Here is a 72,089-nt window from a genome sequence, read left to right as displayed (position 1 = left end):
TTCTGAACTCATATGGTTCGTGTGTTTGAAAGAAAAAGGATGCATGGTATTTATGGCTTCTGAAAACGAGTGAAAAGTAAGGTAATAAGTAAAGTTTTAATACAAGTATGGAAACAATCAACAGTCAGAATCAATTATACAAGTGATTTCCTTTAATTAAGGAATCACTGTTTAACGGGTAGTAACATGTTCAAGTAAGGAAAGAAATCAGTTTGGGAGTAGATTGATTATTTCCATAAAAGGGGTAGTAAAAGCATGTAGTGAACAATCAAGTCTGAGTACGAAAATATGCTTATTTTTAGAAAGGATTCAGCAAGGTAAATATTACAGTAAAGGGAAAAGAATCAATCAATTTTAAACAGGTGAGTGAAATTAGGGTTCATAAAAGAAAAAGCTTTAGAATCAGTCACAAGATCAAGATCAATCAAGGAAGAAACATGCTTCTGCACTTCAGTATATAAACAGAGTGAACAGAGACATCATGCATGCGAGGCCAAGCCCATTGGCAAAAGAAGCAACATACAATAATAGCAGAAATAAGCATAAGGTTCAGTAGATAGTCAGGGCTCACACATATAGCCAAAGTGAAGAAGAGAGTCAAACAAGTAAAGGCCTCACAGTAACAGGTGAGGAAACTTTTTGAAAAGTTAGGGTTTCAAGTCGAGTTTAAAAGATAGTAAAACTCGGAATCAGATAAATCACATAAAGAAGAGGGAGTCAGAAACAAAGAACTTTAATCGAATCAAGTGCATGTTCAAACAAACAGTTTCAGACCAAGAAGACTTAGGGTTTTCAAAAAAAATCGAGTTTAAAAGATGATAAACAAATAAGTCAAACAAGAACTTAACCAAACAAGTACTCATCTAACAAACAGCTTCAGAACTCGAATGAGACCCAAAAGAAATTAGGGATTTCAACATGCTAACTCAGATAGAATAACAACATGAGCAAAACATAGCAAAATCACAAACATATTAAAATCAGAGAAGGGATTTTTGAAATAACTTAAAGGAAAACCCTAATCGAAAAATGAAGAGTCGTTTTGAAAGCAAAGTTAAAGAACCTTCGAGAAACACTTAAGAAAGTCATAGTAAGTACAGATCTAAAGCAGATCTGAGAGAAAGTTGAAAGATCTTAAAGATTAGGGTTTTGAAAAATCCAAAAAAGGTGAGAAAGGCCCTGAAAGTTACCAATCTAACCAGAAGAGTCAAGGATCTGACTCGAACGACCATGACTGGTCGGAGAAAGGTTAAGGATGACCGGAGAAAAGCCACGAACTGAAATCGAACAAGGACTGGACCAGAATCCCTCAAGGTCTGGCCATGAAACCACGGGAACAAACACCTAGGAGCCATAAGAGGCCACTACACGTCTCCAATGGCCATGGGAGGCCATGGATTAGGCAAGGTTTAGGGTGGATTAGGGTGTAGTTTGATGATGGCGGCTAGCGTTCGTAAGAGTTTCAGAGAGAGTTGAGAGAGAAGAGGGATTCAAAGGTGGCGGTAGGTGAATAATGAGATAGGGTAAGGGGTCGTTTGGAGTTAAAAAAGGAAAGGAAAGCCGGTGGTCGTTGATCTAAATGATCAACGACTGAGATTAAAGGGGTTAGGTGGGGATCTGGGTTGGGTCGTGTAAATTGGGTTAGGGGGTCGGGTTTGAGTGGGAATTGGGTCGAAAGAATTGGGTTCAGATTGGGGCCAAATTAGGCTATAATTGAAATGAAATTAGGCTATCATTTGAATAGCCATCTTTCACCTTTAAAATTATAAAAATAGTAAATTAATTTCTGGAAATAAATTAAAAGCACTAAAATGATTTCTGACATATAATTATCAATTTAAAAATACCGAACTTAATTTTCATGAATACAAATGCAATTAAATCCTAAAAGAGGCTAATATTGCAATTATGCAATTTATCTTTAAAAATACTAAATAAATTTGTAAAAATGTGAAAAAATTTCCTTAGCTATATTTTAGCATAAATATAAAAGTCCAATAAGTGAATCACCAAAATGATAATTTTTGTAAATAATTATTTGGTTTTTATGGATAAAATAGAGAAATAAATTGGTTTAAAAAACCTTTAAAAATTAAGAAAAAATAACAAAATACTTGGACATACTTATATATGCATACATATGCTATTTTGAAATTATTTTGCATATTAAAAAATATATAGGAAAAATTGGGTATCAACAGTTACAACACATATGGGGTGAGCGAGCGACAATTTTTCTAGGTAAGGATACCTAGTTTCGGTCTCGCCTAGAATTCTACTAACATTATAGATAGGAAATTGCATACCTTCTTCTTCCTGGACTAGGACTCCACTTATCGTCACCTCAGATACCGCTAGTATAGGTACAAGTGTTCGTTTGCATTCGGAGTGTGAAGCAAAAGTGGGCTTGAGAGGTACCTTTTGAGTTCCTCCAAGGCTTGTTGGCACTCCGGAGTCCATGAGAAGTTATTCTTCTTCTTCTTCAACAGTGAGAAGATCCGATGGTCTTGTCGGAGGACATTGAGACGAATCGACCCAGGGCGGCTATGCGTCCGGTTAAAATTTGTACGGACTTGACGTTTTCCACTATGGTAATGTCCTCTATGGCCTTGATTTTATCAGGATTGATCTCGATCCCCCGGTTGGACACCATAAATTCGAGAAATTTTCCGGATCTAACTCGGAATGCACATTTTTCTAGGTTCAGCTTCATATTATATTTCTTCAATATGTTGAAGGTTTCATGTAAATACTTCAAATGGTCCTCTGCTTGCAGGTACTTAACCAACATATCATCAATATAAACCTCCATTGATTTTCCTATTTGTTCTTAGAACATCCGATTTACTAGGTGTTGGTAAGTGGAATCGGTGTTTTTTAGTCCGAATGGCATTATATTATAGCAGTAGGTACCGTACTTAGTAATGAAGGATGTTTTTTTCCTAATCGCCCGGGTCCATCCGAATTTGGTTGTCCCCAGAATAGGCGTCGAGAAAACTAAGGATCTCGTTTGTTGGCCGTCTCATCGATATTGCGATCGATGTTGGGAAAAAGAAAAAAGTCCTTGGGACATGCCTTATTCAAATCTTTATAGTCTACACACATTCTTAATTTATTCCCTCTTTTAGGGACTACCACCACGTTTGTTAACCAATCCATGCACTTAACCTCACGAATGGACCTTATTTTAAGTAGTTTAGATACCTCGTCTTTGATAAATGCATGCTTGACTTTGGACTGAGGTCTCCTTTTTTATTTGACGGGATGGAACTTCGGGTCCAGTCTCAGCTTGTGAGTGGTTATTTCTGGGGGGATCCCTGTCATATCAAGGTGGGACGAAGCGAAACACTCTACATTAGCTATTAAGAATTTAACAAGTTTTTTCCTGAGCTTGGGACTTAACCCCGTTCCTAGTTGAATATTAGAATCTCCCCTTTAGTGGTCTCACATGCCATGTTGAATCCGTTTAGAACTCGGACTGCAGGCACGATTTGATCTTGTAGACCGAGCTATTCCACGACCCTCGATCTGATGATGTTGGCCGAGCTACCTGGATCAATTAACACACGCTTAACTTGAGATTTATTTATGAGTACAGATATTACCAGTGCATCATTGTGGGGCTACACGATCCCTTCAGCGTCCTCGTCATTGAAAGACAAGGTTTTCTTTGGCACATAATCCTGAGTCCACTTTTCCCTTATGATGGATACTTTGGTACGCTTTAGCATCGGCCCCTAAGGAACATCAACCCCACCGATGATCATGTTCATGACGTGCTGAGGTTCCTCCTTCTCGATCTGTTTATTAGAATCTCTATTGGTGAAATAATTCTTGGCTCAATCGCTGAGGAACTCTTGGAGATGTCCGTTGTTGAATAGCCGGGCTATTTCCTCTCTTAATTATCGGCAATCCTCTATTTTGTGGTCGTGATTGCCATGATCATTGCACATTAGGTTAGGATCCATTTGGGCTGGATCAGACTGTAGAGGTCGAGGCAATTTGGTGTCTTTGATACGTCCGATAGCAGATACGATGGCGGCGTCAGTGATGTTAAAGTTGTACTCCGATAACCTTGGCGCTTCCTTAGGCCCGATGGGCCTCTCGAAACTGTTTTTGATCATGAGTCCCCGATTGTTTTGACCTTGATCACTCCTCCTTTCACTTCTCACAGGGTTTTGCCCAGACCCACTACCTCTTTGGTCTCCATTGTATGGATGATACCGATATCCCTGTTGGATCTTGGTTCACGGTCAATATCTCTCTTGACTCTATCGATGGATCTGACAGGATAAACGGACCCGGAGGGAGCCCCAAGATGATCATCTTTGAACCTGATTTTTTATTGATACAGGTAATGCACGTGGGCCCAAGTAACAACCGAATATTCAACCATATTTTATTCCAGTTGCTGTGAAGCCAACGAGCTTCGAACATTTAGTCCTTGGGTGAAGGCCTGAACAGCCTAATCATCCACGATTGGAGGCAGGTCCATCCTTTCCATTTGAAACCGGGACACGAATTCTATGAGCATCTCATTATCCCTCTGTTTCACTTTGAAAATGCATGACTTCTTGGTCTCGACCTTGATAACCCCGACGTGTGCTTTTATGAAGGAATCTGCAATCATATCAAACGAGTCAATAGAATTAGGAGGTAGGTTGTGATACCATATCATAGCTCCCTTTGATAGAGTTTCCCCAAACTTTTTCAGTAGGACAAACTCGATATCATCCTCCTCCAAGTCATTTCCTTTGATGGCGCACGTGTAGGAGGTCACATTCTCACTTGGGTCAGCTGTTCCGTTGTACTTAAGAATCTCGGGCATGCGGAACTTCTTAGGGATCAGTTTTGAAGCTACACTCGGAGGAAAAAGTTTTTGAACAAACTTCTTGGAATTCAGGCCTTTTAATATCGGCGGTGCTCCTAGGATTTGGTCGACCCTGGAATTGTAGGTTTCCACTTTTTTGTCATTGTCTTCGATTCTCTTCTCTCCCGATTCTGCTCATTTTGTTAGCTCCTCGAGCATCTTTATGATCTCGGGGTTGGTCTCCGATTTATTTTCATTCGGCCTCTCCGTGATCGATTCATTTCTGCCGTTGACTTCCCGGGATGGCTCAGGCTCAATTTTGCTCGGCGCGTGGCTTGGGTTCTACAACTGGGCTATTGCTGCCTGTTGAGCCTGTAACATTTCTAAGATCACCTGCAAAATAATCTCACTGCTGTGCATATTTTGGTTAGTCGGTCGGACTTCCCTGCGGACGTTGTTCTCAGGATCGGTAGGCAAATTTGCATTGACAGCAATATGCGAGCTACCATTGATCGGGTCCGCGGCTGGAACTCCACCGAGATCGACGGGGAGACACCTCATTATCGGGTGCTACATTGTTGTTCTCATCATGGTAGCAGGATTCGGCATCCATGTTTAGAGGGGAAGACTAGGAGTTCGACATTTCTGACTTTTAACCTGGAATGAAAGATACTCAAAGAACAATTGTAAAATAGGGCGTGTTATGGGAATTGGTATCAAATTGCCGCTATTATCCTTAGCCCACGGTGGGCGCCAAATTATTTACCCTCAAAATCGGATAATAATTAAAGTAAGTGGTTTTAAGGATATACGGATTAATTTGATACAAAGTGATAAATTAAGTCGAATTGAACAAATAAAGATAAAATGGATTCAAACCACACAAGTAGGATAGTTCCAGCCTTAGTGAAATATTCACCCTTGATCCGGGCTCGCTACAGCCAACACTGATGAAAAAGAGAAAGAGCTAATAACAGAGAAAATAATAATATATTGCTTCGGAATGTGTGTTACCATAGATGTCATGAATTATTAGACCCCTTTATATAGTAGGGAATCCTACTCTAGGTACAACTCTATAAAAGGTAAAAAAATCCTCTGATTAACTGATTGTTGGTTCTTCATTGATACGTACCCAGATCCCCGCTGTGATATCCGATCGGTTACGGATATTACGGCCTTCTGTTGGCCGTGCTTGATTGCCGATAATGTTCTTCGAAGTCGTTCAAGGCTAGGACCTGTGAGCACGTGATTTTTGTTTCACGAAAAAACTACTCCAAAAGAAATCAAAATTAAAACAAATTTCCTTGGTGTACAATTTTTAGAATTTGCGTGGCATTTTTGGATAATTATTTTTATTTTTATCTGTGAATGTTTATCCTGTTTTAATTAATTAAAATACAAAAACAAAAATATGTTGCATGCATATTTAGGATTTGATTGTGCATTTAGGAACTAATCGAACCATAATTTGGTTTTAAAAGAAGAAAATCACAAAAAAATGCATTTAGTCTATTTTATGTCATTTAAAGTGTGCCATCGTGTGATTTTATTTTAATTAAATATTTTAACTTGTGTGCTAATTGTTGTTAAGAGTTAATTAATATTTTGTAGTTTAATTTTGGTTTTACAATTTATTTTTAGAATTTTTGTTAATTATTAATTAAAAGAAGAAAATGAAAAGAGTTGAAAATATAAGGCAAATCGGATTTGGGCAAAAATATTAGACCAAAAATCAGGCCCAAACATTCAAAAGACCCGGTCCATTTCAGCCAGTCCCTCAGAAGACTCGAACGACGTCGTTTCTGAGTCTCAAATCTGGGCCGTTGATTTGTTTCAATCAAACGGTCCAGTTCAGCCCCTGCATAATTGAAACGACGCCGTTTTAGGTGATCAGATCTGAGCTGTTCATCTATCTTGATCCAACGGCCTCAAGGCCTCTTCTATACCCGACCCATTTTCACCCAAGGTCAGCCCAATTTCGTATAGAGACCAAACGGCGTCGTGCCATTAAATGAAATGATCCAGGCCGTCAATCGTGCTTGATCGAACGACCAGGATCAAACAACCCCGCCCCTATATAAACTCAACCTCCTACCCTAGCCCCCTAACCAAACACCCCCTCGTCTTCCTGTTCATCGTCTCAACTTAGAGACTGAACCAAACACCCCTCACCGAAACCCTAGCCGCCATGACACCCCACCGCCTAAAACCCAGTGGTAACAACGCCGCCGGTCACCAAATCAACACCATAAGACCATCAGACCACCCTCGCTCCAAATATGTTAACCATCTGGCTCGAATCTTCCTGAAACTCCTCGAATCTTCATTTGAAGATTCGAGCCAAATATGAACCTACCCCAATCCACTCCAAATTCATACCAGGCAACCCCCAGACCTCCCTCATACCATAAATGACTTTGGTTCTGTTCAAATCTGCCTAGAAACGTTCGAACCCTAAATCGAAAACCAGGAACCCTAGAAATTCTAAATCATGGAATCCGTCCAAATTAAGTGAGGATTTGGGGTCTAATCGACCTTAATCGAAGTGTTCTTAGTTGAGAACATTTCGACTAAGGTCTGTTCGACCTCAAAGTGTCCGAGTCCGAGTTCGAGCCTGGGTCCGTATAGTTCTGATGTTCTGAGGTATTTTTCTTTTTCCCTTGTTCTGTGTTCATGTTTTTTATTTTTATCTGTGTATCTGTTTAGTTTAGTTTTGTTGATTTTTCCATTCTTTATCAATTCATCTCCAGTGACATTTTTATTTGGTCGATTTTTTTGTTTGTTGATTAATTGTACCTGTTATAAACTACACATTCGATTTGATTAATGTCGTCGAATAATTAGTTTCATAAGTCCCCTGTTTTGTCCAAAGCCATGAATCACCCTGTTTGTATGTTTGATTCTGTTTGTTGTTACCAATTGTGTATGTATAATCGATTAATAAGTAGCGTCGATTAATTAGTTTCCTGTTAGTCCCTGTCCATGTTCTTGTCATTGTTACTTGAATGGCCTGATTGTCTATTTCTGAGTAATTCTGTCAATTGTTGTAGGCAATCGTTTCAGTTATCATCGATTAAGTCAAGTTTTATCAGTAGTTTCGTAAAATGATTTAAGGTCGAATGTTGTGTGTGCTTGATCTGTGGACATTTAGCTTCAGGGCATTGTCAATAGGCTGACAATGAACCTGCATTCATGTTACCTATATTCATGTTCATTTTTGGTTCAATTTTCAGTTTCAGTGTTAATGGTTCTGCTGAGTTCTATGTGGTATTAATATGATTTAAATTCAGTTCATTTGTGTCAATTGGAATTCAACCTCAATCATTCAGTTTGTTAGGAGAATTGGTTATAGTTGTTAATCAAATTAGTTTTAGTTAATTGCTAGTTGAGCAGATTTTAGAATCAAAAGTTTTAATATATTTGAATAGTTGTATTAAGGGGGGCAGTAATATTAAGGGGTTTGAGGGGTGATTTGGGAATGAAACAGTTAGAATAATATTTTAATGTTAGTGTTTTGTTAGTGGAATGTTGGTTTCTATAAATTAATGTGGTAATGGGGTACAAAAGGAAATGGGGGGGCTGAAAATAAGGAAAAGTTTTCCTTAGTGGATTTTAAGTGGAAAATTTCAGATTTAATGGGAGAAAGGGGGGTCCGGCAGTAGGTTTAAAAAGTAAGGCAGGTCTGTATAAGAGGGGGACATTTTTTCAGAGAAAGGGGAGGAATTTTGGAGAGTTTAAGAGTGAATGAAAGCGGAACTTTGAAGAAAGGAAAAACATTCATAGTTCAAGTTAAAAACCTGCTGGATTTTATCATCAGAATTCAGTAATTTTAAAGTTGAAACAGGCTGACTTTCAAACTAAAATAATTGTTTGGCATTGTTGTTTTTCAAGTAGTATTTCCTGAAGTGTGCTATTGGACATCTGTTACTGTTTCATTGCTACTTCTGGGTTTTGCTCCATTGGTTCTCGGGACTGCTGGTTGACGGATTTTGTTCCGTTGGTTTTAAGTTGCCTGTTGGTTATTGTTGCTGTTGTCTGCTACTGATCTACTAATCCTCACCTTTTTCTTCTGTTCTATTATCAGGTACACTACTTTGAATCACCTCGATGTTTGATTATTGAAGTTGAAATAAAATGGACAGAAGATTTCTGTATTTAACTATAGAATAATTGTATTGTAGTTAGATATTAGTTATGTGTTTCATGTTGTATGAAAGGTAGAGGCATGTAGTATTAAGACTATTTTTGTAAGATCACTGATTAGCAGCTAGATAGGGCATAACGTTAGATTACGGACCTAAGATCCTTGAAATGACGTGAATATTAGTTAATATAGTATGCATGTTTAATTTGAGCAGAATTGTTAGATTGTTGAACTATTGGACGTATTTCTGTAAGAATTGCATAGTTATCAGTTTCAGTTTTGCTAATTCATATATTTTAAAAAATGTAGCTTCGGAATCACATCCAACTCGAATTGGTAATTAGTTAATGTGGTGAATCGATTTAATTGGTTGGTAAAATCTAGCTTTGAACTCGTGAATATTGGAATAGAAGTAACTTGAAGTTTGTGATTTTTTTTATTGAATCTTGTTAGTAACAAAGATCCGTGAGTGTTAGGCAAATATAATTGGTTAGTAATTTCGTATAATCCGTAGGCTTGATATATTTGAAGTGCGATAGTAATGCTAATAACACTAATCCAACAGGTTATTTAAGTTAATGATCAAGCTTAAGCAAACTTTCGTAATCATTAGTAATTAAGTTTGGCTTAGTTTCAAGTAGTTGAAAACAATTAATTCCAACGGTTCATTTCATCTAACAGTGTGAGTTTAAATTAGTTATAGGATAATTAGTTTCTTTTGAATATATATTGTTTGTCAATTCCATATTTATTTGTAATTCCAATTTCAGTAGTATTGGCCTATAGAATAACGCATGAAATAATCTCCTTTTACGCAAGTTTGATTGCAATTTTCCGGTTGCGTTTGCTTTAATCCGATAAATAAGTGATGGCCTTTTCAAGCATGTAATTAACTAGGATTTTCTCTTTTATTTTAGAGACAAACTTAAATAGAAAATGTAGACACTTTAGGAATGTCCTTTTAAAAATAAAAGAGGCGTGTCTCACCAAAATAAAACGTACAAGCGGCGAGGCCCTCTATTTTTAATAACTATCTAGCTTTCGAGAGAGGTCGTTTAGCGAATATCCACGGCCTTCACCGAATTTAATAACACGATAGTCTCTTTAGGCGTATATTTAATAAAATTACTTTCCTAAATTCGGGTGCGCATTTATGTGACCCAAATCAAATCTCAACGACATTAAAATATGTTAAAAACTACGGGTGCATTTATGTGACGTGGTTCGAGACGTACTTTAACGACGTTGTAATTCTCTTTTAAAATAATAATAATAATAAAAGCAGCTAAAAGTTAAAATTTGCACAAAGGTTCAAAATGTATTAAAATCAGATAAATAAGTCGAATATGACAGTTGAGCGACCGTGCTAGAACCACGGAACCCGGGAATGCCTAATACCTTCTCCCGGGTTAACAGAATCCCTTACTCGGGTTCTGGTTCGCGGACTGTTAAACAGAGTCAATTTTTTCCTCGATTCAGGATTTAAACTGGTGACTTGGGACACCATAAATCTCCCAAGTGGCGACTCTGAATTTTAAATAAAATAATCCTGTTTCGATTGTCACTTAAATTGGAAAAACTCCCTTATACACCCTTTCCCGGAGGTGTAGGCGAAAAAGGAGATTTGACAGGACCGATTCCGAACCATGACCCCATATTCTCGAGGGCGGGCGTCATGCCCCCGGTTTCTGACTAGATGAGACTTTTGCCTCGATTTCGGTCCCATGTCATCATGTCTCGTGCTTGGCTTATTTTGCCCGAGACCGGGGTGTACCATGAGCCCGATTCAATAAAAAAGACAATAAAATTATATAAAGCAAATATTGCTAATTAATAATCCATATTAAAAATTAACATAATCTAAAATTACCATATATGTCATGCTAAATTAAGTACTATTAATTACATAACTAAGTACTCAAGAAAAAAAAAGATAAACTAAGTTATGCATTTTCATTATAAACCAATGTAAAACTAACAAATAGCATCTAACACTATCATCATTCCTAGTGTTGACTTGAATTTCTTTTGTTAGCATTAGTATTGATCTAAACTTTTTTTGAGTTACTATATTTGTGGGCTATAAAATTTATTTATCATTTAAGAATGTTAAGTCCTAACTTGAAATAACACGTTAAAAGATAAAGCACTGAAAAAATTTAAGAAATATTTACAAAATTACATTACAATAAATATTTAGATATATAAAATATTTTTAAAAATTATACTAATGTACTATCGGGTTAGTTTGGTTTTGGTTTGACTTTTTTTAGTTAAAATCAAACCAAACCAATTATGATCGAATTTATTGTTTCAATATCAAACTAAAACAAACCAAATCACAATCGAATTTTTTTCCTGGTTTTACTCGAAGTATCGGTTTGGTGCAGTTTATCGATTTTCTTTATACGTCCCGAGTACCTATTATTAAAGAGTTAGCAGCAGCAAACAATATTAAGTGACCTAGGGTTTGTATTTACCAAAACATTTTCCACTCAATGCCAAAACTCAATTGGAAATCCCTTGCTTTTTGGTTAATTAATCCTAACCTAAAGCCTAAAATTGTTTTATAGCAGCCTATTTGGACAAGCTTCTGAAAGCTAAAAGTGCTTATTTTTTTTATAGAAAAATTGCTTATTTTAGATTGTTGAGGTGTTTGATCAAATTTTTTTTCATAAGCTAAAATTACCATGCTCTCCTTTGTAAGTGCTTTTCAATTCAGTCAAGCATAAATTGTTGTTCTATAATTGATAAAGTAATTTTAAAATTGATTAGCCAAACACAAATTGTAAAATTTGACTTGATTATAAGGAAAAATTAGATAAAACATAATTTGAAGTGAAGAAAAAGAATATAGAGAACAAGAAAAGGTTAAAAGAGGTGATGCAAAGACCTAAGAAGAAATGCAAATCTTTTACAAGGTATGTATAAAATAAAATAAAATAAAGGAGATGGAGGAGGTACTACTACGTGACAACAATTACAATGCGTGCTCCTAAAGCTATCTACTTCGAACATTTACTACTCCAACTGTTCAAATCGTCGTCGTCTTCTTTACCTCAGTCACTATATATATTTGTCCAAAACTAATTGCATCATTTTTCTTTGGGAAAAGGTTGACGTTTGCTAATCTATATTAGCCTTTTGTTCATCCATAAAAGTTGACCCTTGCTTAACGGTTGTTCAGTTTGACTCTTAACATTTGCTAGCTATTAGTATATACATAGATAAGCAAAAGATTTAAATACAGATAAACTATCAAATTAGTTTGTTGTGTGGTGTCGGTCATATCAGACTAATGAAAAATCATTAGTAAAAGGGGGCATACTTGAGTTGAAAGAAGATAAAGGAATAGAGCTTCTTAGAGCCCGTTTGGACATATAATTTTTTTTTTCATTTTTTTCGAAACCAACATTTGTTCATAAAATTTTCGAAAATTTGAAAAACTCCAAAATCTGCCAGATTTTTGATAGCGCTCTAAAACTGTTGGGTCTTTTTCTAATTTATCCTTTTCCTAACACTACCCCACTCTTTGTACAACTACTTAGCTCTCTCTCACCATCTTAAGTTAGTTCACAATTAAATATTTATAAATTTTTTAAAACATATTACAAAGATTATGCTGAAGGATTTAGGAGAAATTATCGTGGGAATTTTCTTTCTGTATCATTCTATATATCATCTGTACAGTGTGTGCTCTTTATATGATCTAATTCTTGTAATTTGCATATCAAAATTGAGCTAAATCTAAAGATCACTTCCTTTTCATGGAACTTGGGAGGATTAATATGCAAATATTTTCCTTCCTAATTTCAAGATTATCGATTATCACAAAGTAGTGGGATTAATTTTTAAACTTAAAAAAGAAGAAGAAATCTTGATAAATACTTAAAAAAATAAAAAATAAAAACATATGTCGCTTTTTCGTGGGATAGTGAGTGGTTAAATCAAAATACTAATGCCGTAATACGTCATTGCAACTCCGTTAAAACTGCCGGATTTTCGGCTGCTAAATGCCACGCCTCACCTACTCTCCCTCTTTTTCTTTTTTAATACCAATTGAGAAACGTTTGGAGAAAAAAAAAGTTATATTGAGAAACGTTGGGAAAAAGTGATAGTACAAATAAAATGGGTTAGTAATTTATTGATATTCTCGCTAAATGAATAAAAGCAAGATATGAAGAAAAGATTAAAAGACAGTTTACCGGATAACAAAGTTAATCAATTACCGGTAGTATATAAGCAAATCTTTTTATCATTTTCCTAATTGAAAAAAAAAAACGTGACACTTAATTGCAGTGAACTGATTACAATTTTACAAAATATGTCAATAATTTCCAGCATATCATTTTCTGGTGGCCTTTATTATTAAGGGAGCTCCAACATAAAATATGTATATATTTCCAAATTCTTCTAAAAAAAATAGGTTCAAATTTATCCCTTAATTTCTTACTTAAAATGATATAAAACAAACATCATGCAAGAGCTCTGTTAGGTTTAGGGAGTAAGAATGAAAATGAGCTAATAATGGGATAATATTAAAATAAAAGTTTAATCTAATAAAGTTACTCAATTTCAGATATTATTTACTAATAAAATAAATAAAAGATTGATACTGGGTTGGAGTGAAGTGATTGTACTTTAATTAGACAAAAAAGTAAGAAACATTTTTTATTCTGTAAAAGTTGGCCTTTCTCCTATTGCCGACCAAAGCTACTTTACGGGGATAGATGCCGAAGCAAAGCACGCGGCGGAGATTCGATTCATACTGTCAAAAAGCAGCCGTCGTCAAGGTTTCCAGATCATTCCACGTCATCACAAAATGGACAAATTTATGGGCCCTACCACGCACGTTTCCTGGTAGTAGGACCCACTTGCTCACCAATGAGAGAGAGGGGAGGGGCTGAAAACTAATCTTTTTTCCAAAAAATTACATACTTATCAAATATACCTTAAAAATCCATAACCCAAAAATATCAAAATTTATAAAATTATAGGCCTTATCGACCGAAAAATTAAAATAAATCGGACAGAGCAAATTAAAATGTCCTTTTTCTTTTGTTTCGGTATGTATTATGTCACGCTCCTAATAATGAGTGTCCGCATTATTTTCGTGTGACTAATTTTCCTTATTATGTCAAATACGTAGGTACTTATTATCTTTCAAATACTTTTTTTTCAGGTGAAATTTTATTTAAGCAAAATCAACATTCATGAATTTTCTTTTATTATTGGAAAATAATCATAAATAGAAAATCTGAATAAAAATACCTCCAAAAATCCGAAAAAAATTCTAACATAATATGATGAAGTTCGATTTTTTTACATAAGAAATTCTAGTATAATATGTTGGAATTTCATAAAATACTGGAGTTCCAACATAATATGCTGGAAGTTTATACGCAATAGCTCCATAATCCCGTATACTATGCTAGAACTTTCCGTATTTCAGGTAGGGTATTTTTATCCAAATTTTATTTTTGCATAAAATAATAACTATTTTTCAACGACTTTACAAATATTAACTATTTTTTTGCTTACCAGTTTATCTAGCCCATACTATATTCACTTGATAAATTCAACTTCAAAGAATTTTTTCTATTTGAAACACTCAACTCAGATATTACCTGGATTTCAAATGACGTAAGTTTTTTTTTTTTTTTTTGTGATAAAGATAGATAATCTATTAAACAAACATATAGTCAGGTAGCGCCATACAAGGTAACTCATTACTAGTACTAGCTATATTGTTTGTAGTTACAATAAGTGAGTTATCATTACAACATTCAAAAACATTTGGGCTTATAATAGACGTAAGTTACTAGTTTGATACTCCGTATGTTTAAGTGAAGTTTTTCAATCCTTAACTTTTACTCAAATTTTTATGTTAGCTTTTCACCTTTTTTTTAAAGAGAAATTTATATTCAAACAAAATCAACATTCATAAACTTTCTTTCATAACTTCAGCTTTAAAGAATTTTTTCTATTTGAAATTCAACTCAAATGTTGTAAAGAGCGCATACTAAATAGGCTTTTGGACAATATTTTGTTGAGATGAAAACAAAATGAAGTTGAAGTTAACAAAAAAATTAGATAGATGAAGATGTATTTAGTGATAAATTTCACTTAAAAAAAGTTTAAATATTTGTGAGTGAAACATTAATTTTACTCGATACACGCTTTAAATAAGTTTACTGGAATCTAATATTTATAAATACTAACACTGAAATGAAAAACTTATACTATTAAATTTAAGTATTATTTATAGCCAAAGTTTCTTGAATTAAAAAACAACAACATTGCATCTTGAAAGGCGTCCAACAGCCGCCGACATGTCAGCCAGGTCAGCATACAAGATAATTTAAGCAAAATACACAAAGGAAAGCAATGCAGAAGATATCCTTAATAAAACGAATTTAAGATTATTTTCGAACGAATTAAGAAAACACCAATCATTTTTTACTTCATCATTAAGATTATTTTCCGTGCACGTGATGTGACCACAAAAAGTTAAATGGAATTCCATCATTTTTACTGTATAGTCCATCTCAAAAATACTTTTCTCATTAAATAAAGATTTTTTACCTCCATAACTAAAACTACTCATATAATATACGTAACAATATTTTATTCTAAACTTCAATTTGACATGTTATAATTCCAATTATTTTGCGCCAGGAAATTAAAATCGGAAGAAAATAAAAAGAAGTTGAACTCTTCATCATAAACAACCAAAAAAGAATAACAAAATAATCAACGCAAAATTTCTATTCGGGCATTACTAGTTCTTTACGTATGAAGTCGCATGATTATTTGCCGTTAATTACCCTTTTGTTGGTATTGAAAATCTAAATTTAATGCGCAATTGACAATTATTAGTATATGATCAAACCAAAATAGTCTTAATTATAAGGCTGACTTTTTTCTCGTCACCTTGACTAAGTATAATCTATCTTAGGTCAAATGGCAACTAACTATCAAAGTTTGTAAAATATTTATTAAAGATTAGGAGTGTGTTTGGTATAACGGATTCCAAGAAAATGTTTTCTTGGAAAACAAGTAGCAATCTTATTCATTTTTCAGTTTTTGGTACGTAAATTACAAAAATAACTTATCAAGAGTATTCATAAATAATTTAGATATAATAAACATGAAGCCATAAACTTTGGAACCAACAACCTTCCGAACCCACAAATTTCATAAACTCTCGAACTGCTAAACTTTCGAAATCGTGAACTTTTGAACTCGTAAACTTTATAATTTCTAAACCCGTAAACTTCCGAACACATAAACCTCCGAACTCATAACTTTGGAACTTATAAAATTTCGAACCTGTAAACCGAAAGATGAAAAATCTAAAACTGAAAATATATAAAAAAAAATATTTTTTTTCCGTGGGAGGCAGGGGCGGGGGGAGGGTGCAAAAACACAAAAAAAAAACGAAATTTGAAATTACAAAAAAAATGTAAAAAAAAAAACTTTTTTTGTGCGAGGTGGGGGAAGGGTGCGTAAAAAACGAAAAAATAAAAATTTAAAAATTACAAAAAAAAAGTAAAAAAAAAATTGTGCGGGGTGGGTGAGTGGGGGGAATAGGGATGGGTGGTGCAGAAAAATAAAAAAGTAGAAATTTGAAATTATAAAACAAAAGTTTAAAAAAAAATTCCTCGGGGGCGTGGGTTAGCAACATAGGTGGTGACGGAAAAAAACGGAAATTTGAAGAAAAAAAAAAGAAGTCTTTTTGGAGAGAGGGGATGGGGTGGGGTAGGCTTGGGGTGGGTTGGCGAAGGTGGGGAAGTTTGAAAAGAAGTTTTGAAAAATATTTTCCCTTCTTTTGATAAGGAAAATAAGTTCATCAGGAAAATATTTTCCAAAATATTTAAACCAACTAAATATGAAAAAATTAGAAAATATTTTCCGAAAAATATTTCCCTTCATACCAAACACACCCTAGAAGTGTGAATTTTCGACAAACTCAAGATTAAAACTGCTCGGGAGTATATTTAAAGGTCACTTTTACACTTACTCCAAAATTTAAAGGTCTATTTTATCATTTACTCTAAAGGTTAAATCGTATAATTAAGAAAATGTGGTGTTCCGGTGAAGTATGCTTTAAAAATTGTAACAATTTAAAATTAATTTTAAAATTTTGAATTGACAGGAGTAACACTAAGAAGGCGTTTGGATTGGCTCATAAAAAGTATCTTTTAAGCAAAAAGTTAAAAATCATAAGTTGGTAATACTCAATTTTTGGCTTTTGGATTATTTTTATACCTTTTTATGCCTAAAAGTAAGTGCTTTTAAGTATTTTTTATCATTGTCAAACACCACATAAACTAAAAAAGTGCTTAAAAGTCAATAAGCACTTAAAATAACCCAATCCAAACACCCTCTAAAACCAACTCTTTCGGCTCTCGAGAAAAAGATTTTAAAAAAATCCAGCTCTTATTGAGACGCTTATTCCATACCTAAATTTGGGGTTTTTTGCATCTATATCCGATTTTGGGATCACAATTGAACCTATACCCACTTTATAAAAAAATTGCAAGCCTACTCACTTTACGATCAACTTCAGACTTATCGAAAAAATTGCACTTCAGATGCATTTAAGGCCAAATAGGTCTTAAGTGCAACCAATGATTTCATGCACTTAAGACCAATAAGGTCTCATTTGTTTGCACTTAATGGAGGTCTGAATCTTAATCATTCAGATCTCAGATGTTAAATGTGTTTGTTTTTAAAGTTTGAATCTTAATTATTCAGATCTTAATCATTAAGTGTGTTTATTTTTTTTACTTCACAACCACTTAATGGGTGTAAATAGGTCTGTATGATTAAGATCTATAACAGAGACTTAATTTCATTAAAGATGCTATCACATATTCATTATTAACTGTCGCCACCGCCTACCGTTATCAATTACCACCATGCCACCACCACTACCATACTCAGCCACCACGTCACCATCATCCTCAATCATAGCCGTCGTCATTATCGACCATCACCACCCACTATCCCCACCACTCTGACCACCATCATTCTCACCCGCAATCAACACTCATCCACCTCAACTACCACAACTAACCACCCCATCACCATCAACAACCACAGCCGGCACCGCCCATCATTATAACCTACCACCACCCGCCCATCACCTTCCTCAGTCATAACTACTACTACTACCACCATCCGCCATTATTAACTATCATCACCCACCACCAACATCCTCAATCATAATCGCCACCACTACCAATCACTACTAGCTACTAGCATGAACCACCATCATCAACCAAAACTACCACCAACCACCGCCTTTAGTCGACATTCACCCGTTAGCCATCACCACCAACAACTATCATATTTTAAAAAACTATATATTTTATTGATAGAATATTAGATTAGTTAGTATTTCATTTGAATTTTATGTTTATTAATTTTCAAATAAAGATAAATTTTATACATTCAGATGTTAAAAATCAAACAGTCTTAATTATTTAGTATATTCATATCTTAATACACATCTTAATATATTCAGATGTGTATTCAGATTCAGATGCCTTAATCTTAATACACATCTTAATATTCAGATGTGTATTCAGATTTAGACGTCTTAATATTAAAAAAACAAATGAGGCATAAGTCTGAAGTGAAAAATTACACTTTAGATGCCTTTAAGGCCAAAAGGCCTGAAGTGCAACAAAAGTTTTCCTACACTTGAGGCCAAATAAATCTAAAGTGAAAATTGCACTTCAGATGCATTTAAGGCCAAATAGGTCTGAAGTGCAACCAATGGTTTCATGCACTTAAGGCCAATACGTGTGAAGTAAAAAATTGCACTTCATATGCACTTAAGGCTAAAAGGTTTGAAGTGCAACAAACGTTTTCCTACACTTAAGGCCAATAAGTGTGAAGAAAAAAATTACATTTCAAATGCACTTAAGGCCAAAAGGTTTGAAGTGCAACTAACGATTCCATGCACTTAAGGCCAAATAAACCTGAATTGCAAATTGCCCGGAACAGAAATTTGTTCTTCGAATTTTAATAATCCATTATACGATTTAATATCTAAATCTACTTCAAATTAGCTCAAATTTAAAACATAACCTCCAAATATCGTCAAGAACAAACCTCAATCATCAAATTGTCAAAACAACAACAAATCTAACGAACCCATTTTCAATTAAGAAAATGAAAAAGAAGAATGTAACGACCCGATCGATTGTTTTGAGCCCTAGCATGTCGTTCGGTGGTTTGAGACCATAAGTAGATTCACTTCAGGTATTATAACTTGTGCGCGTGGTCAGAATTGAAATTCGGGAAGTTCAGAGTTGATTTGGAAAGAAAATTCTCATTTCGGAAGCATTAAGTTCGCAGAATTGACTAAGGTTGGATTTTTGAGTAAACGACCTTGGAATCGGGATTTGAAGGTTCCAGCAGGTTTGTATCATGATTTTGGACTTGAGAATATGTCCGGATCGGATTTGGGATGACCGGGAGCGTTTCGGCGCCTATTGTGGAAAGTTGGCATTTTGGAAGAATTTCACAAATTTGGATTGAAGTTCATTTCAATGTTATCGATGTCCGTTTGGGATTCCGAGGCTGGGAATAGCCTTGTGTGTTGATTCTGGTATTAGGAGCGCGTCCGAATGTGGATGTAGAGGTCCGTAGGTCATTTCAGAGTCATTTGGCGAAAATTAGAAATTTGAAGGTTTGTGAGAAATTTGACCGGGAGTGGACTTTTTGATATTGGGGTCGGATTCTAATTTCTAAAGTTGGAGTAGGTTCGCAATGTTGAATATGACTTGTGTGCAAAATTTGAGGTCCATCAGATGTGATTTGATTGGTCTCGGCATTGAATATAAAAGTTTGAAGTTCTAAAATTTATTAAGATTGAATTGGGTTGCGATTTGTGATTTCGATGTTGTTTGATGTTAATTGGAGACTCGACTAAGTTTGTAATGTGTTTTGGGGCATGTTGGTATAATCGATTGAGGTCATGAGGGCCTTGGGTGGATTCCGGATTGTAAGCGGATCGAGTTGGACTTGGAAGAAGTGCTGAAGCAACTGCCTTCTGGTGTAACCGCACCTGCGAGGTTTTGGTCGCAGAAGCGGCCAGGAGAGGCGCATATGCAATTTTTGTTGGGCAGTGTTGAGACCGCAGTTACGGTTATCTCGCCGAAGAAGCGAGTGCGGAAGGGAAAACGCAGAAGCTGAAGCGGGAACTTGGGGGCATCTCCGCAGAAGAGAAATATTGACGTACCTGCGGAACCGCAAAGGCGGTCAAGTGACCGTAAGTGCGAGAAGTTGCTGGGCAGAAGGTTTCTTTCAGAACGGGGATTTGGCCCATTTTCTTCCATTCTCTCTTGGTTGGGCGATTTTTGGAGAGCTTCAAGTGGGGGTTCTCATCATCTATGCCAAGGTAAGTTATTCATATCCATTGTAAGTTAAATACATGATTTTTATATGGATTCAAGCATGAAAATTTGTAGAAATGAGAATTTTTGTTAGAAAACCTAAAAATTTGGTATTTTTGGAATTTGACCACGAATTTGAGCATGGAATGAGAATAAATTATATATTTGAGTTTGTAATGTTATGGGTAATGATTATCTTCGAATTATTTTGGAATCCGGGCACGTGGGCCCGAGAGTGATTTTATCGACTTTTCGAGCAGGGTTAGATATTGTTATGAATTGATTTGTTATGAGCATTAGAGTATATTTTTATTGGTTTGCGTTGGCTAGTTTTGGAGAGATGGGCATCGATTTGAGGTGTTAGAGCGGCGTTGGAGCCGATTATAGAACTTCGTAGCGAAGTAAGTCTCTTGTCTAACCCTGTGAGGGGGAAATTACCCCTAGATATTGTAATTGAAGTGTGTTACATGTTGTGGGGGCTACGTACGCGCGAGGTGACGATAGCCCGTACGTAGCTACATTCATGTTATTGTCCGGGTCGACTTAGGCTCACATCATGCTACATGTCACGACCTGGATTTTTCACCCCTCGAGAGTCGTGATGGCGCCTACTAATAAAAGCTAGGCAAGCCAATTGTTCAAATTACTTAACATTTTCCATATATTTTAATCCTTTAATAATGGTTAACAAACATCGTATAAACAACAGAATTAAATAAGCGGAAGAGACGAAATGTAACAGTTTAATATTAATACCAATACAATTCCATAAACTAAAAAGCTACCCAGATCTGGTGTTACAATTTACAGACTGTCTAAGAGTACTACGAATAAGGATCCGAAAGATAAATACAAGTTGTTTCAGAAATACATAGAAGAAACAAGATAAAAAGATAGGAGGAGACGCCAGGGCCTGCGGACGCCTGCAGGACTACCTTGGGTCACCTGAATGGATTGAAGATAGCACCCTTACTATGGTCCAAAAGTTGCAGCACCGAGATCTGCACACAGTGCAGAGTGTAGTATCAGCACAACCGACCCCATGTACTGGTAAGTGTCTAGCCTAACCTCGGTGAAGTAGTGACGAGGCTAGGACCAGACTACCAAATAAATCTGTGCAGTTATATCATATACAGTGGAAAAATAAAAGCAGATATCTACAATTAAAGATGGGAGAGGGAAAACATGTTACGGGGAGTATCAGATAACAACAGAATACCAAAGAGGAATGTAAAGAAACCAAAATTCAATTACTAACAAGAATAAAAAGAATAAACACAGTATTCACTTTCATCTCTTTCTTGTTGCAGGCGTGCAACCTGATCCCATTTCAAATATTACCGTGGCGGCATACACCCGATCCCATTTCATATATCTTGTTGCAGGTTGCAACTCGATCCCATTTCATATATCTCGTTGCAGGCGTGCAAACCGATCCCATTTTAAATATTTCCGTGGCGGTGTGCCACCCTCTCCCATTTCATATATCTTGTTGCAGGCGTGAAACCCGATCCCATTTCAAATATCTCCGTGGCGGCGTGCCACCCGCTCCCATTTCATATATCTTGTTGCAGACATACAACACGATCCCATTTATAAATCAACATCAATCACAAAAGAATCCCGACAAGGGAACAAGAGTATAACAACATCCCGGCAAGGGAGACAATATCGAAAACATTAACATCCCGGTAAGAGAGACAATGTCATAACAATAACATCCTGGCAAGGGAGACAATATCATAAACAATAACATCCCGGCAAGGGAACCAACAATGATAATCAACACATTAAGCATGAATAAATCTCAATGGAGTCACAACAATTACAACACTAGACCCACGTGCATGCTTGACACCGACGTATAGATACTCGTCACTATGCCTATACATCCTACTCCACAATTAACACATAGCAAATAAGACACAACTCCTAATCCCTCAAGCTAAGATTAGACCAAACACTTACCTCGATGCCACGAACGCAATTCAAGCCTCAACTACCGCTTTACCTCTCGTTTCCACCACCAATTCGCTTATATCTAAACACAAGTTACTTAACTATATCAATAATTGCTAAATGAATCAATTCTAATGCATGAAAATAGGTTTTATAATGTTTTTCCCAAAAAGTAAAAAATCGACCCCGGGCCCACATGGTCAAAACCTGAGGTTCGAACCAAAATCCGATTACCCATTCACCCATGAACCCAAATATATAATTTGTTTTGAAATCGGACCTCAAATAGAGGTCCAAATCCCTAAAATTTAAAAAACTTAAGTTCTACCCAAAACACCCAATTTCCCTTATGAAAACCCTTGATTTTGAGTTGAAATCATGTAAAAAGATGTTAAAGATTAAAGAAAACGAGTTAGAAATGACTTACAATCGATTTGGAAGAGCAGTTGTCTTTGAAAAATCACCCAAAGGTGTTTTAGGTTTGAAAGAGTTTGAAAAATGAGAACTTTTCGGCTAAGTTATGATTTTGTAGGTTGGAGATGTCGCAATTGCGAACCCTTTCAGGGACTGCTATCTTTGCAAATGCGAAAAATATGTCGCATTTGCGACCATGAAGCAATCCGGTCACCTTCGCATTTGCGAGGGACCTGTCGTATTTGCGAAAGAGGGGGCTTCGCAATTCCCACCAATGTTTCGCATTTGCAAAGCCTAGGTCGCCATTACCAAGCCTGAGAACTTCGCAATTGCGAAGCTTGATCTCGCAATTGCGAGATCAGAGGCCTGGGCAAAATTACCAGATAACAACACTTGATCCTAAGTCCAATTTCACTATGTGGCCTATCCAAAACTCACCCGAGCCCTTTGGGCTTCAAACCAAACATGCACACTAACCTAAAAATATCATACGGACTTACTCGTGCAATCAAATCATTAAAATAACATCAACAACTATGAAGTAAACCCCAAATTCATGAAATCATTCAAGAATTCCAAAATTTCTAATTTCTCAACTTTAAGTCAAGTTTTATACCAAACCAATTCCGATCTTTACCAAATTTTACAGATTCAACCTGATTATTATTTCAAACTTGTACCGGGCTCTGAAACCATAATACGGGACGATACCATCAATTTCAAACATCTTTCACTTCCAAAAACTCTTATATATTCTAGAAAATATTTTTTTAAAAAATTCATTTCTCGGGCTTGGGACCTCAGAATTCGATTCCGGGTATATGCCCAAGTTCTAAATTTTATTACGGACCCTACGAGACCGTCGGATCACGGGTCCGGGTCCGTTTACTAAGAATATTGACTAAAGTCAACTTAAATTTAATTTAAAAGCAAAATTTATTATTTTTACAGATTTACAAATAATGGCATTCCGGATACACACCCAGACTGTGCACGCAAATCGAGGTAAGATAAAAAGGAGATTTTTAAGGCCTCAGAACACCGAATTTATACAACTATACTATTTGAGCAGTCCCTTGCCTATTAAATTCCTCTGTTTTACGTTACTACTTGAGACAAGACTTACTATTGTAGAGACTTCATGAGTTCATGATTAGTCACTGAATAATTGTACCCCTCTTATGAAATTATATATATGTTTCATTGAAAGGTTTTGTTAAAGATATTATAACTCACACGTCTATTCGTGAGTGGGTCAAGGACCCTTAAAGCTTCTTATTTTAATGGGATTAGGCCGTTCGCCTCGGCAGAATTTTGTACCATACTCTCATGGGAGCGGGTCGTTCGCCTCGGCAGTATTATAGATGAATCTATGGTTCGTGCCTTTCGACCCTCGACAGTGAACAAATTATGATGGGATCGGGCCGTACGCCTCGACATTTCTATAAAATATTGTCGTATAAATCGTGCGTAATATTTGGCAAAAAGACAGTGTATCGGTGAGCCTTCTTCTTGATTTGAATTATAACGACCTATTTAGTGAGGTCATATATGTGTGTGTATGTCTCTCTCTCTCTCTCTCTCTCTCTCTCATATATATATATATATATATATATATATATATATATATATATATATATATATATATATATATATATATATATACACACATCAGGAAGAATTTGCTAGTTGAGAGCTTGAGTTCATTGTAAAGAGGGGAATTGTACCACGTATTTTATACTAGTTTATTTTATTTATTTACTCTGCCTTACATTTATTTACCTCTTTACTGTACCTGATATTATTGGACCACTAGTAAGTGTCGATGTCGACTCCTCGTCACTACTATCGGGGTTAGGCTAGATACTTACTGGGTACACGCTGATTTACGTGCTCATACTACACTTGCTGCACATTTTTGTGCAGGTGCTTTTATATCTGGTGGTTCTTTGGGCGCGGATGATGCAGAGACTTACCGTGAGCTGCATTTCATGCTATGATCAATAGCCAGCAGAGTCTCCTTCTGAGCCATGTATATTTTTTCTGTCTAATTTGTATTTCCGGATAAATGCTGTATTTTATTTTATCTTCCTAATTGAGGTTCATGCACTTGTGACACCGGGTTTTGGGGGTACTTGTGAGTTGTTCAGTATTGTAGTTGGGAAAATATTATCAATTATCCGATAATTTTATTTCTTATTATTTAATTAAAGAAAAATTATGATTTCAAAAATACTAAAATGAGCAATCAAGTTAATCAATTATTGTGGCTTGCCTGACGACAATGTTAGGCGTCATCTCGACCTTTAATCGATTTTGGGTCATGACAAAGAAACCTAAACAATAGTAAAAAATAAAGCCCCACAGCAGCTCACCACTGTAAATCATCATAAATTACCTTAAAATATGTTTACAAACACCATATGAAATCACTGTTACCCAAAGAAGAAGAAGAAGAAGAAGAAAGAGGAAAAAAAAGTCTGAATTTTTTTAAACAGCGGGTACAAGTTAAAAAAAAATAATTTAAAAGTATGTATAGATTAAATGGGGACGACCAAATAGGGTGCTCCATGCAATTTTTATCTGAATTTGGTATACTAATTGGATGTAGTTTTATTATTTTTGAAAAAAAAAAACTTCGTTTTAAATATTTTTTAGCAAATCTAACTTATCCAAACAAAATTACTTCAACATAGATATACTTGAAAGTGACAAATCCAAAGAAGTCATAAAAAGTAGTATATGCAAAGTTGAAGCGTAGATAGTACTCTGCATTAACTTTCATTTTCCCATTACAAGAGCAAAAGTAGCATCTCAATAAGAAGAGGACCACATTAACTAATGTTACAACCCTTTTATACAAAAGCGGCAAATATCCTATCATAATTTCATTAGAAAAGGTTTAAATATGCCTATGAACTATGCAAAATTGCTCGGATTTGCTCGTCGTTAATACTTTGGTACAAACATGTCCCCGTCGTCCATTATTTACTCTAAATATGCCCTTATTTTAAATGGCCATATAAGAAGGGAATATTTGGTCCCAAATGCATACTTTGAGGGCATATGTGACCCACTAAAATGTCTAAAATTTTATGTTATTGAGTTATCTTATTTGGTTCATGACTATATAATAAAAGTTTGTAATAATAAACTTCCCTTCAAATCTAATGCTTTCCTTATGTAAATCTTAAATATGAAAAATGAACAGCAAAATATAGAAAAACCTAAACCATTTTGTTGGAGTAGAATCCTACCATTGCTCTACATCGCCTTCGAGTGTATGGACTTATATTACAATTGTTGCATTGACTTTGCTCAAAATTGTTAGACTAAAAAAAAACCGGGGCAATTTATTATGGCTATATTCAATGAAGAATTAAATAATTCGTATCTACAGTCATATTTTTTTTTTTCCTGTCATTATTAATCCCATGTTGTAGCTCAAAATATATCTTAGTGAAATTTTTTAAGCATATATGTCATAAATAGCACAAATTAATAATTGAACGAGTACTTTGTAATAACTGCTATGAGTTGCTACATAAAGGATCTTAAATAGCAAAAGCTGCAATGGACAAGTCAGAGTAACCAAATAAACTTAGTGATCGCTTTGTTACGGGATTAAGATATTAATTTCGGTATTCAATTTAAGATTGTATTATCCTTTTTTAGTTATTAGAAGTAATTGATATCGATATAAATTTTATATCCGAATTTTAATATTATCTATTTCATATAAGATGTAGGATTATAAGTCCGTAATAACTTTGTTTCGAATCAAACCAAGCCCTTAATATACTTAACATGTCAATTGTCTCCGAAAACTGTTGCCTATCAAATGAACATCAATACAGATAATCTATAAAGTCAAAGAATGAAATTTAAATTCTTTTTATACAGAAAATTGCCAATAAATTTGTAAAAGAAATGAACTCCACATTTTTTATCTTGTGAGTTTGTGACATATCATTCTCTGATTTTCTTCTACTCAATAGTCATTGTCGTCATTAATGAGGGCAATAAGGTTAAAAAGATAGCAGTGATAGTGATGGTCTACAGTCCATGAAGGGTCAATCGCAGAAGAATTGCAATTCCCAAATTTATTCTCCTCTTTTTCACAATGTTAGTTTATGGGGTAAAATTGAGAGTTGAAGACTAATGCAATTAAGTAATTATTGCAGCCACCAACAATCTGTTTCTTACATTATAGTAACCATTGACACTACTTTGAAGGCATAATATATTTTGGAGCAATATTTATTGGGATTTACGTTTGTAGTTTTTTGTAATATTAATATATTTTTCAGTCCTAATTTATATGACATTATTTGACTTAGAATGATTTTTTTTTCTTTTGAAATCAGTTGTCTAAATCAAGCCATATATATTTATGTGTATTATATATAAATCATCTCATTACGGGTCATTTGGTTGGGAAACAAGTTATCCAAGATTAATAACATGTTTGACCAAGCTTCTCAAGAGGCCAAAAGTAGTATTTTTTTCCCCCAAAAACACTTTTTTTCCTTCCTAACTTGAGACGCTTGGCCAAGCTTTTTTGGGGAAAAAAATACTTTTGGGAAGAAGCAGTTTCTGAGAAGCATAAAAAAGTAGCTTCTTTCCAAAAGCAGAAGCAGAAGCAGTTTTGACTTTTCTTCTTACCTAAAATACCCTTAACAAAATATAGTATATACCAAAATAACCGTTAAACTTAATACTTAAAATATTAATGTATAAGTATTTCTTCTTATTTTTAGGATAACTTTCTAATATACAGTGACTTTAAAGGTGAATGCTTTTATATTTGTTGAATGAATTTTAATATATTTAACTTATATTAAAATAATTAAGTACTTTTTAATTTTATTTTTATATTTTACTTATTAAAATAATTCTCGAATCAATTATCCCTTATTCCTCGTGTCAAACGACGCCCAAGGTATAATAGAAACGATCCCTAAGGGTATCATTTGATCATATTAACAGTTTTTTTTGCTAATGAAATGAGAGTCTATTATATTAAAGGCATAAAAGTTTAGTTATTACATAATAATAAGGATAGATCACATTGCAATTTTTTCTGATTTGTCTTTAATAAAACTTGTAAAAAAAAAATCGTAGGTATTTTAACAATACATAATGCTACCTTCCTTGTTGATATTTGTTGCCTGGTGCTTTCATACTTTGCCGGAGCGTCTGCTACGGTTGCTAAGATAAACCCTTTTCCTGAGCAGCAGAAGAAGGTTAAAAAGAATAAAATAGTAGAAAAAAAGTTAATAAGTAGTATGTATTAATCATAAGTACATACTATTAAGTACCCATTTTAAGTTTCACCTCAATGGTCAACTTTGCTAGCCATAGCCACAGACAGAGAATATAAAACCCAAGAAAAGGAAAAACACATTATATTTTATATACATAAAAAATATTTATCCAGCAAAGAGAGAGAAAGGGAACAAAACAAGCTAGAGAGAGAAACAAAAGGCCATTTCTGAAAAGGGTTCTTTGTAAAGAGAGCTAAAAGAAAGAGCACATTAGAGTTGTTTACGTATAGATGTGTGTGTGTGTGTGTGTCTGGAAGGTGTAGTGTAGAAGAGGGGGCAATTTAAAGTAAAATTGCAGCATTTGGTCTCTCCCTTCCTTAACATCCCCCTCTTTTTCCAAAGCTTCCTTTGTCCCCCCCAACTAAACCACCCCGCACCCCTACCCCCACCCCCACCCCTTTTTTTCTCTTTCTTCGGCCACCCTTTTCGCCGGAAAACACACTCCCTTCTTCCCGCCGGCTACCACCACTCTTTTTCTTCTTAGCTCACAGAAACATAGTACAGTGCAAAAAGATTCTGTTTTTGATCTATTTTTGTGTTGCCGGAGTTTGGTGAAGTGTAGCTCCGATGAATCTCCGGTGAGCATATCTGGGCACTCTTTTTGTTTTTAAGCTGAAGAGAATAAGCATAAAGGGAAAATGAAAACGCCGGGGAATATAGCCGGAGCTCAGCAGGCTGCTGCCAACGTTAATCCTGCCGAAGGTCTGTCACTATCTTTATTTATTATACATATTAATAAATATACGGAGTATTATTATATAGAGAGAGTGACATACAAATATACGTAGGTATATACTTTTCTCTAGTAGTAATAAGCAGATGCATTGTAAGAATCGTGGAATCAAAAAGACAAAGCTATTTCTCTTTCTGGGCTTTTGTCTATTCTTTTCTTCCATCCCAATGAAGTTTTCCTGGAAAATATTATTTTTCCTTTCGGTTTTATTATATGCTTTTTTCACATCCAAACTATGCATTACACGTATCTTGAAGTTGCTAAGCAAAGCAAATGGGATTTTCTTGGAAAAGTTTGATTCTGGGTGAGAAAGTGATAAAATCTTTACTTTTTCAATCTAGCAAGAATATAAAAAAAGTTATTTTTTGAAAACCCATTTTCTTTTTGGGGTTGAATTTTTTGGAAAATTAAGGTGTATTAATTAATTAACAAGTGTTATAAATTGAATGGTGGGATGAATAATTTAAATTTTTTTTTTGCAGGTGAAAAGAAGAGCATAAACCCAGAGCTATGGCAGGCCTGCGCCGGTCCTCTGGTGAACTTACCGGCCGCTGGGACCCACGTCGTCTATTTCCCTCAAGGCCATAGTGAACAGGTTATTTTCTTTAACAAAAAGAAAACCCTTTTGTGACTTAATAAGAAAATTTTAATGGCGTGGCCTAATGGTTGAATGAAGCTCATAAAAATATGAGGTTAGTATAGGTAAAAAAAAAGTTTGGTAATTTATGATTATATAAAATAGTTGAGGTGTGCATTAAATAATCCGAATTTTTATAGGCTTGTATGCGGCTATTTGCTAACGTGAGCCGATATGGTGCACGTTATTACCCTTACACCTTGCTACTTATGTGAGGCTGCAGATGTGTATGGGTAAACATTATTGGTGTTATTGTTGATTTTGATAGTAGAATGCATTGTGTTTATTTATTTTTCTTGTCCATGTTGTAGTAGGAGTAATTTATTTAATTTTGTGGATCACATCTGATTTGTTTTGCACCTCTATTATGGTATCTCTGGAGTAACATGCATCTCGTGTCAGTATGTGTAATTGTGATCTTTATGAAGAATTTGTTATTTGTTGTTTGTTTTGTTGGCTTATGCATATGCTTACATGTGCACGTGTATATATATATATATATATATATATATATATATATATATATATATATTTACCACACGGTTTTTAGAAAAAGAACAAAGATGAAAAGATTGGAAAGGCATCATCTTTAGTACCTTTGACTATCATTTTGCCTATTAACAGCTAGTGGGTTTGTTAAGAGGAAAAAAGGGAATAAAAAATGTAACCTTTATGGTTGGATTAAAGTGGCGCTTGCTTTTAAAAAGGTTTAAAGAAAAAATTTCCTATCTAAAAAAATAATTTCATAAATTCTTTTTAGACCTTAATGATGAGGAAGAAAATGATCCAAGTTGTGGTCTAGTGGTAATGAAATGGAAAATAAAATCATGGGTGATCAAGATTTAAATTCCGGAGAGACAAAAAATGCTTGGATTTCTTCGTATCTGACTAAGTTTTGGTCAAAAAATTACGTGGAAGAGAACAAGAAGGAAAATTAGAAAATAGTAAGAAAGAAATAAAAAGTTAGCACTAATTGAAGTGCCTTTTCCTTTTATTCAAGTTTTAATTACTTTGAAGAAATTCGGAAGTGAAGTAGTTGCCATATTGTTAGCTAGTATGGTTATGTGGGTAAGATTAGAGTTAGTCATGGACCTAATTTGTTTTGCTCTTGCACTTCAATTTTCAGGTTGCAGCATCTATGAAGAAAGATGTAGATGCCCAAATACCAAACTACCCAAATCTTCCATCAAAGTTAGTTTGTCTCCTTCACAATGTTACCCTGCATGTATGTATTTTCAGACTTCACTTGCCTTTATACAAATTGGTTTTTTCTTTAAAGTCTCTGCTGCTCAACAATAATGAATGCATTTTTTTTTTTTGTCATTAGGCGGACCCAGAAACAGATGAAGTTTATGCACAAATGACACTGCAGCCAGTTCCTTCAGTATGTCCCTTCCTCGCTGTGATATTTTCGCGTATTTCACATTTTCTTCTTTATTTGCGAATGAGGATCTCATTTACACCATATTTCAGTTGAATGTAACACTCATCTACTGAAAGTTTGGTTGGTGCAGTTTGACAAGGAGGCATTGTTGAGATCAGATTTGTCTATGAAAACAAATAAACCGCAAACAGAATTTTTCTGCAAGACCTTAACAGCCAGTGACACGAGCACACATGGAGGCTTTTCTGTGCCTCGGCGTGCCGCAGAGAAAATATTTCCCCCTCTGGTAACAACACATTGAAAATTTCTCATTTGATACTTTTTGGTTGTTTCTCTATCTTTTGTGATAGGCTTGCTTGTTCATTATCAGGATTACTCGATCCAACCACCTGCTCAAGAACTTGTGGCTAGAGACTTGCATGATAATGTGTGGACCTTCCGCCATATTTATCGTGGTAAGTTTGTTTATCTGCTATATATGGATATAGTACTCCAAGCATTGCCAGATAAAAATGGCTTGTTTCCTATCCCTTACCTATCTCTGGTGATCCAGGGCAACCCAAACGCCATTTGCTAACAACGGGGTGGAGCCTATTTGTCAGTGGGAAGAGGCTTTTCGCTGGTGATTCGGTCTTATTTATTAGGTAATGATACTGGCAATGTCATACCACCTTGAATGTTGTATCTTATTTTTCCGTGCATTTGAGCAAATAGTAATTTCAAGTATAAACTGACGACTGAAATAGAATGCTAAGTGAGATCCATAAAGGGAACCAACTCAGCTGTTGGATTCTCTTTGATTCGTTCATATGCTTCGGTCATCCTTAATGCTCTTCAATCTATGTCTACAGGGATGAAAAGCAGCAGCTTCTACTTGGTATTAGGCGAGCAAACAGACAGCCCACAAACTTATCATCATCTGTGTTGTCAAGTGATAGCATGCATATAGGTATCCTAGCAGCGGCAGCCCATGCAGCTGCAAACAATAGCCCTTTCACTGTGTTTTATAACCCAAGGTCAGTGAACTTACTTTCTTAATAGGCATATGCATTTCTTATAGCAATTTATCTATCCTTGATCTTGATGATTTTAAAAAATTTAAACCTCTATATGAACAGGGCAAGTCCTTCTGAGTTTGTCATCCCTTTAGCTAAGTATTACAAGTCAACTTATAGCAGTCAAGTATCTCTTGGCATGCGTTTCCGCATGATGTTTGAGACAGAAGAGTCAGGAACTAGAAGGTATATGGGAACAATTACCGGCATCAGTGATCTGGATCCGGTGAGGTGGAAGAACTCACAATGGCGTAACTTGCAGGTACAGTTTTCTAACTGGTAATTTGACTTTTGTTTTATCTTTACTTAAGGAATGTACTAACCTTCACGCTTGTGAATTGTGATTAGGTTGGTTGGGATGAGTCAACTGCTGGGGAGAGGCGCAACCGGGTCTCAATTTGGGAGATTGAACCAGTAACAGCACCTTTTTTCATCTGTCCTACTCCTCCATTCTTCAGGTCAAAGCGGCCAAGGCTACCTGGAATGCCAGGTATGAGGAATTCTACAACCAGAATATGTCTCTCAATTCTGATGATATCTTTTGACATTGTTGGATAACTGTAGAAGATATCACTTGTTGCAGATGACGATTGTTCTGATCTGGATGGCCTATTCAAGAGGACAATGCCATGGCTTGGTGATGACTTTGGGATGAAAGACCCGCAAGGTCTTCCAGGCCTGAGCTTAGTCCAATGGATGAACATGCAGCAGAACCCTTCTCTCGCTAACTCAATGCAGCAGCCAAACTACCTGCATTCTTTGTCTGGTCCCGTTCTACAGAATGTCGGAGGTGGAGCAGACCTCTCACGTCAGTTAGGTCTACCAGCAGCACCTCAGCTTCCTCAGCACAACACCTTACAGTTTGGTACCCAACGGCCAAACCAACAAGGTCAGATGCCAGCTGCCACATTGAGCCCAGTAGGATCCATTGTGCAGTCGCAGCAGCAACAGTTGTCGGATATCAGTCAGCAACCAAGACAGAATCTAATCAACCACTCCATGCCTACAAACCAAGTTCAGGCCCAACTTTTGCAAGCGCAGAGTCTTGTGCAATCTCAGAATGTCCTTCAGCAACAACAATCACTTCAAAACCAGCTGCAGAGGAACCTTCCTCAGCAGCAACAGATTATGAATCAGACTCAGCAGCAGAGTTTCATGCCATCTCAGCCTAGCGATCCACTTAACCAACAGATGCATTTCTCTGATAACCAATTACAGTTGCAGCTTTTGCAGAAGCTGCATCAGCAGCAGCAATCACTTCTAGCTCAACAATCTGTATTGCAACAACCCCAGCTTGGGCCAATCCAGGATCAGCAGAAGCAGCTGTTGGATGTATCGCAGAACTTTTCCAGGTCGCTTGCAACAAGCCAAATGCTGGATATGTCTCAAACCACATCCACCTCCACGTCTCTCTCCCAGTCGCAAGTTGTCCAGAAGCAAATGACTAGCCAGTCTCATTTTCGGTTTTCCCAGCCAAATCAGCAATCAAAACTTCACCAGCAACCTGGAATTCTACCAGAACTACCTGGACAAGTTGGTCAGAATCTACCACCGACTACTAATCAATTTTCCACAAACTGCAGTAGCTTATTAACAGGGGCTGCAGGTGGAGGCCAGTCGGTGGTTACGGATGACATCCCATCATGTTCCACCTCACCATCCACGAACAATTGTCAAAATGCGGTTCAGCCAAGTATGAATGGTAGGATGCATCGAGGCACAGCTGCAGGGGATGAAGCAACCCAGTCTTCTGTACCCCTTTTGAATTCCAGTGGATTCGAAGCTATGTCCACTAATAGCAATCTAGTTAAAGATTTGCAGCACAAATCTGATGTGAAGCCCTCGGTGAACATCTCCAAGAGCCCTAACCAAGGATTTTTGGCTCCTCAAACCTACCTTAACACTGCAGGGCCCCACATGGATTATCTAGATAGTTCATCTTCAGCAACCTCAGTCTGCTTTTCTCAAAATGATGCCCAGTTGCAGCAGACAACAAACCCATTGTCTTTCAATAATCAACCAGTCATATTCAGAGACAGTCAAGACGGAGAAGTTCAGGGTGACCCCAGGAACAGTGTTGCTTTTGGATCAAATATGGACAATCAGTTAGGACTGCCAATGATGCCAGATCCTTTGGTCACAAATAGCTTGATGGACTCAAGGAAAGATTTATCAAATAATATCTCATCAGGAGGAGGCATGCTTTCTAGCTATGAGAACCCCAAGGAAGCACAGCCCGAACTCTCATCATCAATGGTTTCCCAGTCATTTGGAGTTCCTGATATGGCTTTCAATTCAATTGATTCTACCATAAATGATGGCAGCTTCATGAATAGAGGTGCCTGGGCCCCACCACCTCAAGTACCTCGTTTGCGGACATATACCAAGGTTGGTTAACTTACCAAATCTGTGTCCTACCTCGTATCATGTTTGAGTTAAGAATACTAACTTTTTTGCCTCTATGCTCTCAAAGGTATACAAGCGTGGTGCTGTTGGAAGATCGATTGATATCGCACGTTACTCGGGCTACGAAGACCTTAAACAAGATTTAGCTCGTAGATTCGGTATAGAGGGACAACTGGAGGACAGACAAAGGATAGGATGGAAGCTTGTGTATGTGGATCATGAGAATGATGTTCTTCTGGTTGGTGATGACCCTTGGGAGTAAGTTCTTGAACTTTGCTTCTATCTAATTTTGTATTTGCATTTTCAATTCGAGCAAGCAGCATATGCCGTTCTCTTGGGAGCCAAGACTTCCAACTGAACTTCTTTATAACCATACAACCTTTTATCCCATTATGCATGCGTCCCGTGGAGACTTGATCAATGTAGCCTAAAGCTGTTTTTACAATCCTTCCCCATTCCTTTTTCCTTGGTACATATTCGAGGCATACTGACTTACATGTGTCATATGATACTTCAGGGAATTCGTGAACTGCGTCCGCTGCATTAAGATTCTCTCTCCGCAAGAAGTCCAGCAAATGAGCTTGGATGGAGATTTTGGAAATAGTCTCCAAAATCAAGCTTGTAGCAGTTCAGATGGGGGAAATGTGTAAATTAGCAGTGGCTAAAGTTCCATTCTACTTGTATAACTTTAGGTGTTCATTGCTCAAGCTTGGTGGAAATCTGCCACAATTGGTTAATCTATCCTTTATACACGATAGAGCACGCAAAGCAGCTCTACCTAGGATCTTGGTATAAGGACCTTTCCTTGGTTGAACAGGAGCTGTCGCTAATCTCTGACAAGAACACAGCTCGGATTTGAGTGTGCTTGATCACCTTGTGTGATTGCACCTGTCCAAGTAGGGTTAGCTCATGTTGAAAGCGGGAACATGGTCTAGTCTAGGTAACCATAGAGCTGTACGATGCTTTTTGTCCAAATTTTCTTCGTGTTCTTTTGCACGAAAAGTTTCTTAGAGTATTTTCAATGTAAAATTGAAGTCCTTGAAATATGTGTGGTGTAGTGTTGGAATGTATAGTTGTTTAGAAGGCTCTCTAATTTTCCCCTCAATATCTTAATGGAAAATCTTGAAGTAAATTTCAGTAGCTGAGCTGAATTGTGTAAATTTTTGTTTCAGTTCATGTTATCCTTTTCTCCCTTTCTCATGTTTTTTGTTGTTCTTAAAGAGGCAAAATGGACAAGAATAAGGTGAAATTTTGATGAAAACTTGTGTGATGGTCCAAAATATCCAACGCTACAGATTATTGAAAGATATAATGCAAAAATAACCTAATCAACTATAAAAGACAAATTTTTACAATAGTAACAGACACAAAAGATAAGGAGTCCAGGCATTTACAAGTTCATTTACTTTCAGGGAAGAGTTGAACCAGGATGGAAAAAATACTAAAGAGATACTAAGAGGTAAAAGATAGCAGAATAAGATGAACTTGAATAAATATACTTTATGATCAATACTCAAAAACAATTATTGTTTCTAAAGGGTTAAAAAAGAAAGAAAATGTTCCCAGAATTATTGATGCCCAAGAACCTGCAAATGCTTTGTGATGCGGAAAAATTTCCAGTGTCAAAACTCCAGCAGTTTGCTGATATCTTTCTTTTTGTCTAGTTTCAACTACTACATCTGCTATTAATCACACTAGGATCGAAGCCGTATTTGAAGATGGCCAAATTTTGCTGCTCCAGGCGAAGAACCTTCAAACACGTATGGCAAGAATCCAGTAGCAGATTTGTATCTTTGCTGAATCTGCAGATAGAAAGACAACAGTTAAAGGTTTTTGTAACGCTAATGCCAAAAAAAAAAAAAAAAAAAAAAGATTTTGTAACTATAAAAGAGCAAAGAGGGATGCTATTCCTTGTATTGTTTACAAGAAGAGTATATATCTGTAATTGTATAACAATAAAGCTGTAGAAAGGTACCTCAATAAGTTGTTCATTGCTTCTTAAACAGTTCCTCCCGACAACACAAACTGTTCCACCAGAACCTCCACCAGTAATCTTTGCCCCATACAAAGTTCCACCTTCAGATTTTGATGATTTAGAGTGCTGCATTTCTTGTACCAAGCTAACCAGCCTATCTGTACCATTTGACCCAAGCCCACAAGCGCTGTAACTGAAATGACACTGCAGTAAGAAACACTTGGTCAGAAAATCTCTGTAGAGGTATTCCAATTGAGAGAACAATTTGCAAAGAATCCACTCCAAAACAATCAGAAAAACATGAAGCATAGCATATACCTGATACATTAACTCTCCAAGAGCAGATAATTGATCATTGGAAGGTGCAGCTGATAATAATGCTTTAAAAGCCTGATAGCATTTGACACATACACATGTCAATCAATTGTTCTCATGATGAATATGAACAATCTAATAACAACAGGAGATAAAAAAGCTAATCTGATGTAAAGAACCAGAAACCTTCTTATTCAGACGAAAATGATTTAAAAAGGAAATTCAAATTGTGGACCTTGACTCGGAAGTTCTCATAGATGGGATGCCTAGTTGGTGCTCTCACAGCATAATTGCGCTCCTTATCAATTTTCGTTACAGAATCATCATGATCGAGATACTTCTCCACAAATTCCTGGCCAGATAAAGATTCCGGAAGTCTAGTTGCATAAGACGCCTCATATCTGAAATTAGAATATATGTCAAACATAGTTAGTAAAAAAAGAGAGAATAAAAGCCAGAAATACAAACTACATATGCATAACGAACCTATGAGGTGAGAGGTTGCACAGGTAATCCAGAGACGCTTCCATTTCAAGTAAATCCTTGCTATCCTCATCAGCTTCATCAGGGTTGAACCCATTGATTTGTTGGGCAGATGAAATGTTTGACAAGGAAGAGCGTAACTCCACCGACGCAGCGGACTTTATTATCTTCCTCCCCATAAAGGCACCAACTCTCACAGATTTGTAGTCTGAACCACCAACACTGCAGCAAACTCTCATAAGTACTGGAAGGAAAGAACTTAGAACATAAGGCCAAAACATACATCCTAATTTGGTAGAAAAAAGTTACTCATTAGGCGGAGAAACTGGACTGCGCTCCAGCTTAAGTGGTGGGAAAGCGTGATTTTAGTTTTAGACCTCCTGGCGGACACTGCAGTCGGCATTTTTCAATTTTGAAAGATACATGGTAAACTTGAAAAAACAGTTGGACCTATTGTGAACTGAACCAACATTTGGATATATTTTTGTTCTTGCTCCAAACTTGAGAAAAAGCAAAAGTATTCTCGATCAACTCAATGAAAAATATTCTTGAATTTGTCTATTTCAGAACTTTCTCCATTAAAAAAGTTCCACCAATTTTTTAAATATGGCATGAACTGACAGTAATCTTCATGTTAGATTGCAAACAAATTTGATGGAGATAAGAGACGGTTAAACGAAATACTCAGTGGGAAGTTTTACCTGTGTCGTATTCCAGAATCAATTCCCCAAAATCGGACGGTGGGCGGTATGTCAACAAGTCCTAGCACCTCAGCGGGCTAAAAGAAAAAGTGAGTGCTAATTCTGATATCGCGGTTGGTCCCAGTAACTATGTAATGCTTAGCATAAAAATTTGCTGCATACCTGACACACCATTGCGAGAAGCTTGTCGGCCTCCCCACATGTTGAAGCCATCTGATCCATCACGCCACAAGGAGCTCCAACAATATGATTCTCCACCTATTGAGGAGAATAAAGCTTGAGATAGGAAGGGAGGTTTTACCGATCCAATAATCAGAACGAATAATTTGGAAGAACAGAACGAGGTAAGTATAAAACAACGTGCCTTCTGGCAAAGGAGAGCCAGATGTCGGGGGTCAATGTTCAATCCTGCAAAATAGAAAGAAATTTTTACAATTCAATATTCATTTATGTGAGAAGGCACGGGAGAAAATATGATATATTAATATTGTGTGTTCAATACAATACAAGAGGTCCCTATTTATAGCTATACACTACAAGGAGATATTACTGCTCTTCCAATGTGGGACAAGATTACACTATACATATCTATAAACTAACACTTCCCCTCAAGCCGGTGCATACACATCATATGTACCGAGCTTGTTACACATGTAACTAATACGAGAACTAGTAAGAGACTTAGTGAAAATATCTGCTAGTTGATCATTCGACTTTACAAACTTTGTAACAATATCTCCTGAAAGTATTTTTTCTCTGACAAAGTGACAGTCGATCTCAATGTGTTTAGTCCTCTCATGGAACACCGGATTTGACGCAATATGAAGAGCAGCTTGATTATCACACACTAGTTCCATCCTGCTGATTTCTCCGAACTTTAACTCCTTGAGCAACTACTTGACCCAAAGTAACTCACATGTTGCCATACCTATGGCCCGATATTTGGCTTCGACGCTAGATCAACTACATTATGTTTCTTGCTCTTCCACGAGACTAAATTTCCTCCTACTAGAACACAATATCCAGATGTAGATCGTCTATCAAAAGGTGATCCTGCCCAATCAGCATCTGTGTACCCAACAATCTGCTCGTGGCCTCGATCTTCGAATAGTAATCCTTTGCCTGGAGCTAACTTTATATACCGAAGAATACGAATAACTGCATCCCAGTGACTATTACAGGGAAAATTCATAAACTGACTTACAACACTCACCGGAAAAGAAATGTCAGGTCTAGTCACTGTGAGGTATTTCAATTTTCCAACCAATCTTCTATATCTCGCAGGGTCTCTAAGAGGCTCCCCCTGTCCAGGGGGAAGCTTAGCATTCGGATCCATAGGAGAGTCAATAGGTCTGCAACCCATCATTCCAGTCTCCTCAAGAATGTCTAAAGCATACTTCCGCACTGAGCGACCTCAATACCTAGAAAATACTTCAGACTACCCAGATCCTTAGTTTGAAAGTGCTCAAAGAGATGTGTCTTCAGATTAGTAATACCATCCTGATCGTTGCTAGTAATAACAATATCATCAACATAAACCACCAGATAAATACACAGATTCAGAGCAGAATACCGATAAAACACAGAGTGATCAGCCTCACTACGAGTCATGCCGAACTCCTGAATAATTGTGCTGAACTTACCAAATCAGGCTCGAGGGGACTGTTTCAAACCATATAGTGACTTGCGCAATCTGCATACACAACCACTAAACTCCCCCTGAGCAACAAAACCAGGTGGTTGCTCCACATAAACTTCTTCGTCAAGATCACCGTGGAGAAAAACATTCTTAATGTCTAACTGATAAAGAGGCCAATGACGTACAACAACCATGGACAAAAAAAGACGAACATATGCTACTTTAGCCACGAGAGAGAAAGTATCACTATAATCAAGCCCAAAAATTTGAGTATATCCTTTTGCAACAAGACGAGCCTTAAGCCGATCAACCTGGCCATCCGAACCGACTTTGACTGCATAAACCCAACAACAACCAACAGTAGACTTACCTACAGGAAGAGGAACAAGCTCCCAAGTGCCACTCGCATGTAAAGCAGACATCTCGTCAATCATAGCATGTCGCCATCCAGGATGAGATAGTGCCTCACTTGTAGACTTAGGAATAGAAACAGTGGACAAAGAAGATATAAAAGCATAATAAGGTGACGACAGACGATGATAACTTAGACCAACATAGTGGGGATTAGGATTAAGTGTGGACCGTACACTTATGCGGAGTGCAATTGGTTGACTAAGAAGAGACAAGTCCGTAATAGGTGCAGAACCTGATGCAGGACGTGAATCACTTGGCCTGATGCTGGATGTGGACGACGATGATAAGTCAAGAGTGGCAGAGCTGCAGAAGGTTGAACTGGATTATGTGGAGGAACTGGACCTATAGGTGATGGAATTGGAGCTATAGATGGTGGAGCTGGAGATGTAGAGGAAGATGGATGGGAGATAGTGACTGAATCTCCTAAAGAAGAGACTGGTAGTACCTCAGAAATATCTAAGTGATTACCTGGACCTGTGAAGTATGATTGGGTTTCAAAAAAGGTAACATCAGCGGACATAAGGTACCGCTGGAGGTCAGGAGAATAGCATCGATACCCCTTTTGCGTTCTCGAGAAACCAAGAAATACGCACTTAAGAGCACGGAGAGCTAACTTATCTGTTCCTGGAGTAAGTTATGGACAAAACAAGAGCTTCCAAAGACACGGGGTGGAAGAGAGAACAAAGGTAAGTGGGGAAACATGACAGAGAATGGAACTTGGTTCTGGATAGCTGAAGATGATATACGATTAATAAGATAGCAAGATGTAAGAACTGCATCCCCCAAAAACGCAACGGAGCATGAGATTGTATGAGTATGGTACGAGTAGTTTCAATAAGATGTCTATTCTTTCTTTCAGCTATCCCATTTTGTTGAGATGTGTACGGACAAGATGTTTGATGAATAATCCCATGAGATTTCATAAACTGCTGAAATGAGGAAGACAAATACTCTCGGGCATTATCACTACGAAATGTGCGAATAGAAACCCCAAATTGATTTTGAATTTCAACGTGAAAGGTCTGAAAAATAGAAAACAACTCAGATCGATTTCTTATCAAAGATATCCAGGTGCACCTAGAATAGTCATCAATGAAACTGACAAAGTAGCGGAATCCTAATGTAGAACTGACCCAACTAGGACGCCAAACATCTGAATGGACTAAAGTAAAAGGTGACTCTGCTCGATTATCAATACGTCGAGGGAAATGAAAGCGAGTATGCTTATCGAGCTGACATGACTCACACTTTAGAGCTGACAAGTGAGATAAACCAGGTATCATTTCTGAAGTTTTGACAAACTGGGATGTCCCAACCGTTTATGTAATAAAAGTGGTGAATCAGTAACAGGACAAGTTGGTGATGGAAAACAAGATGCGAGTCCATGTGATTTAGCAAGGATAAGGTAATAAAGTCCATTTGATTCACGCCCGGTACCAATGATCCTCCCTGTACTGCGTTCCTGTATAAAAACATGATCATCAAGAAATAAAACGGCACATTTAAGTGATTTGGCTAGGCGACTAACAACTATGAGATTAAAAGGACTATTAGGGACATAAAGAACTGAATCTAAAGGTAAGGAAGGAATTGGGCTTGCTTGACCTATTGCAGTTGCCATGGTTTGAGACCCATTGGCCATTGTGACTCTTGGAAGAGATTGAGAATACGAAATAATAGTGAAAACAGATTTGTTACCAGAAATATGATCCGATGCACCTGAACCAATGACCCAAGACTCAGAGGATGAAGATTGAGAGACACAAGTCACGCTATTACCAGTTTGAACAACGGAAGCTATCTCAGAAGATGTCTGCTTACCTGCTTTGTACTGAAAAAACTCAAAATAATCCGCTAAAGAAACCATCCGACTATTCGAAGTATCGGTTCCCATGCCGCTACAATTAATAGTAGTAGGGTTAACTTGAAATAGTGAAAATTAGTAACTCCTTTGGGAAAACTAAAGAAATCGCTAAGAAAACACTGTTTCTGCAGCCGGAAAAAATTCAAAGTGATCGGAATGAAATAAAAACAGTAGGGGTAGGATTGAAATTACCAGACGACCCAACTGTTCTGAAGAAACTTTTTCAAAAAATGGCCGGCAGTCCACTTCTGAAATCACTATTCACATCGGAAAAATATAAAAATGGTCGGAATTTGGTGTAACCTGGATGGGAAGGCTCGGAATTGTAAGGGGAACAATCTGTCCTGAAGAGTCGTCGCCAAAAAATGGCCGCAAGGTGGCCCACGCGACGTCGGAACTTCGCCGGAAAAGTTTCTTCCGACAGCTACAGTACCGCCGGAGATTTTCGCTGGGGTTTGGTCGCTGGACAGTAACTACTCTTGTGGTAGTGTTGGATTTTGCATAACACTGGCCGAGACAAAGCAGACGCAAAACAACTTTGAAAAATCGTCGGAAAAAAGGGTTCCGGTGACTGATTTCACTTCCCGGAATCGCTGGAATTTATGCACAACGATAAATCTCTCACGATAGCTCTGATACCATGTGAGAAGACACGGGAGAAAATATGATATATTGATATTGTGTGTTCGATACAATACAAGAGGTCCTTATTTATAGCTATACTATACAAGGACATGCTACTCCTATTCCAATGTGGGACAAGACTACATTATGTACTCATCTAACAATTTAACATAGAAAGGAAAACCAGAAAGTGTCAACTTCTTCCAACTTAGATCAGCTAGATCTTTCAAAGTTGGGATCTTTTACACAAATTTGGGAAGCAGAATAATGGACTGCAAGAATTTTGATAACTGCCCGCGCATTGTTCAAATTTAGCATCAATCTAAACAACTTTGCAATATAGGCATGTGAAACAAAATGGATAAAAGTTGTAGGAGACAGAGATCATCAAATTCCCAAAGTGAGTACTGAAAAATCATAAAGGATGTGACAGACAATTAAGTGTATTTGAGATAATGGTGTAGTTTGTGGATACAAATTCAGAATCATTATAAAGGAAAAATTTGTTGTTGTGGTGGAGCAGGGTATTCTGCAGATAAATGTAGTACCATGAGCAGCAGCAACAGCAGTCATACTGGCAACTTCTACAGCAGCAGAAGATGATACACCTTTGCCCTCCGGAACACCAGAACTTACCTGCGTTAACAGTTAATTGATATTTCAAAAAACTTATTTAGTTAGATGAACCAGAAAAGACAGGAAAGAGGCTAGTAAAGCTGTATGAAAAGACCTTATTAATTTATGTCTGACATGAATGGAAGCGTTAAGATAAACCACAGAAGCCTAATGAAATGTTAAAACAGAAAAGGTAATTTTTACATCCATTTAACTTGTGACTGGAACAGAAAATGGCCCGATCCAGAAAGTTTGTTAATGCTGATGGAATGAAGTATCATGTCTGTAAACTGATTACAGTAACTTTAATTTGGAAAGTAATTTTGCTCCGTACATAATAGTCACCCTATTTAGATGTAAGGAATTAGCTTCACATTTGGCCATTCTTATTTTATTTGCAAATCCTAGTGGCCTACATCATACAATGAATTTCTAAAAACAGCTCATCAGAAGACAGTAACCATTCCTTTTTCATCACCAGAAACATGCTTCATAGAACAACTACTGCACCTTCTTAGTTTCATCCAAATAGATCACTGCAATCTGTAGGAGACTTAAAATAAAAATTTGCAGAAGCTATGAACCCCTGAAAGGCTTACCAGAATGCTAATACTATCCTCAAAACGGATGCCTAATTCAGTCATCAGTACCAGAATCGTCCCAGCAACATATGCTGCCCACCTACATGGATGCTTCATATTTACAAACTGGTAGCAACTAATTAAAAGCGAAAGAATGAAAATACAAGAGTTCACTTGCTTCTGGGCTGGGTCTCGGGCAAAATAATTGTATGCTTTCTCATATGTAATTGGCTGCCCATCCTCCACAAAATCAGAAAGATCCATATCAAAAGTTGGTCCACGATTACCTAATTCTGAGCCAAATGATACCTGGATTTGGATTTATCAACACTAAGTCACAAACTTTCATGAGCTAAATAGACAATTAGATGTTGTAGCAGGCAAATGGTGTCAAAAGTACCACAAAAGAGGTTAAAATGCTAGCAAGCTAAGAAAATTTGTTTGCTCGAGTTTTCATCGCAGATAGTTTTTTTTATAAGGTAATATTTTATTAATAAAGGTACCAAGATGGTACAAATACAACGGGCCAGCTACTAACACAAACAGATCTCCTTCCTACATATCACCCGACTCCTCTAGAAAATCCATAGAGTGTTCCAAATTTTTCATAACATTTCTTGTGTACCAGAAATACAGGTTCCAGTTCACATTTGGGAGCATTACCCTTCGAACTCCATACATATTTAGAAAGAGCTCCTACCATTGACTTGCCACTTGCAATGAAACAAGAGATGATCAACAGTTTCTAAATCTTCTTCACATATATAGCATCTGTTACTTAGAATAATTCCTCTCTTTTGCAGGTTTTCCTGAGTTAAACAAGCTTCCCTTGCTTCCCGGATATGTACATTAATGAACAGAAACCTTTTGACTTCCCAAATGCGTATTTAAGTTACGCCCATTCATATACCTCCTCATTTTCGCTCAGAGCATCAAAAAATGACAAAAGGAAAGAAAAAAGAACAAAAGAGTGATAATTTCAAGTTATCAAATGAAAAGAAACTGGATAGATAATGCTTCTTGCACGAGTAATAGTAAGGGTGTATTGTGGGCCGGGCCCAGCCCGGACCGCTAGCAAACGGGCCGGTCCCTACTGGTCCTAAAAGCCCACTGTGGGTCGGTCCTCACCAAATAGCCCACGAGCCCGGGACCACCAGGCGGGCCTGGGCCGGTTCAACCGGGACCAACGACTATTTTTTTAAAAAAACTTTTTAAAAAAAAAGGCCAACGGTCTGAAATTTAAAAAGTAGCCGTTGGCCTGCAATTTTAGCCGTTTGGCTTTTTAAAAAATAGTCATTTGGCCCCCAAACTTTATTTTAACCCCAAACTTTTTATAATTACACTTTTTCCCTATTCTCAACTATAAATACCCCTCATTCTTTCATTTTTACTCACAAATTCATCAATCTCTCTCATTTCTCAAACTCAAATTGAAGTATTCAAGTCTTCACTCATCTCTCATTTCTCAAACTCAAATTCTTAATTCAAGTTAAATCATGCCCGGTGATTCTAGATTGCACCCATTTGTTTTGGAACACTTTAATGTGGTAGAAGAAAATGAAGAAGTTTACATAATAAAGTGCAAGAACTGTGGTCGAGTCTACACTCGTCGTCCAAAGGAGGGCACAGACAGTTTAAGGAGGCATATAAAGAGTTGTCTTGCGCGTTCTCCAGACATTCGTATTTAAGATTTTAGGTTGATTTGAGACAATTTGTGTTATTTTAAAATTATTAGACGTATTATGCTTAATGTTTTAGTTTGTTAGATTAATTTGAAGTATTAAATGTAAACTTTAATTTGCAGCTTTGATACCGAGTTCATCTTAATATATATATATATATACGCCTTAATATAGCTAATGTATACAATCTTATATAAGACAATATACTATATACGACAATATACTAACTACTAAGTGTATAGTATATAAGCTATATTCGAATTTCGATATAACATTAGCTATATTAAGACGTATATATATATAATTTAACAAAATTGTCTCAAATCAACTTAAAAGAATAAATTGTGTGTTTTGTTTTAACCCCAAACCTTTTATAATTACACTTTTTCCCTATTCTCAACTATAAATACCCCCTCATTATTTCATTTTTACTCACAATCATCAATCTCTCTCATTTCTCAAACTCAAATTGAAGTATTCAAGTCTTCACTCATCACTCATTTCTTAATTCTTAAGTCTTTAAGTTTTTCTTTACGCTTTAACAAATGTCTGGACCCTTTTATGTGCCAAGGTGCGAGTGCGGCAAAAAATGCATGATGCAAGACTGTTGGGATGATGGTGAAGCTGGACGCCGTACTGGGCATGTATGGACAAGTTTATAGGGTTCCCGACGAACCTGTTTGCAATTTTGAAGTATGGATTGATGAACCCTGTCAGCAGGAATACTACAAAGAAAAGTTGCAGTATCTTCATTGTTTGTGTTCGAAGCAGTGGGAAAGAAAGCGACAATCCAAACCAGAAGTTGCGGAGTTGAAGGAGAAACTCAAAGAGGTGGAAGAAAAAAATAAGCTGGAAGACAAATTTAAGTGGTTGGAGCAGAGAATACTAGGCAATCGTGATTAAACAATGACATGTATGTGTTGAGCCTAGTAGTGTATCTTTATGTTTATAGTGTCATGTGTTTTCATTAGTTGTACTGAATTTAAGTTATGTTAAGTTTCTATGTTTGTTTGTGTTGTACTGTTAAAATAAAGAAGAAACGGGCCTTTGACTATTTTTTTTAAATTTTTTTTTATCTAAGACAATTTCTTGTAAATTATATAGCTTATACACATATATATATATATATATATATATATATATATATAATTTACAAGAAATTGCTTTAGATAAAAAAATAAAAAAAATAGCCCGGAACACTTAGGCCCGTTTAGCCTAGGACCATGTGGGCTTAGGCCCGTAGTGGGCCAGTTCCACCCTCCAGGACCGCTAAGCCCGGGACTGTTTGGCCCGGGACCGCCAGAGCCCGGGACCGTTTGGCCCGTTTAGCCCATTTAGGCCCGGGCCTGGCCCACAATACATCCTTAAGTAATAGAGACACTTACAGTTGGTTTGAGGATATTCATGAATTAATGTTACATGGATTAACATCCGAAATTTGTAAGTTATTGTACTAAAGAGAAACATAATGTTGGGGCAAACAGGTAAGTAGCTCAACACCAGCAATGTGGAAACCACACATAACTCTAATACGGAGATTTCGACAAACTTCATACAATGTTGGTGAAGAAATGTTATGCAGATATCAGACTATCAATATGGGTAGTTCTCCTTTGGCGAGGGGGCAAAAATGTTAAAAGCACAGCACCAATACTACTTCTTTAACCTTAACAATTGAAGTGCCTAAAAGACATGAAACAGTGTCTGTTAAACTAAAATGACTTTGAAGAGAATGTATGCATAAATCTTTCCCAACGTGAAGACAGCTAACTGTCACCATAAGACATGAATGCGCTGGAAACCATGGATCATGTGAAATTCACATTTGATCACATGTAGTGTTTGACCATTGAAAGTCACATTTCAGAATAATTTCTGGTTGCAAGATTCTATGTTTTCCTGGCATGTCAGGTGACTCGGGTTAAAAAACATGAGTTTAGTCTCAAGTTTGATGAACAAAACAATAGATAGAAGGACAAACAACCCCTAATCCTAGTGACGTGCCTAGATAAATGTAAAATTCATATCTGTCATATGTTACCATCCTCTTTATTTTCCTTGATACAAACTTGTCTTACCTGTGTTGGAACGTGCCAAAAACTGAAAGCAGTCAATGTAATAGTCTATGCCAGAGCTACTTAGAACATATCTTCAAATATATGTGAGAAGCATATGGCATTACTCCAAAATATTTACACCAATTTCCAACTGATGAACATTTGTGAACACTGGCCTTACACTCATAGGGTGTCAAGAGATTGGCGGGCATAAAGCATAGAAATTACCAATTTAATATCATGCATAAACGAAAAGTATCTCATCATGGCCGAAACATGAAAGCTATTTTCCAACTTAAACCTGAGAAAAACAAATTGCTGCCTCCTGATGGCAGAGCTATGTTTTTGCAATTATTTAATAGACCATTGTCTAGCAGTCGCAGCCACAGCATTTAAAACAATCAATTAAGGAATTCGGATGGTTATATTTTCCTAATAACGCAATATATCTCATGCAGTGCAAATATCGAAAGAGTCGATGATTCATACAATTTGAAGAACAGCAGTACACCCGTCCTTGGGCTGCCTAGCCTGAGCATGTTTCCACAATTTTTGCTTGCTTGGATGATTTCTCTGGATTGCGACATGGCATGCCTCCCGGGTGGGCATCTATGGAAGAAAATGTTGACAACATATCGTTAATAGACAGCAATGATCTAACATGATGATGATGCCTAAAAAATACTTCCTATATTGAGACACAGTTTATATGAGGAAAAGTGGAAAACACACTTTAACAGTGTGGAAAGGAACCAGAATGTTCTAGCTCAGGCAAACATCAATTATTTGAATATTTGACCACATTGAGCAAGAAAATACAACGCAGCTCACTAGTGAGGAAGTAGGTGAAGATATTCAAGTATGAACGGGTAAAAGAGTTTGAGCTTTTATAGGAGGCAAGGCATGCATTCAACAAGTCACAACATAAGACCAGCACAAATACTCCCCAAGCATAAACATGTAACAAGGAAAAAGGAACTTTACCTGTAGAACTAAACTACCAGAATAGTCAGCAATTCCTCCCATTACGTCCAATCTTCCCGGTGCTCTTGAAAGAAAAATCTCTTCCTACATTACCGGAAATATTGTCATATTTCCCGTTCTCAAGATATGCAACAGCAAGAGAATCTAGAGGCTAGGCTCTCAATTCAAAATAACATGGTGATGCAGACCTCCATTAACAAACAAAAAAACGATGCTATCTCCCGTTCAAGGTTCTAACACATGTATAAGCTGGGCACATTTCCCAATAGACTAGCCTGAAATCTGGTAATTCTGTAAGTCTTCTCGAGTTTGATTGCACCTTTACACATAAGTACCGTTACAAGATAAATGATTACTCCGGTAAATGAATCAATATCACAAGTTGTGAAGACCTGCAATTCATATGGATGAACACTTGGAAAAAATTTCCTTCAGCAGTTTTTCTCCCTTTCTCGTTGACTTATTTCAAAATGTTAATCATGTGAAGATTTCCTTCTTATTAATCTTATATATTATTATCAGATTTATAAACCACATACTGCGGAGAAACCTGTGAATCCATGAAGGAAAAAAGATTCTACACTGAATGAGCAAAAGAGATATACCTCCCAGTTGAACATTGCAGCAGCAGCCAGATGTTCGCGTGTTTGGAACTTGTTATTATTTTGAGGACTACATGAGGACTGTATTTCAGCCAAGCTCTTCAAGAAACCAAGTGTATCTGGGAGTCCTTGATGATCTCCATGAAGAATTGCAAAGTAATCATTTCTGCAAAGTAATTTAGGTGAATATTTGATAAGAAACATGCCTAAAAGTGGCTGTAGGACATAATAGATTATATATTGTGAGAATGCACGGGAGAAAATATTATTGATATTATTCTCTTATGTTAAACACAATACAATGAGCCCTATATATATATACAGCCCTATATATATATACATAACATGTCCTACTCCTAATACATATGGGATTAGGGTTATTTACTCCTATTTACATAACTATTCTAACACTCCCCCTCAAGCTGGTGCATATAAATCATATGTACCAAGCTTGTTACATATGTAGTTAATACGAGGACCAGTGAGGGACTTGATGAAAATATCTGCAAGCTGATCATTCGACTTCACAAACTTTGTAGCAATATCTCCCGAGAGTATCTTTTTTCTGACAAAGTGACAGTCAATCTCAATGTGTTTAGTTCTCTCATGGAACACTGGATTTGACGCAATATGAAGAGCAACTTAATTATCACACACAAGTCTCATCTGACTAATCTCACCAAATTTCAACTCCTTGAGCAACTGTTTGATCCAAATTAGCTCAAATGTCGCCATAGCCATCGCTCGATATTCTGCTTTTGCACTAGACCGAGCAACCACATTCTGTTTCTTGCTCTTCCAGGACACCAAATTTCCTCTTACTAAGACACAATATTCAGACGTAGAACGCCTATCAGAAGGTGATCCTGCCCAATCAACATTTGAGTATTCAACGATCTGCTCATGGCCTCGATCCTCAAACAATAAACCTTTGCCTGGAGCTGATTTTATATACTGAAGAATGCGAACAACTGCATCCCAATGACTATCACACGGAGAATCCATAAACTGACTAACAACACTCACAGAAAAGGAAATGTCAGGTCTTGTCACTGTAAGGTAATTTAATTTACCAACCAACCGTCTATATCTTGCAGGATCGCTAAGAGGCTCCTCCTGTCCTGACAGAAGTTTAGAATTCGGATCCATCGGAGTGTCAACAGGTCTACAACCTGTCATTTCTGTCTCCTAAAGAATATCTAAGGCATACTTTCGTTGTGAGATCACAATACCTGAGCTACACTGAGCGACCTCAATACCCAGAAAATACTTTAGTTTGCCCAGATCCTTAGTCTGAAAGTGTTGAAAGAGATGTTGCTTCAATTTAGTAATACCATCCTGGTCATTGCCGGTAATAACAATGTCGTCAACATAGACCACCAGATAAATACAGAGACTCGAAGTAGAATGCCGATGGAATATAGAGTGATCAGCTTCACTCCGAATCATGCCAAATTCCTGGATAATTGTGCTGAATTTACCAAACCAGGCTCGAAGAGACTGTTTTAGACCATAAAATGACCGGCGCAAGCGACATACAAGGCCACGAGACTCCGCCTGAGCAACAAACCCAGGTGGTTGCTCCATATAAACTTCATCCACAAGGTCAACGTGTAAAAAAACATTCTTAATGTCCAGCTAATAGAGGGGCCAATGGCGAACAACAGCCATGGATAGAAAAAGGCGAATTGATGCTATCTTAGCCACGGGAGAGAAGGTATCACTATAATCGAGCCCAAATATCTGAGTATATCCTTTGGCAACAAGACGAGCCTTAAGACGATCAACCTTACCATCCAGACCAACCTTGACTGCATACACCCAACGACAACCAACAGTAGATTTACCTGAAGGAAGAGGGACGAGCTCCCAAGTACCACTCGTACGTAAAGCAGACATCTCGTCAATCATAGCCTGTCGCCATCCTGGATGAGACAATGCTTCACCTGTAGACTTAAGGATGGAAACAGAGGACAAAAAAGATAGAAAAGCATAATAGGGTGATGACAAACGATGATAACTCAAACCGACATAATAAGGATTAGGATTAAGGGTGGTCTGTATACCTTTCCGAAGTGCAGTCGGTGTACTAGGAAGAGACAAGTCCGTAGGAGAAGCAAGGCCAGGACGTGAATCAGCTGGGCCTGATGCTGGGTGCGGAAGACGATGATATGTCAAGTGTGGTGTTCCTGTGGCAGGGAGTCTAGGAGGAGCCATACTAGACTCCCCAACGGCTGGAATGGGTAAGACTTCTGTAGCAGAAGGTGAAGGAGGAGCTATAGTAGACTCGAGTAAGACTTCTGTGGCGGAAGGTGAAGGAGGAGCTATAGTAGACGCCTTAAAGGTCGGTATAAGTAAGACCTCAGATATATCAAGGTGGTCAGAATGGTTAGAAGAGGTAAAGAAAGGTTTAGACTCAAAAAATGTGACGTCAGAGGACATAAAGTACCTACGAAGATCAGGTGAGTAACAAGGATATCCCTTATGAACACAAAAATAACCAAGGAAGACACACTTGAGAGTACGAGGAGCTAACTTATCTTTCCTAGGGGCTAAGTTATGAACGAAACAAGTGCTCCCAAAAACACGAGGTGGAACAGAGTATAAGGGTGATTGGGGAAACAATACTGCATACGGTATCTGATTCTGGATGGGAGAGGAAGGCATCCGATTAACTAAATAACAAGCTGTGAGAACTGCATCGCCCCCAAAACGCAACGGAACATGAGATTCAATGAGAAGTGTGCGAGCAGTCTCAATGATGTGCCTATTCTTTCTCTCTGCAACCCCATTTTGCTGAGGGACAAGAGGTCTGATGAATAATTCCTTGAGAAGTCATAAACTGCTGAAATTGAGAGGATAAATATTCTAAGGCATTATCACTGCGAAAAGTGCGAATAGAAACACCAAATTAATTTTTAATTTAAGCACAAAAATTCTGGAATATAGAAAACAACTCAGAACGATCTTTCATTAAGAAAATCCAAGTACATCTTGAATGATCATCAATGAAACTAACAAAATAACGAAATCCTAAGGTTGAACTGACTCTACTAGGACCCCATATATCAGAATGAACTAAAGAAAAAACAGACTCTGCATGACTCTCAATACTACGAGGAAAGGAGGCTCGGGTATGTTTCCCGAGCTGACATGACTCACACTCTCTAATGTAGATAAACTAGACAAACTAGGCACCATCTTCTGAAGCTTGGATAAGCTTGGATGTCCTAAACGTCTGTGAATTAGGTCCGGAGTATCTGTAACTAGACATGCCTTGGAGGAATTGAGTGAGTTAAGGTAGTAAAGGCCTTCTGATTCATGTCATGTTCCAATCGTCTGCCCCGTACTGCGGTCCTGCATAATAAAGGAATCATCAATAAAATATATACTACAATGGAGGGCACGAGTCAAACGACTAATAGATGCAAGATTAAAAGGACAGTCAGGGACATAGAGAACGGAATCTAGAGTGACAGAGGGTAGGGGATTCGCTTGTCCAACTCCTTTTGCTTTGGTTTGAGACCCATTGGCTAAAGTAACAGTGGGAAGCGACTGTGAATACGTAATATTTGACAAAAGTGATTTATTACCAGAGATATGATCAGAAGCAACCGAGTCCACAACCCATTATCCAAGAGTACTAGACTGGGAAACACAAGCAAAAGAATTACCAGCAACAGAAGTATCAGTCTGAGCAACAAAGGCTATTTGTGGAGATGTCTGCTTACTTGCTCGATACTGAAGGAACTCATTATACTCCCCTTCAGATAAAGAAAAACCCTGGTTACCTGTAGTCTCAGTCTGAGCAACATATGCATTTTTGGGTGGGCGACCATGTAAAGAATAGCACACGTCACGAGTGTGTCCAAGATTATGACAATAAGAGCACTTGGGTCTAGATCTTCCAAAACGACCTCCTCCTCGTCTATTCTCCATAGTATGAGATGCCCGATTGTCCACTGACTGGGATACGAGGACAGATGAGTCAAGTGTCTGTGATGAGCTCACTGGGTGACTTGGTGCTGCAGCAAGGCGAAGTAATCGAGAGAATAATTCATCAACAGTGGGGACAGTCGGACTAGCCAAAATCTGGTCACGTACTGAATCAAGGTCATTAGGGAGTCCACCGAGTGTAAAAACTAGAAACATCTTCTGTCGTTGCTCTTGTTGCTTTTCAATACTAGCAGAAACTGGCATCAATGTCTCAAATTCTTCCATGACTGCCTGTACTTGTCCCAAGTACACATATCCAATTCATGTTTCTTCAAGCTTGTCATTCGCGATATTACATCATAGAAACGAGATATGTCATTAGCGTATAAATTACGAGCCTTTTCCCAAACTAAATAACATATCTGGAATGAACGGAACAAGGGCATCAACTTGGAATCAATAGATCGCCATAGGATACTATATAACTGAGCATCGACCTTCTCCCACAGTATTTTGGCCTTTTCATCACCTTCGCTAGCCTTTTTTGTTAAATGATCTTGAACTACTTGACCTTTACACCACAACTCGACAGACGAAGCCCAAGCTAAGTAGTTTGAACCTCCCATTAAAGGTTCTGAGGTAATCATAACACCGGAACTGCCAGAGCCCGGGTTTTTAGACCCGAAAGCATCGACTCCCAAAGACATCGTGAAAACTTGCTGGAATAGATGAAGGAAACACTGTTTTTGCCGGAAATTACTGTAGCTGCCGAAAAAAACTCAAAGTGGTCGGAATCAAACGAAAACAGGATGGGTAGGGTTGGAATTAGTAGCCGACCCAACTGTTCTGAAGATCTGTCATCAAAAAATGGCCGGAAAGGGCTCCACGCGCCGGCGCGTGAAGCAGATCTCGCCGGAAAAAAAATCCTCCGGACGGCGCATGAGAGGTTGTCTGTCGGAGGTGTTTGATGGGGTTTAGTTGCCGGGGGTTGGGGGATGTTGTGGTGGTGTTGGTTTTTGCACAATACCGATGGAAATTGATTTTTTTTTTCGAAAAACAGCCCTAAAAGGTCGCCGGAATTGATGCACGGCGACTGTTTTGGGTGGGTTTTCTTTCCCGGATTTTTCTCACTGCTGCTCTGATACCATGTGAGAATGCACGGGAGAAAATATTATTGATATTATTCTCTTATGTTAAACACAATACAATGAGCCCTATATATATATATATATATACATAACATGTCCTACTCCTAATACACATGAGATTAGGGTTATTTACTCCTATTTAAATAACTATTCTAACATATATAAAGACAAGAAGGTAGGAATTAAAGAATTTACTCTTTTGTAAGACTGCTATTATCAACAACTTCCTTATTTGGCAATTGAGTACGTGAACTAAGTTCATTTTGTGCAAGCGAATACCATGCAGGGATAGCTATATCTTTCCCTATAATCCTTTGAAGCTGATAGCCAAGGACTATAGCGTCTCGCAGCCTCCGTGCTCCACTAAGCTGAAATGAAAGTTACATATACAAGTTATCAGTAAAGCAAATGATATTGTTATGCAGATTTCATGGAGTATCCTGTTTATATCCAATAAGAAGACCTAGCATCAATTCACTGTTATGCATTTTCCAATCTCAATATTTTTTCATATGTACTCCAAGTTGCTAAATATCATATCATAGAGTCGATTTTACTTAGTAACATTAACATAATTCTTTAAAGTTCAATAAATTATTACACAGCTACAGAAGTTCATATACGCCAGAACAAGATACCCAACATCATCTTTTGATTTGGTAAAACCCCACGCGCAAACCCCCCTACTGGGGACCCAATAGTGGCTCTTTACCGCCTTTGCTCGTTTGGTGCATCGAACCCAAACCTTATGGTCCGCTCGAACAAAAATTGATAGCGTGGTGGTGCCCAAAAGTTGAGCACGTCTTAAGATAAAGATAGAAGAAGATGAATTTCGATGAATCTTTACCCCATGTGAAGCGTGATATTGTCCCAAAGCTGTATCTTGTAGTAGTCTGGCAGCCACCTAAGATCCATGAGGCAATAGATGAAGAAGAATCAAATAACAAGATAATATTATTTCTTTAGAACCACAAAGATGAACAACTCCATTAGGAAAAAGGAAACTTTACTGGATAAGAATATTCTCCGAGCTCGAAGAAATATGCCTTCTTTTTATTTTTTTAATCTTTTTTTGAAAAGTATGTTATTTTACTCTTTCAATAGAATTCAGGTATAATCTATGCTTATGCAACTTCTAGGGACAATGCAAAAAGGCTACTATCCAGCTGTCTGCTCTATATGTGGCTTCCGAGAGACGTCAAGTGGAGATTTTCGAGCATTTTCCTGGGGACTTAGAAATCTTAGAGATGAAAACTGTGCAATGAACTAAGAGATCATAGCTGGTGACCCTTTAACAGCTATTAGGGTTTAAGACATGACACAAAAGAAGTAAAAGTTTTCTCAGAGAATATCTCTGCAAAGGGCTGCAATGTGAAACTTTTGCCTAACATCTTTTAAGTAACTTGATGGTGCCCAATGTATCTCCTGAACTACAAAGACTATGTTCTGCTGATCAAGAAACTAGCTTCTACATTACATGCATATTCGAGCATAATCTGTCATTTAATATGTACAGTGCTTATTTCAATATGCCATTCATAATGTACAGTGCTTAAATAAACAAATAGACATGCATATTCGAGCATAATCTGTATCTTTCAGGAAGTACATAATAATTCAACTTAATATACAAACATGGATGCCAGGTGCAGTGGTAATACTTTCTGTATAGTTAGTTCCCTTATATTCATCAGAAAACATATTGGAAAAACAAACTGAAAAAAACTAACAGAACGATGCGAGGTTATTTTCACACTTGACACATCAGCTTTGATTTTTAGGTATCTCTTGTGAACTTGCCTTTGGATTTTAAAGAGCGCTATCAAGCATATAGATAAATGTTTTCTTTTTTTAATATGGTAAATCTCAGCTCCCCAAACCCCTACCCAGGAGCTCTACAATGATTGTTTCTAGCTTTGCTACTCGAGTCCCAGCTTACTTGGAGGTGGAGAATCCTTACCACTAGGCTATCTCTCTCTTGTTATTAAGTATAAAAGAATGTAGAATTTATGAATCATCATCAACATTTGATTAAAGTATCCAAGTAATGTTTTATGATTTATTTGACAATGATTTTAAATATGGCACCTATCTGTTTTAGTGGTTATAAAGCTTAACCATGAAATGGACAGAAATAAATTGTAACGACCCGGCCGGTCGTTTTGAGAGTTGTAGCCCTGTTCCCCCATTTACTGCTCAGTTTGTGCTTTATAGCTATTATGTGACTTGCCGGGTTAGTAGGTTCGGGTCCGGAGGGATTTCGGAATGAATTGAGACACTTGGTCTCAAGGTTGAAAGCTTAAGTTGAAATGGTTGACCGGATTTTGACTTATGTGTAAACGACTCCGGAATGGAGTTTTGATGGTTCCGTTAGCTCCGTTGGGTGATTTTGGGCTTAGGAGCGTGTCCGGATTGTGATTTGGAGGTCCGTAGTTGCATTAGGTTTGAAATGACGAAAGTTGGATTTTTGAAAAGTTTGACCGGAAGTGGACTTTTTGATATCGGGGTCGGATTGGAGTTTCCGAAGTTAAAGTAGGTCCGTGGTGTCATTTGCGACCTGTGTGCAAAATTTGAAGCCAATCGGATGTGATTTGATAGGTTTCGGCGTCGTTTGTAGAAGTTGGAATTCCTTAATTTCAATAGGCTTGAATTGGGGTGTGATTCGTCTTTTTGATGTTGTTTGAGGTGATTTGAGGGCTCGACTAAGTTCATATCCTGTTTTAGGACTTGTTGGCATGTTTGGTTGAGGTCCTGAGGGCCTCGGGTTGATTTCGGATGGTTAACGGATCAAAAATGGGACTTGGTGCATTGCTGAAGCTGGGACTCTTCTAGTGTGATCGCACCTGCGAGGGGTTGGCCGCAAGTTCGATGTCGTAAATGCGGCTAGAATTATGCAGGTGGAGCTGGGTTGGCCTGGGGCAAGGTGCAGGTGCGAGAGGGTAACCGTATCTGCGAGCCCGCAGGTGCGAGTGAGGCTCCGTAGATGCAGAGTTGAGGGAGAGGCCTGTTTCTGCAGAAGCGGATGGAGGGCCGCAGAAGCGCCTCTACAGATGCGGAACCTGGAGCGCAGATGCAGGCCTAGGGATTTAAGTGATTTCTGCAGAAGCGGAGAATTTTATCGCAAAAGCGGTTCCGCAGGTGCGAAAAGCCTGGGCAGCGTCTTATAAACGAGGGTTCCGAGATTTTTCACCAATTTAAACATTTCAAGCTTGGGTTTTGGCGATTCTTAAGAGGATTTTCGGGGGATTTCTTAAGGTAAGTGTCTTGTGCTCATTTTTAATCAATAATCTTGTTTCCCCATAGAATTTCTCACCTAGTTTGTGGGCGTTTAAGGTGAAATTTGGGTATTTGAGGCTAGGGATTTGGAGAGTTTGATTTGGGGATTTGGGTGGCGATTTGGTGTTGGATTTTGGCAAATTTGGTATGGTTGGACTCGTGGTTGAATGGGCTTTCGGGTTTTGTGACTTTTATCGGACTTCGAGACGTGGGGCCGGAGGCCAGCTTTTGAATTGATTTTTGACTTTAACTTCGTACTTTCTTATGAAATTGATTCCTTTAGCCCGTGTTGACTATATCGAATTGTTTATGGCTAGATTGGAGGTGTTTGGAGGCTGATTTGCGAGGCAAAGATGTGTTGGAGTAGAAATTTGCTCGGATTGAGATACATAACAGTTCTAAATTTGGCTCTGAGGGTATGAAACCCCGTATTATATGTCATGTGTTTGGTTTTGGAGATGGCGCACATGCTAGGTGACGGGCATGTGGGCGTGCACCGCAAGAATTGTGACTTGGTCAATTTCAGAGAACAATATAGTTAAAAATCTATTGTTATCCGTATATTTTCCATGTGTTATAGAAATTGAGCTGCAAATCATGTTAGAAATCATGTTTAGGCTATGAGTTGGTACTATAGGGACCCCTAGAGGTCATGTCACATGTTGAATTATTTGCTAAATTGCCATTTTTTACTTAGTCACAGTTTTTACTTGCATATTATATCTTAGTCTCTATTGTTCCTTGTTGATACACCATATCAGTGCTCTTTGGGCTGATTTTCATGATCACTGAGAGCCCGAGAGACTGAAGAGGTTGATGACTGAGTGAGGCCGAGGGCCTGATTGTGAGGATATTTATGGGATCGGGTTGCACGCCGCATCATGTTTCATTGATTTATGCCATGATTGGCTTGTTACAGCGCTTGGGCTAAAGAAGCCCCTTCGGAGTCTGTACACACCCCAGTGAGCACAGGTACCTACTGAGTGCGAGTGCCGAGCGACTGAGAGGAATGAGTGACTGTGAGGAATGAGTGATTGTAAGGTTGGAGTGAATGGGAGGACGGAGTGACTGGTGCTCTTGGAAGATGTATTTGACTTCATTACTGTTGCACTTAGCTGTCATATATTACTGTCTTGAAATTTCTGACAGAAATTATATTCTGTTTCACTTGAACTTGACATGAATTACCTGATTTGACCTAAATTGTCGAACTTGAAAGTATGCCTAAATTCCTATGTTGAAATTACAGTAATTAAACTATAACTGTGAAGCTCGTCACTACTTTTAGTCCTTTATTTAGTCTTGTTATTTACTGAGTTGGTTGTACTCACGCTACACCCTGCACTTCGTGTGCAGATCCAGATGTTTCCGGACACGGTGGATATTGATTCCTTTGAACAATTGATCGTTTGGAGATTTCGAGGTAGTTGCCCGGCGTTTCGCAAACCTTGTCTCTCCTTCCCTATTTCAGACTATTATACACAGTGCTCCCAGACTTGTGTTGTATAGACGCTCATGCACTCTGTGTGACACCCTGATTTTTTGGGAACTTCTGTGTTGTGTTTTGGGTTTCTATCCTGATTATGTGAGAATTTTTATTATTTAAACTGCTCTAGCTCATTTTATGTTAAAAGTGTTGGAAATATTTTTGAAATGTCGGCTTGCCTAGTACCACGTTAGGCGCCATCATGACGGGTTAGGATTTTGGGTCGTGACATAAATACTCCCCGGTTTAAGTTCATAGCAAGAACAATCAGATGCTTTTAGGGTACTGACATCCATCGTTGAAGAGTATGCTGGCACTGGTTTCTTCTAATAAAGTTTGTTTTTATTATATCCAGCATTTATGGAAGCTCGTTTGGTTGATTTTTTTATAACATGGGTTACTCAAGTGTTTTTCTATCAATATTTACTAACTATAGTCCAAAAAGAGCTGTTTTCATCACATGCCCTTGTGTTTTGAGAATAATCATTCAGAAAGCAAAGGTACCTCGCCGCCATTGGCTCCTCCATCATAGGATGGTTTCAGTGCAACAGCGCATTGAATATAGGGAGCCCAGTGTCCAATGAGCAAATCCCTCCTAATCATCTCTACACCAGCTTGGTAATGCTGTGTTGCATATTCACACATGAGCTTTATTTTATGAGTAAATCAGAGGTATATCAATAACAAAGAAATAGCCAATGCCACATACCTCAATCATATTCCTCAAAAATGGTTCCTCATTAAAATAATCTCTGCGTACAAAGACAAGCGGCACCTTGTATGCCAAGGCTTCACTTGTTGTGCCATATCCTATTTTACCTGAAAAAAGTTCGTGCTTGATTTTAAGTGTAGTCATACGCTGAGAATAATGTTTTCAATCTTATATAGCTTTAAGATGCCATACCAAGCATGACGTCTGAAGCTGCAATAGCATCAGGAGTGTAAAAGTCTTTAGGGAGTTTTACAAAGTTGGAAGGCACCTCATGATCTTCAGAAGCACCACAGACCTTTACCAGCAACAAAGGCCATATTTTTGCGTGAAGCGCTAGCAGATGTCAAATGCAACTAGAATGAGCAAAGTAGAAATTGAACAGAAGATTATAAAACTAACCAAGCATATCCATCCTTCAGGTAGATATTCCTTTTTCAGCTTCCATCCAGCAGGCTGCAAGTTAAATGTATATAAAGTTGTTATTAAGTGCACAAAAAAAATCATGTGACATCTACTAAAAATATCTTTATATGTTACTGAACCTCCAGGTGCATTTTTCTCAATAGAAACACCTTCTATTCCACTCACTTATTCCCATAATCAAATGCTAGATATATTAATTAGACTAGACCACCACCACTTGATCATGAAATGACAGCACGACCTAATGTGAAATCTATAATTCAAAGGTCTCAAAACCAATCTTCCAAGTATTCACTGATAGAAAAATAGAACTTGAGTTGTTACTCACAAAAAAAAAAAAAAAATTAAAAATAAAGCTTGAGTTGCTAGGATGAGAAATTGAGAAGAGTAGTCTCTGGCAAGAAAATATATCAAACGAAATTTAGCATTACATCATGAAATGTGGCATCTACCTGTCCACCAAAGTTATAAATAAGGACTTTTTGGCTGTCTAGAATTCCAAGCTCTTTCCGAACCTGTATCACAATAAATATTAATCACTTGAAAAATCAGAACATGTCAAGAGGATGACTTAGGGTTGTCAGTCACCTGTTCTCGAGTTTTGTGTAACCTTCTCACGACAAGGGGAACATCAATTACATCACGGAAAGCAGGCACTGCAAGGAATGTAGTTTTTTTGTAAACAACCAAAATAGCTCTATGAGAAATGGAAAATACAAACCCAAAATTAGTATGTTGAGAACAGCACATCTATTTAAAATGTTGAATATTGACTCTAAAACCAAGGCAAAGCTGAAATGAGAAAAGAAACATGGTAAACTCAAGCTGAATCAAATATGAGACATGGAAATTACATACTTGGGCAATATCCTGGCAGACGAATTACAAACTCACAGTGAGAATAATCCTCTGCTATCTGGATTATAATCATTGATCGGATCACATTGATGTTTGGATTTCCATATGGCAATCAGATCAAAGAAAGAGTTAGAAGTAAGACATGAGAATATGTACCACTATGAATATCACCCACAGCAAGGTACAACAACAACAACAACAACACAGTATAATCCCACTAGTGGGGTCTGGGGAGGGTAGTGTGTACGCAGACCTTACCCCTACCATGGGTAGAGAGGCTGTTTCCAAATAGACCCTTGGCATCCTTCCCACCAAGAACTCTCCACCTTGCTCTTGAGGTGACTCGAACTCACAACCTCTTGGTTGGAAGTGGGAGTTGCTTACCATCATAGCAACCCCGCTTGCCACCCAAGCAAGGTACACTCACAGAAATAGAAGAATGATTGGCTTCTTTCGAGCAGGATATTAAGGCAGGGAATATTTAAATATGATAAACTCAAAGTGAGTACAGTTCCATAGAATAAAAGGTTTGGGGCATCTCAAACAAACCAAACTCAACTCCTTAGTAAAATTCCATCATTAGCAGTTGCAGTCCATAGCAGGTCTTGATAAAATTTAACAAGTATTCCCTCCATCCCAGTTTATATGATTGTCTTCCACTTTTGGGCTTCACACCATTCCAAAAACAATAGTATATACAACCTTCATAATTCTTAGTTCACACCTATTTCTCCCTTGTCAGACGCCTAAAACATGGCATACCATGGATGTAAAGACAATGTAAACATCAAATCAATTTGAAATGAGCAAAGAAGTGGAACATACAATTCTAAGATGTCAGAGAGATCAATGTGAGAATGAGAAATGATACATTAGAAAGAAATCTACAATTTTGAATAAAACCATCACAAGATGTTACTAAATGCATGACCCCTTAAATGGATACATATATAGCTTCATCTCCTACATGACTGTTTTGGTGGAATTTTTGAAATTAACTTTTGGAGTATTTTGGGTGGAAATGAAAAGGACGAACCAATTTGTGGAATATATATATGTATGTATGTGTACATACATACATACATATATTGAAGGTTAGTAATCACCTGCCAAATTATTGAACGGTTGTGATATCCAGCAGCCATGACATAATCTGCATAGATGAAATCCCAACTGCCAAATTTTGAACAATGGAGAGCTAAGCAAATTAACATCTTCCCATCTGTTTATATGGTGGCAATTTTGCATTTTCAAACAAATATGATAATCTCATGTATCCTAGACGATAAAGGGAATTCTAAAGGACGATGAAACAGTATTCTTTTTTTCACCTTTCAAAATAACAGACAACAAAATGCAGAAGACCCTATAATATGTGGTACTCCAATTTCCTAAAGTAATGACCGATGAGCTCATAAAAGGAGAAAGTAGATTCAGTTACCCATTTTACAGAGAGGTCCTGGTGTTGATTACTTAACTATTGGAATTTATCACAACCACACTATAAAATCACCTAACATTTTAATCCAAAGATAAAACTGGAGAGTTGAAAGACAAGAAAATACGGGCCAATAATGAACTGGTCGTCAAAAAAGAAGGAATCACTTAAAGTTTCTTAAGTCGGTGACACTAAAATAATCGTCAGTGAAAAAGAAGATAATGTGATATCAGAATCTTAATGCATCATTCTTCAAGACGCTACTAAAGCACATTTAGTCATCAGTGTTCCTATCCAAACATCAATTGCAAAAGAGTAACATGCTCGTACTCCTGTTCTCTCTCTCAGAGTTACACATGCTAAGTAGCAGATGGACTCATAGCAGGAACGAGAATTCTAAAATTTTGGCAGACATGAGTATGAGCTGGACAATAATTTATTGCATATATTACATATACAACCTTTTATGTCTCAATTGATGAACAAGGTAAAAAATTGAAAATATTCATAAATGTCTATAGACGAAACAAGTGACTGCTACTTAAAAAGTCCCAAAATCACCTCTTTTGGCCTCAACCTAACATAGTTTAACTTCTGTGAAGTCTATTTGATAAAAATGTATTTATTAACCACAAATACTCTATCCTTGATGCACAACATTAAGCAAAGACATCCGCACAGTCCCACCATCCATGTGATAGTTAAGTATATAACACAAGGGATAAAATCATAAAACCTAAACTCAACATCATGAGTGAACATCAATTTTCTGTGTTACCTGAAGTTTGTGCAACAAACTGCACGAATTCCAGCATCAGCGGCTGCTCGGCATGCAACAGGAACTACATCTGAGACCTACTAGTGAAAAATAATAACTTTAGGCACTTCAGTAGAATTATATCTAGCAAGAACCTATAGCCTTATTAACTGGACAACACATAAATGCAAAGCAGTTGTTTTCTTTATTTATTTATTTAGGAAGCATAAGTCTTGTAGAAGGCCTTCTACTCATGTTGGAAGTAGTATCCAAATAGCCACATGTTCGGCTAGGCAAAGATGTCTAATGCATATTTGAAATTCATTCAGCTTTAACCACCGGAATCTTGTCCTCTGCATCCTGGGCACTCAAAGATGCCCACATATTTAGCATTTTTATAAGGTTACAAACTTACAATTGATAAGAAGAAGAAGAAGAGGAAACAAAAGAAGCAAAGGAAAAAGAACAAGGGAAGAAGTGAATCACATATGATTCCATAAATACACCATACGTATTACAATTGAAAATATTAAAGATACTGTATATAATGCACGTGTTTATGCTCTTACAATTGAATTTAAGTCGTTACATAATTGACAGAAAATATATACAGCAGAAATGTCATCCTTAGTGTCCTGATAACTTTCCATCCCACATATTTGGGAACAGCCAACAAAATGAATTGTGTACAAGACACTATCTCGTCAGAGTGCACATGCTGTGTAATGAAGCAAAATATATTTAACCCTTTAGCTATAGACAGACAATTTCCTCTTCAGTTTACAATTCTTGAAGTCAAAGGAACTTTGCTGCCTATGTTGGTTTCACTTCTCAAGATTACGTTTATGGGATATATCCACTCAGATGAAATAATATTAAGGTTTCTAAAATGTTTTACATCTTTTGATAGACAAAAGAGAGCTTCATAATTCACCAACTATGTTTAGTAACTCTAAAGATCCCACTTTATTAGATTTCCCCTCAAATCAGAATCTAGACTTTTCTTATTATGCAAGTTCAGCCCCTACCGGTGCTGCTTTCTCTCTGTTCGTGATTTATCTGCATTTTCCAATCCTACTTACAGTTCAAACAATGATATCTCCGCTCAAAATTATCTAGCTTTCAGATTAATGAAAAATGGATATACTTTTGATTAAGAAACAATGCCATTTTAAATTAGACAAAATTCTTTTCGTTTGGGAAATTTTACTTTTATCTAAAATTTATTTCTCTTTTAAGGTAGAAACATGTTTTTGGATTTTCATAATGATGTTTTCACGTTTCTGCTTAATCCAACTGGTCAGTGTATGTACTTTAAGATTTATCAGATTTTAACAATTTGCTTTTTATCAGACATCTAAACTGCATTTTTCTCCCTTCAGAAAACTTCACCAGCATGAAATGCCATATGCTTTCACTCTTTAAGACACTCCAATACCAAGTAGTACTTCTGGATAAAGGAGAAATAGATCTTAGCTAGCTTGTACTAATAATACAGCGGTGATTGGGTTTTAAAACTAGCAGTACAAAAGAAGAGCAGATGCTGCCAGTAGGATCATATTACCACTAAGTCAGCTTTGATAGATTTCAACCATTCAACTTCCGTGGCCAAGATCGAATCCCTGGGCAGTACGGCTGTCTGGATATACTGGATAAAAATAAGCACAAGTGGCACTTTCAATCAAAATGACTGATATGAATAGAAATCGGATAGTTAGGTAATTGCTGCAATAGAACATTTTGCCCTCATCATGGACTATGTGGCCCACCTTTTCCAGTGAAGCAAGACGGTCAACTGTCAAAGCATCCGCTTGAACTGCTCCACAGTCCAACAGAACCTGAAACACTAACATCTCATCCTTAGAAAAACTAGGGGACCTGTACTAAGATTTGACGAAATGTCAAAAGTGTTAGTGCTCAAACTTTGTAGTGAGACGGAAAATGTTAAAGCACATTCTTTCCCTTGCCAGTGGAGATTGAGATCAATCAAGTAACAGAACAAAAATATTCCAGCTTCCACTCCTTGACACCATTTGCTGAATAACTATACATCCATTTGTCCTTTTTCGTCCAGAAAACTTGAAAAACTGAGATCATCAAGCTTAAACTAATTCATCCTTTCACATAATGTAATTGGAAAGGAAATTTTGTTCTGCTTCTCCACAGGATTAAAACACCAATAGTCCCTACTCACTGCAGCTTTATGTTGATTATTTCAAATCAGACAGCAAAGGATGGAATCATGCATTACTAGCATACCAATAAAGTTGATTGCATAGAGATCAAGCAGTTCTAATCTCCCAATTCGCAAGAACCAAAAACATCCAGTTGCCACATGCAACACTCAGTATCTTAACCTGACTAACCTTTACAGAAAATTATCAAAAAGGACTAACCTTACGGATAAAAAGTCGAGGCAATTGTATCTCAGTAGTATAAACATAGTCAGGAGCACCAGTAACCACGTGAACTTCATGTCCTGCTTGAATTAGATGACGGACAACCTTGCATTACAAAATTTGAGATTAGGGAGTATTGGTAAACAAAACAAGTTAGTGCTAACAAATTAATGATCATTGTGGGCAAGCTTCCAGAGTTCCACAAAATAAACCTAAAGGAGGTGGGTTTTTTTCCATAACCTAAATGTGATGGTATAACAAAGCAAAGAAAATAGCAGAAGTGGCCGCTCCTTCTTATGTCATCTAGTCCTATCACGTTATGCAGGTACCTTTTTGTCCTTAGGGCATCAAAATGATCTCAAATTAGTTAACTAAATTACATAAGTAAAAAGAAAGAAACTTTCCTGAAGCTGAGACATTAACTAGCAAGCAGGAAATAGACCTATTCAATCATGACACAAGCTCTCTTTGGTGGCGGTTTGCAAAGTCAGTTCTATCAGAGTGGCATAACATGGTGAAACTTTTCAATAGTGCTTTTAGTAATGTTACTTAAAAAGATCTAACTGCGTGGGGCAGATAAACTATCAGCAACAAACGAACACAATCCATAATGATCTATTGCACTGTTGCATTGTTCAATGTTGGCACTAATGGATTAACATACAAGATGATATCAGAGGATTGGGGAGTGCTAGCCCAAATAAAGAGGCCCCTGGCAAAATTATGCTTGAGGAAGAAGAGCCTGTACAAGATGATACGAAGAGTTGAAGCTAAATCCTTCATGGTAAAATCCTACTGCGTGGGGTTGTCCGAAGGAACAGTTAAAAAGAGGCATACAAAATGGTCTATAGCACCAAGTCACTAAGGAATGAAGGTTACATTGCTTAGTGTATGGTGCAAGATGCCATCTTAACATTTAGGCCAAATACTTGTACCAAGATTCCCTGAAAATAAAGGAAGGAACTTTGTCTTCAATTACTTTTGAGAAGATCATCCAACTTCACATACATGATCTGACTTTGCAGTACCATAGTGTACATTTAGTCCTAAAATTGGATTTGATCACATTACGCACGTAAACCCAACTTGCTTGGAATTGAGGCGTAATAGTTGTTTTCATTGTATCCAAATAATCGTCCTCAACACATTCAGTTTATTCACATTTCTCATACTCTATCGCTCCAATTACCTTACCAGATACCAATGGGTTTTCTTTTTAAGCATGCTACCCATATACAATGTTCACAAATCGCAAACGCAATGTATAAACTCATGCCAGCACATTGAACAAATTAAAACAAATTAAGGGAACAAAACTGGATCGATCAATTAGAACACACTTTCAATTGTTGCTAATTCCTGCATTACTAAATATAGTACAAAAGTTTCAATGCAGTTCAAACGTAAATGTAACAAATTGAACAACAGAAAAAGAACGTACCTCAACAACACGGGTGGCATGGCCAAATCCATGACCAGTAACATAATAAGCAAAAACAAGTGACTTCTTCTCTGATCCCACCATTCTTGAACAAAATCCCTTTTTTTTCTTCAATAATTACCAAAAAAATTAATGTTCCCAAGTAGATTTAAATTGGATCAAATGAATGCAAACTTAAAAACCTAGAAAAAATCGTGAAGAACAAAATCAGATCGAACGAGATTTTAGGGCCAAATGTTTATCTGATCTCAATAATTATATACATAGTATACAACTGAATGCTGATGTATGTGTAATGTAAATGTATTTTGGATTATTAGATAATAGGGTAACAAAATCTGGATAAATCCAAATATCTGTTATAGTAGGTATTTAATGTGAATTAGTTAGGAGAAATATTTATATGATGAACATAAATAGTACATCGAAAATAGTGAGGGCGGGAGAGTGTGGGACTCGTCTGATTTTGGTTGTTGGAACTACTACAAACTACTGACTTTTCCATGTGTATTTTTATGTTTTTTTTTTCTTCAAATTTTGCCCTTAAATTCATTTTTTATTCCTTTTGAGTCCTTTAAGTCAATGCTGGATTTTGTTTTTTTGGTCAACCTTTTTAGTTTTTAAATGACAAAATACATAAGTACCCACCTAACCTAAGACCCAAATCCCCCTTTCACACTTTCTGTGGACGATAATAATATTACACACGTAACCTTTCTAAAGTGTAGCTAATACACACCACTTTTTTTCTTGACCAGCTTTTCAAAATATGTGTGAGGTCACGCGCCAATAAGGTCATGACACGTGTCCTAACTCAAGAAAAAAGAAAATACTAAATTTACACCAATTGATAATATTTAAAAGAAAACAAACAAAAAAGAAACAAAGCCCCCCCCCCCCCCCCACGTTTCTCATCTTCTTCACCAAAAATTAAAATAATTTTTCCTTCCTCCATTATCACCACCTTATCACTGTTGTTACTGCCATAGCTGCCACCAACGTCGTAGCTACCACCATCACCATTAATGTTCAAAACAAATCAACAAATACCACAGTCCCCCTTCTCCACACCTATTTAAAAAAAGAAACCTTTGTTTTAAAACGAGAAATCCAGCAGTAATTGAAGAGGAAAATACTTTAAATGTTTGTTATGATTCTTTTTATACATGGGAAGAAACATAATATCAAGCTGGATTATAACTTCAAATGCAAAACCCACTTTAAATTGGCTTTAATTGTTGTAGTGAGAGTTTGCCAGAAGGTGATTTGGGGAAGAAATGTAAAATAATTTTTGTGTGTGTGTAGGGGGGTGGGAAGTGGGAGGATGGATCTAAGCTGGGATGACAAGGAACAAAAAAGAAAGCCAGGTCTGGTTTCCCCTTTTTTAGTTTCTTTTTACTATCATATTAAGAAAAGGTATAAGGAAAATAATTATGACATGTGGCATTTAATTAAGGATCTGAATAAAATTTTAGAGGTTATACGCGCACAATATTTTAGTTAAACACGCACATGCCATCTGGAAAAAATGGTGTGTACTAGCTACATTTTAGAAAGGTTGCGTGTGTAATATTATTATCGTCCACGGAAAGTGTGTAAGGGGGATTTGGTCCATAGTTCAGGCGGTAACATATGTATTTTGCCTTTTTAAATTTTAAGCTTTATCCAGAAATATCCACCAGAGTATGTGAAGAATGCAACTAGGAGCATATGGCATGTGAAAGCTTGTGTACAAGCAACTAACGGCCCGTTTGGCCGTTAAAAAAAGGACTACCAACTATGTTCATTTATAAGCAGCTTATTACAAAAATTGGTCAATTCATAAAATATTATTAATATTATCAATATTAGCCAATTAGCTCTTTGCAGCCAAAAAGATCAAATTTTTACTTTCTTTTGAGTGGGTGTTATTAGAATGGATTGGGTACATCTTAAGGAGATTGAATCTCAGTTTTAGGATGATTTAGTGGAGTTTTGAGATGGTTTGCATTGAAAATTCGAAGTAGAAGATGAACATGAACATGAACATGAAAAAAAATCATAATATGTGTATTATACTATGTATCATTTGTGTATCACATACGTATCATATTTGTATCAAATATGTATCATATGTATATCCATATGTACTTGTGTGTGAGATACATGTGTGATAAAATGTTTGATATATGTGTCGCAGAAGAATTCTTTGAACTCGATTTTGAATATAAATTTTGATACCAAATCACCTTCAATCTTCCTCAATTTTGTATATTGACTCGTCTATATGTTTTGAATGAATTTCAACCATACCTATTGAAAAAGTCCTTTTCGGCTTAGATTTTTGGAATCTTGTATATATAATTTGTTTGTATTTCATCACCTTATTTTCTACCCCATCCATAAAATTTCCTTTCTGTCTTGCATATAATATTGTTGATCACACTAAAAAATATAGAAGAAAATCTCTGCGTGTGATTCTTGGAGAGAAAGAACCTTATTTATTTAGGTTTTCAATTTATATATGAGTTTAGCTAGTTTTGATAAGTCTATGATTAATGGCTGGATGTTGGTAAGTTGGAACTTATTCGGGACATTTCTGTAAGATTTCCTTAAAAAATATTTTTTTATTTTATACCCATTAATCCCAAACTATTTACCCGTTAATACCCAAGTCCAAAAGATTTACTTTTCCTACATATACGGTCTAAATTATTTACCGGCCTGCCCGATCCCCTTTCCCCTTTCAATTTGTCTAAACAAGTAGAGTTCCGCATCTCAAATGTCCATTTCCCCTTCCAAAAAATACTCATAGTTTAATCCTTTTAGTGGATGATGAAAATCAGATCAGACCCATGCATTTACCCAGTTTTTTAAAAAGAATTTTCTATCTAAATTTTAAAGACAAGTTTTCATATTATTGTACATGAGTTTCACTCCAAAATCCTCTTTCTATATTAGTTTTTTTTTTTTGTGTGCGTATTTATTTGTATTTCTGAACCCATATCTTGTTGTGGTTATATATTAAGTTTTCCAGATTTGATTTTTGTGTGTGTATGAAGACCCGCCATTGTTTAGCTTGAAGCTGCTGAATTTGAAATTTTATTTTGAAGATTTATTGTTTCAGTCGATGTGGGTGCTATAAAATATTGCTTATAGTACCTTCAAGTAATCTTTCCGAAATTGAATTTTTATGTGTATTTGTATATCCATCATTGTTGGGCTTGAAGCTCTTGAATTTAAAATTTTTATTTTGAAGATTTCTTATTTGCTTCAAAATGGGTGTTATTAAATATTATTTATAGTATCTTTTGGAAGTTCATACTGAAATTTGATCGCATTTGGAGTTGATTTCAGGTGATTGAGATCGAATTTTTTAGCTGAATATCGAAGAACACAAGTACCCAATAGTATACTGCTACGGTATACAATATGATATAGGAGTATTGTCACGACCTCAAACCACCCCGGCCGTGATGGCACCTATTATAGTACTAGGCAAACCGATTCAACACTAATAATATAAAGGTCTTTTGTAAATTCATTCCCAAACCAAATACGATCACAAATCTTTCATTTTAATATAACAAAATACACGAAAAACAAATATGCAAATACATCCACACTGCCCGATCCTAGTGTCACTAATCATGAGCCATTACACTACAGTCTGATATTGTCTACTTAATACAAAATAAGACTGAAATATGTAATACTGAAAATAGGAAGGAGAAAGGCAGGGCTCCGGACACTATGCAGCTACCTCGCAATATCCGAAATGCTCTGAAGGCAAGAGACAACTCTCGCTCAGATGCTCTGGCACCTGGATCTGCACACAAGGTGCAGGGAGAAATGTGAGTACGCCAACTCAGTAAGTAACCAAAGTAAATAAAGGCTGAGTGCAGTGACGAGCATTTAAAATCATATACATACTATAACATAGAATCTCAATAGAAATATCAAATTCAAATCTGTAATTCAATTTCCAAACATCTCGTAAAAACTCCAGTTTTAATGAAAGTTATTTAAAACATTTGTTCAACATTTTTCAATAAAGGCTCAGTATAAAAGAAGAGTGAAAACAATAATTTTATAAACAAGCCCGCAAAGTATCACTCATATATATGGACCCTCGGGCAAGCCTCTTAGTGACTCATGACTCAACCCTCATCAATCAGCACTCCCACTCAATAGATAACTCAATAATAATAACTGTTGCGGCGTGCAATCCGATTCGTAAATACACATAGTCGACTGCGCTCACTGGGAGTGTGCAAACTCAACCCTCATCAATCAGCACTCCCACTCAATAGATAACTCAATAATAATAACTGTTGCGGCGTGCAATCCGATTCGTAAATACACATAGTCGACTGCGCTCACTGGGAGTGTGCAGACCCCGGAGGGGCTCCTACAGCCCAAGCGCTATATCGCTGTGTCGTGCATATATATATATATATATATATATATATATATATATATATATATATATATGTCGTTGTGGAGTGCAGCCCGATCCATAAATATATATAATCCTCACCATTAGGTCCTCGACCTCTCTCAGTCATTAACCTCACAGCCATTTGGGCATTTCAGTAAAAAAATCAGGGAACTTACCCCAAACAGTTTCCATATATTTGAAAGTAGAGTAATGAAACTGAATCAAACAATAAACAGATAAAAATCATGACCGAGGATATGCTTTCAAATCAAAACAGTGTAAGGATAGTAGTAAAATACCCCTGAGGGTCCAAACAGTTCCGCACAAGGCCCCAAACATGGCATTCGGCCCAATTTAACAAATTCACTTCAAAAACACGTAGATATAATATAGATTTTATCAAAATATGCAACTCTACAGTTTCCACGGGACGGACCAAGTCACAATCCATACTGGTGCACGCCCACATTGTGACGACCCAGCTGGTCATTTTAAAAATTTAAGCCCCGATCCCCTATTAATTGCTTTTCCCATGTTTATTTCTGCTATTTTAATTTGCCGGGACGTTCGGTTTTGAGTTTCAGAGAGTTTTGGGACACTTAGTCCCTAAATGAGATCTCAAGTATTGGAAAGTTGATCGTAGTCGGACTAGTGTGAAGACGGCCTCAAAATGGAAGTCTGATGGTTTCGTTAGCTCCGTTGGATGATTTCGGGCTTAGGGGCGTGTTCGGATGGTGTTTTGGAAGCTGTAGCTAATTTAGGCTTGAAATGCCGAAAGGACGAATTTTGAAGTTTCCGGTTCGATAGTGAGATTTTGATCCGAGGGTCGGAATGGAATTCCGGAAATTGGAGTAGCTCCGTACTATTGAATGTGACGTGTGTGCAAAATTTCAAGTCATTCGGACATTGATAGACTTTTTGATCGAAAGTGTATTTTTAGAGTTTTTGAAATTCTTAGGCTTGAATCCGATGAAAA

The 72,089-nt window shown here is 37.0% G+C and overlaps 2 protein-coding genes across 7 annotated transcripts; one reads left to right on the top strand and one right to left on the bottom strand.

The window, feature by feature from the left end:
- The first annotated feature begins 28,137 nt into the window (after positions 1 to 28,137).
- On the top strand, positions 28,138 to 35,423 carry LOC107771003 (auxin response factor 19-like). 3 transcript variants are annotated; one of them, XM_075236802.1, is made up of 13 exons: positions 28,138 to 28,770; positions 29,284 to 29,396; positions 30,565 to 30,663; positions 30,766 to 30,822; positions 30,953 to 31,108; positions 31,193 to 31,277; positions 31,376 to 31,466; positions 31,674 to 31,838; positions 31,941 to 32,139; positions 32,226 to 32,367; positions 32,461 to 34,265; positions 34,351 to 34,541; positions 34,801 to 35,423. In XM_075236802.1, the coding sequence occupies exons 1-13, from the start codon at positions 28,707 to 28,709 to the stop codon at positions 34,931 to 34,933; spliced, it is 3,300 nt and encodes a 1,099-aa protein (XP_075092903.1). In that variant the 5' UTR covers positions 28,138 to 28,706; the 3' UTR covers positions 34,934 to 35,423. The 3 variants fall into 3 exon arrangements, with proteins under 3 accessions (XP_075092903.1, XP_075092905.1, XP_075092904.1); XM_075236804.1 differs by having other exon boundaries at positions 28,145 to 28,770; positions 30,939 to 31,108; XM_075236803.1 differs by having other exon boundaries at positions 28,196 to 28,770; positions 30,565 to 30,629.
- Positions 35,424 to 35,597: 174 nt separating this feature from the next.
- LOC107771004 (L-arabinokinase-like) lies at positions 35,598 to 67,151 on the bottom strand. 4 transcript variants are annotated; one of them, XM_075236806.1, is made up of 29 exons: positions 66,694 to 67,151; positions 65,250 to 65,357; positions 64,623 to 64,691; positions 64,418 to 64,501; positions 62,875 to 62,951; positions 61,765 to 61,831; positions 60,659 to 60,716; positions 60,389 to 60,456; positions 60,253 to 60,315; positions 59,777 to 59,830; positions 59,570 to 59,672; positions 59,375 to 59,484; positions 59,170 to 59,289; positions 54,751 to 54,807; positions 54,099 to 54,271; positions 48,823 to 48,985; positions 48,218 to 48,301; positions 47,723 to 47,842; positions 43,673 to 43,803; positions 43,513 to 43,594; positions 42,847 to 42,934; positions 38,122 to 38,165; positions 37,920 to 38,015; positions 37,758 to 37,834; positions 37,060 to 37,278; positions 36,809 to 36,974; positions 36,577 to 36,648; positions 36,259 to 36,462; positions 35,598 to 36,085 (listed from the first exon to the last, which is right to left on the bottom strand). In XM_075236806.1, the coding sequence occupies exons 1-29, from the start codon at positions 66,775 to 66,777 to the stop codon at positions 35,978 to 35,980; spliced, it is 2,949 nt and encodes a 982-aa protein (XP_075092907.1). In that variant the 5' UTR covers positions 66,778 to 67,151; the 3' UTR covers positions 35,598 to 35,977. The 4 variants fall into 4 exon arrangements, with proteins under 4 accessions (XP_075092907.1, XP_075092906.1, XP_075092908.1 ...); XM_075236805.1 differs by having other exon boundaries at positions 64,623 to 64,699; positions 65,255 to 65,357; positions 66,694 to 67,148; XM_075236807.1 differs by lacking the exons at positions 65,250 to 65,357; positions 66,694 to 67,151 and having other exon boundaries at positions 61,765 to 61,811; positions 64,623 to 64,677.
- Positions 67,152 to 72,089: the final 4,938 nt, after the last annotated feature.

The sequence above is a fragment of the Nicotiana tabacum genome, chromosome 18, assembly GCF_000715075.1.
Source record: "Nicotiana tabacum cultivar K326 chromosome 18, ASM71507v2, whole genome shotgun sequence".
Classification (NCBI taxonomy): Eukaryota; Viridiplantae; Streptophyta; class Magnoliopsida; order Solanales; family Solanaceae; genus Nicotiana; species Nicotiana tabacum.
Note: the sequence above shows the minus strand (reverse complement) of the source record. Positions and strands in the feature narration are given on the sequence as shown.

Excerpts from the sequence above, each read along its gene's own strand:
- LOC107771004 (XM_075236805.1), bottom strand. The coding sequence starts at position 66,777 with ATGGTGGGATCAGAGAAGAAGTCACTTGTTTTTGCTTATTATGTTACT. Across the intron at positions 61,832-62,874 it reads GTTTGTTGCACAAACTTCAG|TTGGGATTTCATCTATGCAG; the intron begins GTAACACAGAAA and ends AAAATTTGGCAG. Across the intron at positions 36,086-36,258 it reads GCAATGAACAACTTATTGAG|ATTCAGCAAAGATACAAATC; the intron begins GTACCTTTCTAC and ends TTCTATCTGCAG.
- LOC107771003 (XM_075236802.1), top strand. The coding sequence starts at position 28,707 with ATGAAAACGCCGGGGAATATAGCCGGAGCTCAGCAGGCTGCTGCCAAC. Across the intron at positions 31,109-31,192 it reads AGAAAATATTTCCCCCTCTG|GATTACTCGATCCAACCACC; the intron begins GTAACAACACAT and ends GTTCATTATCAG. Across the intron at positions 32,368-32,460 it reads AAGGCTACCTGGAATGCCAG|ATGACGATTGTTCTGATCTG; the intron begins GTATGAGGAATT and ends CACTTGTTGCAG.